At 39.0% G+C, this 60,948-nt stretch overlaps 1 protein-coding gene across 4 annotated transcripts; it reads right to left on the bottom strand.

Moving 5' to 3' along the window:
• Positions 1-3,475: 3,475 nt before the first annotated feature.
• IPO8 (importin 8) lies at positions 3,476-54,387 on the bottom strand. 4 transcript variants are annotated; one of them, XM_056340184.1, is made up of 25 exons: positions 54,257-54,387; positions 45,591-45,672; positions 43,356-43,512; positions 40,963-41,121; positions 39,870-40,026; positions 38,732-38,821; positions 37,816-37,910; positions 37,135-37,219; positions 34,528-34,662; positions 33,595-33,694; positions 31,861-31,937; positions 30,484-30,600; positions 28,156-28,245; positions 27,320-27,485; positions 26,555-26,715; positions 25,986-26,111; positions 24,214-24,280; positions 23,395-23,520; positions 22,814-22,911; positions 21,685-21,780; positions 20,011-20,231; positions 13,033-13,238; positions 11,350-11,589; positions 10,576-10,692; positions 3,476-9,872 (listed from the first exon to the last, which is right to left on the bottom strand). In XM_056340184.1, exons 3-25 carry the CDS (start codon positions 43,490-43,492, stop codon positions 9,775-9,777), a joined length of 2,964 nt encoding a protein of 987 aa, XP_056196159.1. In that variant the 5' UTR covers positions 43,493-43,512; positions 45,591-45,672; positions 54,257-54,387; the 3' UTR covers positions 3,476-9,774. The 4 variants fall into 4 exon arrangements, with proteins under 4 accessions (XP_056196159.1, XP_056196158.1, XP_056196160.1 ...); XM_056340183.1 differs by lacking the exon at positions 54,257-54,387 and adding an exon at positions 54,027-54,232; XM_056340185.1 differs by lacking the exon at positions 54,257-54,387 and adding an exon at positions 53,316-53,780.
• Positions 54,388-60,948: the final 6,561 nt, after the last annotated feature.

Here is a 60,948-nt window from a genome sequence, read left to right as displayed (position 1 = left end):
GCACATGTCTTTTGAGATTAAATAGCGGGTGCTTTTTTTCCTGCAGCAGTACTGTCATAAAGTAAAACCTGGAGTTAAAAGTCAACTACAACTCCATATCCAAATGAGAAGTGAAAGAAAATTAAATCTCTCCCCCCAAATCAGGAGCAGAACATGTATATGAAGCAATAAACTGACTATTCACAGTTTATAAACAAAGCAATACTCTTTTTTTCCTTGTCATAGTTAACCTTGGATTTGTCTGCATCTCCCCCAACCTGCTGTATAGCTACAGAATTCCATTCAATCAGGATTTGGGCCCCAGTTCAGTAACTGGGCACTGAATCACTGAAAAAAATTGCTCAAAACCTATTTAAAAACATTATTACACAATACACAAAAAGAAACAGAATAGTAAAATAATCTCATGATTAATAATCTATGCTTTGTGGGACTATCTATTGACAGAGGAATCTGGCATCACTCCACATTTCTTCCCAATTCAGCAGCTCACAGCCACAAAGCCCCAGGAGGTGCACATGTGAGAGGAAGACTGAGCCATCCAAAATCACAATCGAGGCTATTTCTTTGCTTACAACAAGCAGAAGCTGAAGGTCTAAGGCAAGATCCTGATGCCCTGGAAGACCACTGCATCCTACAGCTCCGGAACAGACAGCAAAGTGAGAGGGTAACGAAGCCTAATTAGAGCAGATGGAAGGCAAACAGAAGCACTCTCACCCACCCTTCTGTGACAGCAGCCAGGCATGATTTGCCACCACAAACAGATGCTACTTCAGCCACGCAGTGGCAGTGGTTTTCAGTATGTGCATTTTATTAGAAGAGTATCAATCACTAAGTAAAAGAAAATCCCATTAAACAATCAAAAGTGTCTTCACAACTGTTAGAAAGAAGCAACCACAAGAACTGAGGCAGCCTGAGACACTACAGAATTCTCCCTCCTTGGCAGAACAACCTTCGGCAACTGGGAACGTCCTTTAGCTCCTCCAGCCTGGTGGCTCAGACAGCCCTGGGTTCCGTGAGCAGCCATACTTACAGACCAGATGAGGGCAACGGGAAAGTATTAGCAACCTTCTTTACCTTAGTCCTACCTTCATGAAATCAGTAAACCTTTTGATTAACAATTTTGATTAAACATTCTGAACTGCACATCAGGAGTAGTAACTCTTCCTTGGAGCAATTTCCATGCTTGCTCTTCCAGTGAAATCAATGCTCAGGGAACTTCTTGTGCACGGACTCTCTCCTGGCCGGGTTGATTCCACCCCCCCACCCCCACCCCCCAAATGACACAGACAGATCCTGTCAGTCTTTCTTCAAAACAGTAATACAAATTGAGCTAATTACGCTGTTCACCCTGAGCTGATTCTTGTTTGTCTGGACTCAACAGCTATGATCCTGATACTGAGGAACTATACTTCATGTGTCTGTTCAATCTCACTTCACGCTAACACATTTCTGAGTGGTCTGCGCACAGGAATGGGTGGTGAGAGCTGGCTCCGTTCAGTGCAGGGTCAGATGCATTGCTGTGTTCTCCAATCACTCTTGTTGCTGTTTTATTTAACCCCCTCCCCCCGCATCTTCCAGAAAGATACACTTACGGCAGGAGGAAAATGCGACACAGGGTATGTTTTCTCCACACAGACATAGCTCTTCCAGAACACAGCCACAACTGCTGCTGAGGCCCGAGTGTCAGCCCCACAGCTGTGGTCAAATCCCTGCACAAAGGTGCAGCCGTCGGGCTCCATTACTGCTCCTTGCACAACAACCTGCCGAGGCAGTCGGGTGCAAGGCAAGGCATGTTGTGCTGAAAAGGACAGTACAGGTTCCTGGTACTTAATAGGGAGACTTTGAAGCTGCTTCAGGCACCCTCATTTGTTGCAGCTGCATACTCTGTCTACAAGGTGCTGAGAGATCGGCAGACATCTTTAATAAAAAAGGAAACCATCCATTATTCATATACGGATACAACCTTTCCAGACTCTATGTTACTCAATCTCATTTGTATGAGTATGGAGAGCTTTCCTGATGTACACACAAATCCACGTAGCTTGAGCTCTCCCAGAACAAACCCTTAAATTCAGTAGGAAACTGCATGGGATTGATTGAAGTCCCAGTGATTTAATCAAACAGGGAATTAAATGGTTTAAATTATTCATTTAACATGCCTGATAACAAGAGAAAGCAAACAGCAACCATCTTTCACCCTTGCTGGTGACTGACCAAAAGACATGACATTTTTAAGAGGTTTGGAGTTAATATTCAGCCTAAGAATGTGGTTCTGGCTAAAAGATCAACTCTCTGTCAGAGGACAGGAAGCAGCACAGGAGCCATACATTTACTTTGGTAAAAAAAATACACTCACTAGAGCCTGTTAAAAGTGGCAATCACAACCTACACCTTCACAACTGATCCAGCATACCTGTTAATACCTGCAGAGAGACTATAAGCTTCCCAACACCCTGATACATGGCACAGAGGATACTGCAGGTTACCTGGAGTTCTGCTCCCACGTCATCAGGTGCACTTCAAAGCCTCAAGAGGAATAAGCAATTGGCATGTCATTTGTCACCTAGCTGAGAACCATTTTTCTAGAGAAGAACTCATCATACCAAGCAACCCACACAAGATACGATTAAACAATGTCACTGCTAGACAGATGAAATTGCAGCTCAATAGAAGAACTCACTGTTACTAAGCGATTTCATCAATTAAGTATGTTCTGGCAGAGCTGCTCTGGAAGGTGTTAGCAGTGATCCAAACAACTAGGACTGAGCAAATTTCTTGGGTGAAATCCTGGCTCCATTAGAGTCAATGGCAAAACTCCCAGGCACTTCTATACAGCCAGAATTTTAATTTCTCATGCCAGCTGCAACATGCTGCTATGGCTTTGGGCAAACTACACTAAATCAGCCTCCCCAGTTACAAAAATGGGCCACTAACCACTGCTCTTGGAGGGACTGTGAGGGATTCACAGAAATGCCCCATACAGAAAAGGGCAAGCATTATCAATCAGTGCAATTTAGCAAACGGTCTACTTCAGCAGCTCACTGTCAGGGAAATACTCCACTGATATAAACATCAGGCTTACAGTTCCAGCAGGATTGATCTCTTGTCCTGTGGAGGCTTGGTAAAACTATCTTCTGTATTAATTCCACACACGGAAGACTGGTCCCAGCTCCGGCACAACCTCCTCTCTCAGGACTGCAAGATGACTATCTTCACTAGTTTGATATTCTGAGAATTGTATTTGGATGAGCTGTAATGATCTTATCTACATCAAATGTCAGTTATGTTCTTTCGCAGGCAAAGTGTGCATGTGAATAGTTGCCTTCACAAGTCTGAAATTAACAAACACCCACTGCTACACAGTGCACATAACTCTAGATAATACACACATTTGTTTAATTCTGGGGTGTTCTTGCAAATAAGCTTTATGGCTGTATGAGGAGAGGCTATAAAATGAGACTGGGGTCCTCGGTAGGTGGCATGTTCCATTTTTTTCAGAAACATTATTCCTCCCATATAAATACACAACAGATGTAACATTCGACCTAAGCAATAAGATTTATTACTATTTTTGAAGCAAATTCAGCACAGCTTAAGAGAACACTGTACAGAATTCTTTAAGCTAGGAAGAAGTTCTTCTTGTCAGCAATGCATGTTTTGCATTTGTCAATTCTTGCCCTCAAAGCCAACCCACAGTTCACTATTTTAGGCTCATTACAAAGGTGATGATCCTGCAATTCAATCTGCTAATGTAGCACATAGCGGTCTCCCCCTAGTCACTGCAGGCATCGGCTCATATCTTTGCCTTTCATATCAAAAGAAATCTGCATGGCCTCTTTGGTCTCTTTTTGAGCCCAAAAACATTTCAGATGATTTATGTTAAGCACATTACTAACAGCACATGCAATCAAAAGCAATTTTCACACATTGTTTGGCAATGGAAAAAAAAACATTACAGCTGTGATCAAAGAATAGAGTCTTGCTTATATTGTCTTATATTCATTTCTTTACCTCATGCACTTTTGTATAAATATTTATTGTTTCAAATTTTCTGCACAGACCATAGTTGTTCTGTTTTCTAAAAATAACCTGCTTATGCATAGTCTGCTAGTCTGTTCTTTTCAAAGCACTGATTTTCCTCCTTTCATTAAGTTCATTTCCAAGATCTCTGTGCATAGAAAGCAGTGGAAGAGGGCTATGTGCAACTTTACCAACAGACATGTTGAAGATACCTAAAAATGAGGAACAATTCTTGGATAAACACCTTTGATGGTAAACAGTCCTGTGAAAAATCAATAGGCCCATGTCATACGGTAATTTTGTATTTTGCATAAGGGCAAGAAACCTGAAAATTAAAACATAACTGAAGATAATATTAAAATCTCATTTCCAGAAAACACTTATGTTGCTCAACAGCTTCAACTATCAAGCAACGTTTCAGTTTTTGCATTTCACTTCATCTAACATAATCCTGGATGGTGCAGCAGGCAGCCCCTGACCAACACTCTCCATTCACCTCAGGGCAGTCCTGGAGGTGACACTGTTGTATTGACATTGGAGCAATCAATGCAGCTGAAAGTTCATCTCCTACCCCACCATACATGTAGCCAAGCACTTAAAATTGTGAACCCCTATGCAGCCTATAAAGAGAATCCTACTATTAATATACCACTTTCATTTTTCTAATATGGACAACTACCAGCTTGTAATCAAAATTACTTTCTGATCCCAAGTTCAAAGCATTGCACCAAATTTGGGGCTGCCCAAGCACATTCTCTTCCTGGAGAAAGTCATGGAACAAAGTTCTTGGATGCTCCTCGAGAAGATCCAGCCAACATCAGGAACACTACAGATCTGTGATCATATCAAACACATCACCTCAATTTAAATGGATGCTTTCCCAGTTCATCGCAATTACATACACCTGCAGATTCTCTCCAAACTGCTGATCCTCGAAACTCTTTAGTCGGGGAGCGTTCATCAGTTAGTTCCCTAGACATGGAGCACTCTAGGCAGCCCTTTAGGAGGAGGTATGCTGACAGCCTTTAAGAAAAGGCTGTAATCCCACTGAGTATCTCCTGTCGGTGACTGCTCATCAGCCAGGACAAGAGGTTCCCAGACTTTTTAAAGGGATGCATGTTTCCTGTTAGAGAAAAAAAACACTCTTTGCCTCTCATTAATGGCTGTCAGATTCAGGGTACTGATATCCACACAGATGCTGCATATTCTATTTGAAAAGTATCTGAGTGCATTTGCAGGGAGTATTGGGATTAGGGTCCACAGGCCAGGGAAGTTTCTACCTGTCTAGTGCACAAGCACTGCTTTAGTTCTCTTTCATCTTACATTGGTTTTGTTTGGTTGGTTTTACAGAAACAGCAGAAGAGGTGTCAAAAGCAAGCAGCTTGGCCTGTTCACATATCCTCTTTACAATATGGCTTTATGCTAAGACTTTCTGGTATCTGGAACAGCGTCTGGCTTCCTTTAACAAACTGGGAACATCCATCTCTACTGTATCACTTCCATTTAGGGTAAGATTTGACATCCAAGAGAAAAGAATGCTATTTTCACTCATAAGATCAAGAAGTTGATAGCCGTGCCTGCTGTATGCCTTCCTGTGATGAGGGAAATACAATTCTCTGTCCACTGCAAGGATACAGAGTCTGGTGGACTTGAAGAATATCCTTGATCAGACATGGAGTTCCTTGAAGAACTGACCACCAGACTGTCAAACATTATCAAAAGATTGACTAGGGTATATCTTAGAACTAGGACTGGGTACTCCACTACATAGTGCACTTTTGCCTATCCCTTGGAAAAATTTCAGTACAAGGTGTGGGGATTTCAAAGTACCCATATTAAGAAGTAAATCACAGAAAGGCTCATCAAACCACAGGCACAAGTGAGGGGTTTTTGTAGTTCTGTATCATCTGCATGTGTTAAATACGAGACTTTGTTCTCTAGATAGAAATGCAATGGATAAGTTGTATTTCTTCAAGAACAACAGGATTTTAAAAAAATTGTTTAAGCTTTACCATTACAGGTATTTTGAATATCCCCTAAAATATCTGATAACAGAAAGAAAGAACAGAAGAAAAAAAGCTGAAAAGTATTTTGGCAACAAAAGACAGTTAACCATTCATGTTGTCGACAATTCCTTTGGCTCATGAAAGTCTCAAGACAGACTCTTGCTTAATAGTTACCAAAAAAAAAAGCCCCAAAATCTCTACTGTCCTACTTCTCTCCTCTACAATGTATGATGGAATCCAGAGTCACAAGCTGCCTGGACTTCACAGGCAAAGGGCATGTCCTAAAGCAGTTCATTTCATGTCTCTCTGACACCCCACAGGCACCCTTTCCCTAAAGCAAAGAATCTCACAGTATTATTTTGGGTAACATTCTTTACATATTTTGACTTACACTCCCAAAGCACATTTATTTCAATCAGACTGTGCACCTGTGGGTTTTGGGGGATTGTTGGGGTTTAGGTTTATTTAGCTTATTCCTTAGCTTGATGTTCAGCACTTTTCCTGGAGCTGGCCATTTTTGATTGAAGATTTTGCTTTGTCATGAAAGCAAACCAAGTATTTCAACTTTGAAAGAGGGAGAGCAAAAAGAAGCACCCAAAACATGTGGTGATTCCTGTTTTCCTTTCTAGAGTGACAAAACAGCATATACAACTCAATACCCAGGATCAGATGATTTTTTTCTGAAAAAGCAGCTTATGTAAGTTAACATTTGCTATGATTATAACCTACATAATGCTAACTTCCTATGTAAAGCCCCCATGGTGCCCATATGAGTCACCCTCACACCTTGGGAACGTGGGCATGGGGCAACATAGGTCAGCAGTTATCAGCTTTTGTTTTATTTTACAATACAGTCAGGATTTTCTGTACTTCCAATGGCAAATACACGCTGCTTGGTTGGCTGATGCTGGTATCTGATATTCCATGATCACCTTGGCTTCAAAGTGAGACAGTAATGCACATTTGTGTTACTCTCCCTTTAATGTAGTACAAAGCTGGACACAGCTCAGAAAGAAATCCCTAAAATCCATTACCTATTTATGATCATGTACAAACGGATATTTATCATGTTAAAAGAGAACCGTATGTTAAAGCGGAGGCTAGAGCCCAATAAATCTTTTTGGATGAAAACCCTGTTCAAAAAAAGGAATAAAATAATTAACATTTGCTTTTGCCAGTAGAAACATTTGCTCACGAGTCTCCTGGGAAGGGAAGGGCATTTAACCTTTTTACATGCCATTCCCTCAGACATCTCTAACCCCCACTGCAGAACAGACAACAAAGATTCCTGACTCCACGCTGCTGATTAAACCCCTTGTAAGAAACATCTGGATGAAATTTTCTTGGCAGTTGATCTGAAAAGTATACAAGAAGCAGAACTAGGGAGCAGCCATAGTTCAGCTGAGTGACACAAAGATGCTGCTATGCAAAAGCAGATTTCTCCTTGAACACATTAACTCCTAAATATCAGCTTGTGACTGTGCAAGCAACCTCATTAGCAGAAGAAAAATAAATCCCTCTTCTACTCTGCATGCCAGTGTAAAAAAGGCTTTGAAAGAAACCCAACTTGACAATCTCATTTTTTAAAAATAAAATTATACAGGGCTTAAACAGTTTACCTGCCACTTCAGTTTGTCACTAAAAGAGAGATCGTCCATGTGTCCTTAACTTCCCCAAAACATTTTTTAAATTCATGAAGGATTTCAAAACTTCTATGATTTCTGAGAAACTCATGAACAAACTGGATGCAATGCCTTCCAGCCATCTCAGTCAATACACCCTCAGGCCTAAATTAACAAAAGTGACTTATAATTTCTGTGGCCTGACCTTCCAACAAAGGATGTCCCATCCCTCTGTTGCTTGAGCTTAAAGAGCCTGTCCATCACAGCTCAATGTATTGTTCCCTTTTGGAAATACAGACCCCGGAATTCTCAGGTTCCCATATGTTCAACGGATCTAAAAGAGAAATTTTCACTGTCGCTATTGAGTGGCTAGCAGCAGTGAAAAACCTACATGAACCAGGCTAACTTCACTCTGCAGCTGCTGGGGGAGGGGGGGCAGGGAGCAGAAAGAAAAAAAACAAAGCAAGCAGCAGCAGAGAACAGCACCAGAAAGAGTCTGACACATCGGGGCAGGAAAAAGGAAAGCAGCGGGGAACCTTCTGCCCCACAGCTGCCAGGCGAAGGAAATTCTAGGGGATGGGGCAATGAACAGGCAGAGACACTTTAGCCTTTTCCAGAAGCCAAGGTATAGAGTGCTGCAGATTTATCAGACTAAACTACAATTACTCTGACATATAAAAAAAATAAAGGTTCAGCACAGTGCAGGGCCAGCAACCTGTTGTTTGAACACTACAGTTGTTTTAAACTTGATGGGGGTATGGGAAGGGCTTTGACTTCTCTGTTGAGGCACTGCTTTAAAGAAATACATTATCGCTATGTGCTTAAATAGTTTTAAGTCATAAAGAAATTAACACTTAGAGACAAAATCTGGTCTCAACATTTTATCTCAAATCCAAACTTCACATTCTAAACCACCCCTACTTATTTTGGCTATACCACTGCGATCCCAATAGATCTAAAGGAGGGGTACCTATTCAAGTTAGTACTGTTGTCAGTTTCTCACTAAATGAACATATTCACAAACACCTTGTTATATGTGTTTCAATTTAAGAGAAACCATTCTTTGAAATTTAGGAAGAAATCTGGCAGATAATGAAATCTCAGCAGGGGACAAGAAGAGCCAAATGGAATGCAGACCAGAAATACAATCACAGAAGTGTAAGAGTAAGAAGAAATAAGTTTGGAGCTGTTTTTCTTCTATTAAGATAAATAACGTATTGTAAATATTTTGTACCACATTATTCAGTACTACCACTGGAATGGTAATGAATGAATAAAACCATAAAAGAGGTTTACAGAATCCCAAGAAAAATTCAATATTCATCAAAAATAGTGGAAATAAAAAGTTGTCATGTAGAACATCTACATGCAAGGGCCACAACACTTGTCCAGGCAGGAGGTAATATCAATGTAGATTTAGGGTAACCACCTGCCATGCATGCCATCGTAACTTAAGCGAGTTGATTTCATGGCTAAGAGAAATAATTTAATACTACTGCATCAAGGGAAAACTGCAATTTCATTATGATCCTTTGACGTAACCAGTGTATGCTCTGTAACTCCAACAGATGCCTCCCTCTACAAATTTGGTCTGCACCAAATAGGGAAGATCAGATAATATTCTGAATCCAGCAATGTGTATGCAACCAAAGAACAATTAAACCGAGCAGTAAAAAGCAGGTGACTGGAAAACATGGAACCAAGGCTTACAGTGTATCAAGAAATGTCCTTACACTTAAAAAATTATAATGCACTCCAAAATCCATTTGTTCGGGCAATCCATGTACAACAGAAGGCACTGTTATCCATATGAATCTATCAATTCTGCACAGCAAAAACCTGAGAAGTACAACGCAATTAGATGCAGCCTGGCCCCTTCCCAGTCATTCAGGTTCCTTGAGGACAAATGTTTCCTTTCAGTCCATCAAATTATAAAAACACCACAAGAATTTGTACATTACAGTAGCTGGTTAGAAAAAGCATTCTGGTGGGGGAAGCACACTGCTATTTTCCTGAAAACCTTCAGCAGCATTAAATTACTCTCCCCTATCACTCAGAAGTCACGATGATTTCAAGACAATGTAACAATGAGACCTTTCCCATTGGCCTTTGTAGCTGATCCTTCAGTTGCCACCAGGAGTACTTCCAGCAAAGTTAAATGCTGTGATCAGTCCTTTGTTGTCAAATGTGTAGCCACTTTGTTGTTCTATTGTTTTAGACTCTAGAATTCAAAGAAAGGAAAGGATAAGAAAAATAGTCCATGAAGAATGCTTTTGCCAGAGACAATACAGCACAGCTAAGAATGCAAAGTTGTGGAAAAAACTCTCAGTTGAATCGAAATTTCATTCCCTAAATGCAGTGACAGTAATAAATTACACTGAAATTTTCTCTCAGTGTGTAAAAACACACAGCTCTACAACAGAGCTGAGAAATTAATCCTTTACAGAATCAGTCTGTTACACTATTCTGCATGCTTTTTGATTAAATCTGAATTTATTTTCCATGATGAAAGCTTCCTAAACTTCTAAAACCCTGCACTGACTGTGAAGGCAATGTTAGCAGTTTAAAAGTTACAAAACTGTTAGACACATAATAATCTATAGTATTTTCTTCATCAAATGCCTGGCTGACAGCTAGGTATTGCCTTAATTTGCTCTTCATTTCAAATGTCAGATTGTGCAAAACTAGTTCATAACCTCTTCAAACAGCAGCACACATCAATAAGAAGGCAATTAATTAGAAGCAACAGTAATCTCTCCGAGTAACACACACTTCCAGGCAAGGAATAATATAAGCATAATATCCTGCTCACACTACTCAGAAAATGTTAATTAGCGCAGAGATTTACACTTTCTGTTGTTACAGATTAGATTCAGTTCCAACATCCCTGAAACAGATAAAATGGCCCCAGAGAAGTGACTTACCTGCAGCATTTCGCCGGTGTTCTGCTAATGTATAAATTTCCTGCAGCTGTTTCTTCTGATCCTCACTCAGCGGTGCTGTCAGTGAATGGTACCAGGCTGCGTCTCGGCTCTGCACCGCTGTCGGAACAGGCATGGATGAAAAACGATTATCAGGTTACACTGCAAGTTAATTTCAGAAGAACAAAATGAAACACACAGAATCCCTGGTTGGTTTTAAAACAGATTTTGCACTGCAAAACAGGTTCAGTATTCCTGTCAGTTTTCTTAGCACAGAATCCCAGCTATAATAGAGGCAATCTAGTTTGGGGAACTTAATTACATCCTCTGCTTTCTGAAACAGAAACTTTGTGGCCATTATTCATGAGGTGGATCTTCTAATTTAAAACTCATAGCAAAACTAAAAGCAACAGGATTAGTCAAACAGGAAAGGGAGAAAATAATTTCTCCATTATGATTTTAACATCTAGAAAGTGACAAATATTTCTACATATAGGAGTCCCTCTAGTGACCGAGTCCCACTTATTTAGGCTGTGACTGAAAAGTTCTGAAAGAGACCATGAAGAGGATTAATCTCTGGCTGTATTTGCTACCATTTGTTTTTTGCAGTACTTGTAAGCCAAAAATTCTTAGGACTAACATTAGAAAGCAAGATCGCCTTTTCCAGTTTCAATAAGCTAAATTATTACTTGTAACAAAGAAAAGGGTTTTTCCTGATGCTCATCAACATCTCCAGACTATTTCATCACATCATTCTGCCAATTAGCAAACACATACTTAAAAGTGCTTGTGTAAAAAACTGGTATTCATCAACACCATTTTCAAGGTCAAGAGGTGTGCTGAACCCTTCAAGAGCAGTTTCTTCCAATGCATCTTCATCCCAGTCGTCATCATCATCATCATCTTCGTCCTCTTCCTCTCCACCTCCACCATCACCTCCTCCTCCTCCTCCACCATGGTTGTCTTGCATCACCTGGCTCACTTCATTTGCCTCCTCCTCATCACTTGGTATCTCTTCTGCAAAGGCATTAATGAATTTTGTTTAAAAAGTTTAAAAAGTTTAAGGAAGCAATGACTTACGAACGAAGAACAATTAGTAAGTTTAGGGCTTGGCTGGAAAGGGGACCCTCTGTTAACACCCTTCCCTCAAAATCTCAGAAGGACTGGAAAAATGAAGCCATTAAAATGCTTTCTACATTCAAGATCAGTTAAACTTTTGTTTCTGAACACACCTGGAGAATGTGAAACTGCCATCTTTTTTCTTCCTTCATTTATGCAGTCACCGTGCAATTAAAAGATCCAAAAATTTTGAGGAATTGTGTCTTTGACAAAGTGTTCCATCACTGTGCTTTTGAAATTATGAACACATAGAGACTTGCATAGACTTCACAAATTGATACAAAACAAAGAGAAAACCAGATGTAGGCCAAAAGTCTGCCTGGTAGTCTTCAGAATGCTCCCTTATTTGAATAAAGTTAAAATAGCTTCTTTCACTCAGCTTTACCTTTCATTCTGCTTATGAAACAACTATTATATCCTGAATTAAATGCAACTCCAATATGCAATTCTAACACTGCTGTTTGTTACAGAAAAGTATTTCTGATTTATAAACAAGATAAAAAAGACCCTTTCCAAACCTTCAGCTCTTCCTGTGTTAACAGTTTAGAAAGAATGAAGATGACTATATCTGCCACAAGCTGGGACTGAATGACAGGTCAGAGATTTGAAAATTACTGTGCTGTTTCCACACTGTATTCCTATGCATTGAGAAGAATCCTTAATTCCATTACAGAACAATCAAGTGTGGAATGGGAGTGTATTACATAATTGTCTTACATCCAATCTAATTTTCAGACCTCAAACAATCTATCTCCTGTTCCAAGTCAAATACAGTCACATAAATCTCCCTGCAACGCTGTGTAAAATTCACTCCCCACAATTCCCCCCACAGGGTATTCTTTGGTGGTTTTTCTCTTCTGGCAGACACAGCAGTAAGAGGTCTGTCTACTCCAGGAACCTCCGCTGTCTCAAACCCCACTTAGCAAATCACTTTCCATTTGGACAAAGACTTGCTAGGATTTCCTTCAAAGTTCAACCAAACAGGTCTTTCAAATAGTTGGGTACTAGGAACAGCTTCCTTCCAGGGATCAAGAATATAACCAGTGCAGTCCTGGTTATGTGAGAAGATGGAGCACATGCACAACCCAGAAGAGTAGATTTACAAGTTTTATTGTTACTCTTAAACCAATACTACCCTTTCACAAAGTGTTAGCTGTTATACACTGAAACATTTTGATCACATTTTGGAAGGAAAAATCAATTCCTAAGATGATCTTTCAAGCACCCAGTAAGACGAGCTATTTCCAGCAGACTAATAAGTCTTAAAAATGAACTGCAATTTCTTACCCCCTTTAAATTAAATCCAGACAAAATCCACAATGTGAAAAGGGGAGATTTTACCATTATCTTCTGCAACGTGTTTTTCATCTTTAGCATGATCCTCATGTTCTGTGAGTTCCCGTGAGGCGCAAACTTGTTTTAAGCCCAAGAAGAGGAGGAGGATTGAAGGGACAATCTGGGCAGCCACAGCATCCACTGCAGGCGGTCGGTTCTGCAATTCCATTAGGATGCTCAGTCCTATTATACACATCTTCCTGTCATGGAGTCTGAAACAACACACACTTGTTAGGACAAAAAGCAGATTCTTACTGCAAGGATATGTAGAGAGCTTTAAAGTCCTAGTGCTTGACAGGGCAGAAGACAATGTCACAGAGACTATGCTCAGAGCCTACGCTGGATGATCCTAAACACATTATTTCATTTGTTCTGAATCTAAATTCCCCACTCAAAAGTACTTGCCCAGTAACATTTACATACCTTTCAATAACTGGTCAAAATCCTGGAACAACTGTTTCTGATTACCAAATGCAAAGTTTGGAATGCTGAATAAATACTGTTTAATAGTTATGTAGAATATCTTGTCTGTAATAAAGCATTTGATACAGCTTATCATCATTAAATAGAATGGAAAATTAATTTGCCTTGGCTTCGATAGCAGTACTGTTGCAGGGACTGAAATTAGCAAAATACTATTAGTGAAGAGTAATGATAAGAAGGAATGCACTGAATTGCAGTGTGTATTTATGGAGTGCCACAGGGTTAGCTGCATTTAAACATGTTTACGAAGAGTCCATCAGAATGGCTGTATTACACATCCAATTGCTAACACTAACTTGAGACACATTGCTAACTCCAGTGAAAGCAGGGAAATAACTCCACTGTATCAAGAATAACTGGCAGTACTCTCAAACAGGGAATTTGCAAATGAGCAGACCTCCAGTAAAACAAAAACTGTAGATAATTGAAGGGGAAAAAAATCACGAAGCTAGTAGCAAAAAGATTTTTATGTGACCACAACCAGGAAACTAGGTAAGAGCCTGTGCTCTTAAAAATAAGAATTGATTTTCACCTCCAGAAACAGAAGCTATTTGCAAACAAGACAGGGAGAATTCTCTAACTGCCTCTGCAGATACTCTTTGGTCCTCCTTTACTGAAAACACCAGTAGTATTCAACTCTCCTCTAACATTATGCTATTTTGCTATTAAGGGCACTTGAGAGGAGCTTGTTTTGTTTGAACTGTTCAATTTAATGCTGACAGCTTCTATGCAAGTCTTCTGCAGGACAAGTAGTCACAGCAAGAAGTTTCAGCAAGACCTACAGAAACCAAGCAAACCTCTAGAACTGCCAGAAAATGTCCATCCTCCAGACTCTTGGTAGACACTTCCATTAGCGGATCAGTTTTATTTTGGAATGAAGAAGATATGAGTTGAGAGAGAATAAACTAGTAAGACGTGCAGCAAAGAATACAATAAAGCTTACAGTGGAACAGCCAGCTCAATCCACCACTTCAAAAACTGCTACAGAAATCCAGTTCCAAGGTGCTTACAATTTCATTAACAAAGATCCCAAATAACATGCTATTGAATTATAATATTCTTTAAGTAATATAAGTGATCATGTATTACAGCTTTCTGAACTTTACATATGCTTAAACAAGGCTGGGGACCTGGAGGGATTTTATTACACCTCTCATTTTGTTAGTTCTGTTAGAACTTTGTGAAGTGATTCCATTCTCAGAGCAGTTGACAACAACAATAAAATATATATTACCACATGAAACATGATGATCGCAGAAGACCTTCCAAGAAAAGCAAAGTCAACTAGCCTATCCAATGACATGTTTTGTCATGTTGAGTTTGGCTGCTCCATTACACGTGTTGAAAAATGTACCAAAATGCAAGTAGGCAGAGAGTTTCTTTCCATCACTGCTAACAGCAATGCCTTCTTTTCAGAAGGAATGGGGCACAAAAGAGGGCATACAAATCAACCAAGGAAACCAAGTCAGGGGAACAGGGTCTGCTTTCACAGAAAAAAAAAAAAAAAAAAAAAAAAAAGACCTAAACTCCTTACTCTTGTCAGTTTTTCTGTGTTGAAAACAAGCTCATCACCATTTGCTCCAAGTTACAGACGATGCTACCTACGAATGAAGCATTGCTTTGCTGGGAGAATTGTCTTCACTGCAAGTACAAGAGGAAAGAACTTTCTCTACCTCCTCACTCTGCCAGCACCTTCATTCAAGTTTGACCAAAGCTCTGTAATCTATGCACAACACCTCTATCCTGCATCTTGACACTGAAAAGCCATGAAAATTTCTTTAAGCCTCAAATGTATAATGAAGCAATTTCAGTGTATGTGCCAGAGTAGTTAATGACAATTCGCATTTATAATACATTTGAAAAAGCTACCATTACACAATGTCAACTGCAAAATGCAACACAGTAAAATGTAAGAAAATTCTAGTAAGTAGTGGCTTAGCTTCATACTCCATTATCTTTTCTTGACAGCAAACAAAAGTGCAAGAATCAAGCATTGCTGTTTAAAAGGGAGTCATCATTAGGATGCAGCGCAAATGGCCAAAAACCACAGTATATTTGTCATGCTCAATTTTCAAGCTTCTAAACAGAGAAATTATAAGAATGAACATGTCTTCAGAATATGCATGTTATTAGAAACCCCAGCAGGACAGCAGAAATCCAGGCATCAAGCCATCTTTAGTAAACCTGAGCCAGAAGGAGACTTGTTTCTTCCACCTGCCAGCAGAGACAAATAGCAGGATAAGCATCTGCCTTGCCTGAAAGTTCAGCATTCTACTATGCCCCAGCTGTATCAAGTACCCACAGGCCAGAACAAGCAAACAGAATTCTATGTCATTTATGTATTTTTGTAATGGCAAAGAATGCTTTCAGGACCATTCCTTTGCTGTCAAAGGGTTCATTACTTCAGCACCCTTCTGTCTGCATGAGGGACCCTGGATATGAATTTCCTCAGTGCTTTATACTTTCAGACCCATACTTGTCTGCTTAGCAGTACACATCAATCCTCCCTAACAGTCACAGACTCTGCTTGCTCCCTCAATGGCGTATCAAGCCTGTAGTGCTAAACACACAACACATGGCAGTGCAATGCATGGCTCCTAGGAAAGCCTATTTTTAACAAGCTGTGTGTGGTCTTCATAATTTACAGGACCTTTTCTTGCTAATACACTTCCTTCCAATACAGGAAAAAAAGATCTAAGAATCTTTTGTATTTTAAACAAAGCTGAAAGTATTTCAAAGGGAAATCACTAAGCCTTGCCTTTACTGGTTTACCATGCTCCTTTATGTGAGGATCAAGTTGCTTTCTCTTCAATCCAGTTCCTGGACAAATTGCAAATAATTTGCTATCTCCTCCTAGTTGCAAAGTTGGAACTAACCCTGTTTTCCTATATAAGACTGGGATTTTATATACAACTCCAAGAAAACTAGGATTTCTAACTATTTAAACTCCTCTTAAGCAAATCCCCCTATGCAGCTTCTAACACAATAAAATCACTTACTGGGGGGGGGTTTAAGCAAGTTAGTTTTTCCTCTCAGCCTAGTTTCCACAGAATAATTTTTTAGTATGAGAGTAAGCATAAGTCATGCAGAAGTCTCACCCAAATTTCAGCTGTCAAGGAAAAGGTGGAAAGCAGTAAGGAACAAATGTTTCTACAAATGGCTTTTCAGTTTGAAGTTATTGTAGAGAACATTTAGAAATAATAAATACAATATACTGTGGTACACAGGCATTATGGGCACACATCCACAGATACGTAACATCCACAATGACATACTGGATTTTTACGACGAGTTCTGAGCTCTCCTTACCTGGATCATTTTTAATATTACAAATTTCTAATTAGTTTTAAATAGTTTTCATGTTTTTAATAACATGGAAAAACAGTTACTTATCTTACCCTAACTGCTTTTCCCCCTACAAGATGTCTTATTCCCATGGATTCCACCTCATGTGTTCACAAGCGCTGCTCAAGAAATACTGCATTCTTTTGGCAAACACCATTGGCAGCAGCCTGAGCGCATGCAGGCATGCACATCCCCACCGCTGGCAGAGCACGATCTATCGGTATTAAGACTTGTGAGATTTACATGGACAAAGCATCCTGAAGAGCCACTGTTACTGGTAGGTCACAGGTTTCCTGCAGGGCTGACAAAGAAATGGCAGTACCTGGCCCTTCACACCTGGAGGTGGATCTACTTTGATCTCCAGTTTCTCTAGGATCTGTGAGTCTTCCAACTGATTTGAATTTAAGCCTAGAACTGCCTCTTGCTGGAAAGCAATCTAACTGTAAACCAAAGCAGCAGTGAATGATGGCTGGTGAGAAAAAGGACTGTACAAATCAGGCTTCCCACTGTTGTCTTCACTGATGAAGACATGAAGTCTGCAGGGGTGGACCCAAGAAAGGGTTTCAATCAAGCCAGAATTTGTTTGCATTTCTGTCTTCCCCTGTTCAATTAGGCCTCTGAATATCGGGCTGCTCTTCAGATGATGGCCTTTACTACCCTTACTAAAATAAATGGTCTTCCAGAAGCAGTGCTGTCCTGAGGGAAAGGGAGGAAGAAGTTCCTTACATCGCATCGCAGTGCCCAACAAGCAATACTATAGCAAAAGCCTTACACCTGGAAGTCACGTACTGAGGAGACAGCACTGAAGAAAGAGTCACTTTTAGATTTAAGCAATATTACAGATATTTATTGCACTGCTGGTAGCAGCAGATCAAAGAGATACATTTTAATCTGCTGCTGCCATTCAAGTGCAGAGTCTGATCAGAATCTAGCATCATGATCTCAGTGTTTCATTTTCATAGGTGTTGTCAACTTTTGTTTCAGCTCTGAAAGATAATTTAGTTGCACAGTAGTTGGAGTAGTTAATGCTTTTTGAAAAGCAACACAAAAGAACTGAAAGCTAAGCTGTAGCTCACAGGAGTACTTCAGCTTGGAGCCTAGTCAGATCTGCAGTCCTCTGAATCTGTATCCGACTAGTTTCTCTCTGAATGCTCCAGGGATGAACGGTTTAAGGCTATACATCTCTTTCATTTTTGATTTCTTTTAAAAAAGGAATGACAAGTTTACCTTCTGTGAGGAATATCTTCCTTCCTACTGTCTCTGTATGCATTCAGCATTTGATATGCAGTAGAAAAAAGTGACAGCACAAAGAGCTGAATCTCAAGAATTTTGCTTCAGTCACAAAAAAAAATGGTACATGGAAATCTTGCTCTTTTCTAAATTAGGTAGATATAAAAACAATCTAATAATTAACAATAGTATTACCATAAGGTGTGGGAGAGGCAGGCTTAAAAGTGCCATTTTTCAGCCACTGGCACTCCAAAGAAACGAAGTACATTGGGTCCTTTATGCCTTATTTGTCATCAACTCAAGTAACCCCTCTAATTGATAACACATGTATTTATGTTAAGATACAGGATGTACGTAGACATTTAATATGTGTATCATGTAGAAGTGGTCAGAATGCTCGTGATAATATGAACTGTTCACAGACCTAAAATAAGGTAGTCTATGCTGCAACTCTACCAACTACTACACTTTCATTCTCATCCCACTAAAATGTGTACTTATGACACAGGAGGGAGGAAAATAATTTTTACTGTGTACATTTGGTATGTGCTTTAAAAATAATACAAAGGACATGCTGAGAGCAAAACCCACGTATATCAGTTGGTCACTGATTGACTGGGAGTCACTATTTTATGACAGTTACGAAAAAGGTACTGCAGTGCTATAATGCACCACACAGTTCTAAATTCGTTCTAAGTTCAGTTCTAAACACTGAGGCAATAATGTAGCTATATCAAGATGGCATACAATTCTGTTCAGGGAAGATTAACTGAAGAGCGGGTATGGAGGAAAGCTACTTGGATGACCAGGGAATGGAGAAACCACCTTGTAAGAAGGCCCCTAGAGACTTGTTGGAAATTGGAAAGACAAGACTGTACCAATAAAAAACAGGTAGGAAAAGAACGACAACCTAAAATAAGGTATGCATCTATGGGTCAGGAGCTGCCTGTCTTGGTCTGTGCTCATTCGTGGCATGACTCTGACCATACTGATGCTTCACTTAGTCTGCTGGCATACATTATGCACAGAAAAGACACATTCTAAGCCTGCCCGTACACCTGCAGTCAGATGTCAGCCTGCAATGACAGAACGTAACTCATAGCAGTAAGGTAAGAGGTAGCTGTTTACTGTATCTGACTGTCTGCTTGGTCCTTAAGTAGATTTGAATCTCACAGTCAGACACCACATCTCAGCTGAGAGGCAAGCACTAACTGTCAAACACTGGACTTGACATCCACCCAGCATCAAGTGCATGCTTAGCCACGTGATGACAGGCTTTGTCCACCTTCATTTACTTCACCAATGTTCAGCTCCTGCCCAAGTGCACACTAGTGAGTGTACACATGTTCAAGGGAGGTCCAGAATGAAGTTTAAGTTCAGGAGTATGCTGAACAGTCAGTACATCAGTGGCATAATGATAAATATGCAAGTTGATCATCAACAACTCGCAGGCATTAAAATCAGCATGTTGGATTCATTGGACGGAATAATTTTTTTAAAAACTTTAAATGGAGCAGTTAAAAATACTTCATAAAATATGTAACAGAAAATATGCATACGGTATTTCAGAAAAAAGGTTAACATCTCGCTGAAATCCTGCTGGTCAGCTCTGAATACTACCCTCAACGTATGCTGGAGAAGCAGATAGTTTGTGATTAAGGAACTTAAAATTAACCTAAAATATGACCTGTAATGTACCCTTGTATCCTCACAGCACAGAAAATTCAGCACACAGCTGAACAGACCTGAAAAAGTTACACGGTCACCTTTACTGGCATCACAGCCATTAGATCTGGTGTGGATTTCTGTTATATAGACTCATCAAGGAATGAGAACTCTTCCACCAACATGACTAGGGACACAAACAGAAGTGAACAAAAAAAGATCAAAACCATAGACCTCTGAAAGAAAAACCACAATACTTGCCCAAGAAAACAGTCTGTGTCATTCATCCATTGGTTTATGAACTGTGCAGTGATAGGCTCCGGATTGTGTGGAAATCTGATGTTCTCTAAGGTGTGCAGAAGTAGGTCAGGATTGTAGTAGAGTGCAGCTATGGCAACCTGAAGACACATGGTACGAAGCTCGCTTGTTTTAACTCCTCTAGTTAACCGCTCCAGAACAGCCTCCACAAAAAGTGGAATACACTGAGCATATAAATATAAAGGAGAAGAAAAGAGAAAAAAATCCCCAACAAACATGCGTTATGTATGTTGCCAGATTATACAAAAGTTTACAATAATTTTATCAGAATTGAGTTAATCAGAGTTAACTTCAGTTAAGTCCAGGTATAACCTAGGAACATATTCTATTAACTTCCTAGTATAAAAGCATTTTAAGCCTCTGATCACATGATTATAAATCTTCTCCAAAACAGCTATTTTCTGAGCTAAAAATTGCCAATGTTATTCTCAGCACAGAGGAGAATATTTGGGGCCATTTGGTGGAATTCATTCTAGCACTTATAAAAGGTTTAGAAAAGAAGTCAAAGATATTCTGATCTTTAAATAAATCAACAATTTCAAAACTAACAGGCATTAAAAATGAAACTACCTAAATCAGCAAGACAATGAAAAGAAGTTTTTTCCTAATAAACATAAAGTAGTGTTAAATTTCTTATAGAAGTTTGAAATAGGTGTGTTTATTCAGATAAAAGCAAGTATGCACAATTTCTACACAATGAAATAAACATTTACATCTATTTCAATGTACAGGTTTATTCTTTATAACAATTTGGGAAGCATTATGAATGTTTTAGTTTATGAGTTGCATAAAATAAAAAAGTCATTTCAATTCACAGAGTTGTGGAGCTCAGCTAAGCCTTCCAACACATACTTATTTCAATGCAAATGCATACAATTCACTGTAATCCCTTCCAGGTTTCCTTTAAAAATAAAATCTTTCAGGGAACGTTTTTATCTTCAATGACTTCAGATTTACATTAGTAAAGTTATATTGGTTTCAGTGAAATTAACTGAAAACTTATCACTGAAGTCCACAGATTGCACTGTGGCAACACATATTAAAATAATTTAGGTTGGAACATTATGTAAAGAATGAGACCAGAATTTAGCCCTTAATAGGAAAATGACTACTAGCTCAAAGTGTCTTCTAAGAAACTCTTAAAAATTATGAATATGTTTTTCCCAGCAATCACAATCCACCCATGCTAAAAATTCTTCATTCCCAAATGCACTGAGTAACTCAAAATATTAAAAAGAGTCTAGTCCATATTGCTTGGAGAAACAGCTTCAATAATTGGGTATGTATAGTTAATCTCTCAGCCACAATAGTTTTAACAATGTGGTTTGCATCAAAAGGGAAATCCTATTAGGAGAAGGCAAAAACAGACAATCCTGCACATCATACTATATACTTATCATCTATATTCATTTTCCAGTCATGCCCACTAATATCTAATCACCAAAAAAAAGAAAACCCCCAAACTTACAAACTCTCCTGAGCTCGTTTACTTCTTTCTGTCTCCATTCCTACACTTTACATTACACTCAAACTCTTGAATTCCAACTGCTTTCCTCAGGAATCAGACACATATTACTGGAAACCAGTAAAAGAGAAAACCTGTTCAATATATATCACCTGGTCAATACCCCGTCCTTTGCATTGAAGAACAATTACTTCTAGGAGTTTGGCTGCATGGCACTCTGCATCTTCTCCTGCATCTCCTGTTAATACCTACCAACCAGAAAGACAATTTAGTTTGTCAGTGTTAACCACCGACAACTTTGAAAGCAAGTGTTCCTGTACCTGCATACATCAGAAAACCTCTACACAGCGTATACACGCCTATTCATGCTTTATTTTGTGAGGAATTAAGACACATAAAAAAATCATCTCTACAGGGCATAAACAAAGAAAAGTGGCTAAAGATTAATTTAAAATTTTAGAAGAAATTTCTATAGTTCTTTATGAATGTTAGTATTCTTTACATGTCATCACTTTCTCTTTTTTAAAGGAAATGTTACTTACAAGAATCATTGCCGTTTTCCACATTCTGTTTCCATTTTTTTTACTTCAATTCTAATAAATATTGGCAGATTAACAGCCTGGCAAAGCGAAATCCTACCTTTAGGCCAGTGTCTGATTAAAAACAAGATGTATGCAATCACTCTATGTATATGCACATATGTTTGAAACTGACTGCTTCTTCTCAGTACATTTCAACTCTATGGTCAGTGCCAATCAAACCTGACAAAGAAGCAGAATTCTCAATTTCTGTAAGTTTCTTAAAAATAAGCAGGTAGCTAGATGCCTAACACTTTAAAATGGCCAAAATTAGAGAAAGGCTGGAGCAGGATCTCATACTTTGTTACACATGAGAGAATCAGCGTAAAAGAGAAACATTACACATGTAGAAAGAACTTCAAATGAATTCACACCTTAGCTGACAACTAGAGAATCCAATCACAAGATACGCGACCCAAGGAAATCAGGCTTCATTAATTCCTCTACTTACCAAAAAAGCTGTTCATAGAAGAAAGTCAAGATGAACAGCAACTTTCTCCCACACAGATTTGTGCATGTAATTTTTTAAAAAGCATGTCACTTAAAAAGTGTGAAGGTGCTATCTGTACTTGGAACTGAGCAGAGACTAAATTTCATTTCGTTCTGAAATGACTGGCCAGCACCTGGGACATTCAGGTCATTCCACTTAATCTGACTGTTAAGTACCAGTGATAAATGCAACAGTAAGAATCAGAAGCCTTACCTTTTTACACATAGCATAAATGATTTCTAAGTGTTTTGGGTTAGACAGTAAAGTATCAGTGTCAATGGTCACATAATTATGCAAGAGAGGCATCATATCTGTGGAACAGGGAGAGCAAAAGAGAAAAAAATTACAACTAATACATGCAAGTACTAACCAGTGAGGCTGTAGTTCTGTAATTAATTCATTAGCTCAGATTCTTGGATATGGTTGCAAATTCAAACTCTGCAAAAGTCTGTTTTAGCAGAATTCTTCATAAAGTGCACCATGCAGAGTGCATTCTCAGAAGAGGAAATAGAATAGGATCACATTTTAATTAATTTGTGGTTTCACATTAACTTCGCGTATTTCAACTTTCTTTGAGTTCAGGACCTCCTACAACAACTGATCACACTGACAGATTTGAACATGCTTCTAGTTAAATATGCTCCTGTCATACTCCTACGCTAAACAGACGGCCAGGGTATGACTCAAATACTTGATCAATTCAAAGCAAGACACTAAATGGAAGCGACCCTTATTAAGGTCATCTTCAGAGATTAATTCCCAAACAGTGGAAACATGAATAGAAGTGATCATACCTGCAAAGTACTCAAAGCAATCCTGCTGGAAAACCTCATATAGAACACCTAAAAGCTGCCACATTTGAGGTGAAATCATCTGGCACGTCAAGCTGTAGGCCAAGGAGAGAATTTCTTCATAAAACTCTGGAAAGGAAAAACAATTTGAAGGGAGGTGCTTTAAAAAAATAGCTTGCAAATACCTTGAAATCTGAAACCAACCCCCAAGTTATATAACAACTAAAGGACAGTAATTAATAACAAAATCAGTATGTAGAAAAATAAAACAAATTGGAAAAGACTCTTTTGAATGGGCCATATGTTGGCCTATATTTACAAAACTATGCACAGTTTTCCATTATAATGGAACACACCCGAAAAATGTATTACCAGCACATCAAAGGCATTGCTTTGAAACAATTTACTGAAAAATATTTTTATTTTCTCAACCTTTGTTTTTTCTTAAAGACCTTATTACAAAACTGTAGCTATTTAGTGCAGGGTACTGATAAAGCAGTAATTTAATTGCAGACCGTGTCCATAAAATACCAATATAATTGTAGACATTGTCCTTTAACACAGCTAGCTAGAACTATAATCAGAACTGCATCTTCTGCATTTGCGTCTGACCTCCAAACCACAGGAACCAGCCTGACTAATGCACAAGAGGGCATCAGGAGAAACAAATCATAAATAAAAATTAACACCTTTTTTTCTTTAAAATAGCACACACAAAAAAAGATGAAGTTCTCTTCAGAAACATAGTATTGTTTGCAATAATTAATTTAAGAACTTTTAATGTAAAAACATGTGTTTCTACAAATTGTCTCTAAAACATACCTATAACATGTTTCTGCAAAACAAGGCCAATGATCTGTAGACAAATACTCTCGAGCTGTTGAGTTATCTGAAATGAAAACATAAAGCAGTTTATTTAAAAACTCAGAAATACAGTAATTTAATCAACGTATTTGACTAATTCAGTTTGAGAAGTTCTTCAAAGCAAAAATCACTTTTTAAATGCTGCATTAACAGTCACAATATTATGAAATAAGGTCTTACTGATATAAGTACTGCACTTTTCAATACACGGTATTGCTTTAAGACATGTCACTTAAAGCATTTTTCTTAATTTAAAAAAAAATACCTCATTTTATGGTTATTCCACAGATCCTATCAATAACTCTCTCTCTTGCCCTGTCTGGATATAAAGTAACATTGTATTCAAACCAAAATCTTTGAAGTAGAAGAGTTAAAAGGAAGAAAGGAAGAGATGCTTTTCCTTAAGATGTCTACAGAGAGCTTCCCAGAGTAGACTCAGCAAGAAGAATACATGCAGAAACTGGGAGCATACAACTGTACTGAAGTCAGGATTCAGCCTTGCCACGTTGGACAGAAGGACTACATTTATGAATTAAATTACAAGGAGATCTATATAGCCACATTGTAAGTCTAAAACCAGCAAATACAGAAATTTCATGTTAGGACGTCAGGCTTCCGAGCTTTTTCTAGCAAAGGGATTAAATACAGCACCAAGATTCATCCACTTACCTTCAGACACTTGACTCAAAAGTTATGATCCCCTAAACTCCCTCCATACTTAATGGTGAAAGGGAAGGAATTTCTAAGGAGTTTTCAGCCTCATATATCACTTCTAAAATGATCTAAGATTCTGAGATGAAGAGCACTCCACACAGTATTTTAGTTTGTGCTTCACACAACAGAAAAAAGCTGCTAAATTTACACCAAAAAAACCCCAATCCCAAAGGATAGGCTAAAACCTGAAGATCCACTTCGAACTACCATTACTGGTGCTCAGCTGAACTACCAGATTTCACTTTAGCTTTCAAAAGCTGCAAGGGGTTCTTGTAAAGGAATGAATGATGTTTTGAAATCCAAAGGAACACAATGGTCTTACAAGAAAATAATTAGTATTTTAATTAATGTATTTTTTAAATTATAAGCTTCACAAAAAGATTTCACACTTGCAATGAAACATTCTCATTGTAAAACAAAGAGGCAAAACAATCTAGGACAAAACACTTTTATGGCAACTGAGCTTAAAGTTACTGACTGACTTTGCCTCTTGTGGTCAGTCACTGAACTCCTTCCTACTTCAGTCAGCCCAAGTGGTATGGGCAGAAAGAATCTCTTTCTTCCTTGCACGTGAAATGTAGACTTAAATTGCACCACAACTGGGAGATCAATTCCTAGGACTTCTATCCAAGAAATTGCTGGGTAAACATCAAAATATGAGTCACCACTGTAAAAAATGAGCCTTACGCAAATTATTTCTCCCTAAAAACTATTGTAACAGTCTGTAATACTGTTATCCAATGAAATGTTCACCAGAATAAGGGCTAAGGATTTTACCCTCAGACTATAAATTCCCCTTGAAGTTGAGAGGTAAACAATTAAGAAATCACAAAAGTGAACTGGGCTTTAAATTCAGATTTGTCAGAGATCACTTGCTTCTGCTATTCACCATTCTGCTACAGTAAATGCACATTCATGTCAACTCAAGTGATGCAACATACATAGAAGTGCTTGTTGTCATGAACGAAAGGCACGAGTGAACAGCAGAGGAAAAGACGTATAAAAGAAAATCTCACCTCCTTGTGATCTTCCACAACTGTCAGGATAGTGTCAATTGTGTGCAAGATGCCCATGGCCATAACTGTTTTGTCCTCTACTTCCTCATATTCCTCACTCTGGAGTACTTTACCAAATATTTCAGCCTATGAAAAAAACACAACCAACTTGACATTCAAGAGCAAACTCACATTTCTAATTTGTCATGGAAAACCAAGATAGCTAATGCAACAGCAGCAATGCCTTATCTGTAAGAGCTGTCAGCATTGACAAATATGCTCCTTACCTTTGAAAGGGGACTATAGAAAATTAAAAACACCTCTTTTTTTGAGAACTCTGGCGATGTTAAGTAATTTGAAATGTGAGATAGTTAGAACTTGGCTCATTAAAGCCAGTGACAAAATTCAGTATCTTTGAAAAATTCACGTTTTAAAGATGTTTCATACAAAACCAAAGTGTTGCAAATATTATAGGTGGACCTTCATAAAGATTACTTTAAACAGTGTGCACTTCAAACAAAGTTCATTAAATGTTTGCCAAACTAGACATGTGCTTCTGACTGGACTGTTATTTTACTATTGTCTCTTACCAGGTGTTGAGTCATGTCAATGGCGATAGTAGCTACTTCCTGACTGTACTCACAGATCATCTTCTGGATTACATTAGTAAGATCATCATTTTCCGTCTCTCTAACAATGTGCAAGAGCTCTTGCATAACTGGCCTTACATAAGGCTTCACATATTCCTTGGCTAAAATAAAACAATTGAAACTAGGTGAAATCAACTATCCATAAACACAAATATACAGTATCTCAAAACTACTGAGTAACTAAGTACTCTTGAACAAAGTAATTTTTTAAAGTTTAATTCACTTAAAAAAAAAAAAAAGGCCAAAAAACCTACCCGAGGCACTTTTACAGCCTATAACTAGCAGACTAACAAAGTAAATAAATTGTACATTTACCACATTCAGTGCTGAAACATCATCTACAACAAAGATCCACTGTTTTGGGTGAATACATGCCCTCATACACAGGCAGCATTTGTTCTTAAAAATACATGCTATTTCACTTCACTAAAGAAAAACAAAGGCAGGTGCTATTCGCTTCATGAAAGCAATATGTTGATTCTAACTTCTTTTGTGCAGAGAACTGCTGTAAAAACTTCAAATCAGAATTCTGGGATGCATACAGTAACTAATGAGCAAGTGAAACTGTCTAAACATGATGAAATGTTCTGAAATCTATGTCTTTAAACACTAGAAATGTTTACATAAATCTTCACCAACCTCCTAATCTCTAAAAAAAAATTAAAAATCATCAGTGTATACAACTGATGAATCACTGTAGCATACCTTGCTCTTGGTTGCTTATTAATGTCTGAAGAGCTATGGCTGCTTCTACTTTGACAGGCATTTCCTTATCATCAATCAGGCTCTTCTTTGCCAACTCTACTGCATTCCTCAAGTTTAGCTCGTTGTGAAATTTCAAAGCACTGAATGAATGAAGTACCCAACAAGACTGCATGACAAAAAGAAAAGCAAGTTAGGGACCACTGCAATTTTTAGCATTTTTTAACTGATTCAAAACCAATGCTAACTATCTCTCTGTTCACATGTACTGTTGTGGGGTTTTTTTCTTAATTACGGTGTATTCATACAGTTTTTGCACTCAAGCAATTCTTAATTTCCTTTCCCAAATTCCAATAAATCCCATAAGTACATAATTGGCATTCACAGTTTTGGTCCTTCTGGGAGAAAAAAAAATTAAGAACAGAAATTAAAGAAAATTAACTTTGTTTGTGACTGATATGGACACTAGGGGGTTTTCATAAAGCTACACTCCAACTGACATTACCTACTCTGTTGAAATCCTACCTGTTCTTCACAGCCATCCAACCACTCTAGTTATTGAGATCTGCTAACAAAAAATGGTCACAAGAAGGGCACAACCACTGCAATTATGCAGACTGATTGAAGATGTAAACATTAACATGACACAGAATACCATCAATTCATTTGACTGACAGATCATTTTTTAAATCAAAATGCTGAAAAACTACTACACAAGGTTGTTATTTGAAATTTTACTATGTATTTGCTTTATTTCTTTAATTCACATTCAGAATGAAGTGGAACTGCAAGGGTAAGGATCATGGCAAATACTGAAACTGAAGAACTGGTAAACTTACTCTAGCTCTGAGATACCCCAGGTTAGACATGAACAATGGAAATACATGATTCTGTAACATCAGCTCCATTTGATCCTTGAAGACACTCTTCTGTTGGTGTAAATAAAAATTAATTTTGCAGACCATTCTTTTTTGCACATACTTCATTCTAGTCAGTAACCATTTCAGCTATCAACCATGGGAAATACAATGATTTGTCTATGTAACATAAAGGTATTCTCTCACAAAGACATCCAGATCTCGTAGCTTGAACTGAACAAACCTCATAAGCATAGCAAGTTCATAGCCAGATTAAGTGAAAGAACTGTACATAGAATATTCAACTCCACATTACTCATTACAATACTGTAAACTGGAATTTTCCATTTTCTTTAAGGCAATTGATTCCAGCTTATTTTTCTTAAAAAATTAATTAGGATCTAGTACCTCCATTCTTCCTACAAAGGAGTACATACATGCCTGAAGATAAATATAAGCTTAGTATGGAACATATATGAGTTTCAAATGACCTACTGTTACTATAAGCATCAAAAGTAACAAAAGTAACTTCAATTTTTTGTGTGTTTCTTAATAGACTAAGCTAATTCCTTTGTGATAGAAATCTCCTTGGCTGGAGAAGGATATTTGGTGAAAATTATCCTTAATTATTACAACCTTGGCCAACCCCAAGATATTCACAGGAAGCCAGGACCATCAGCATAGAGACTTGGGACCGTCCGGGCACTTACAGCCCCAGGATACTCGAAAAGGTATATGCTGTTACCATCTAAAGGAATGATTCAGTGGCTGAGATAGGAAGAGGGTGAAAGGGGACACTCAATACAAAATATAACTTAGGTGATCACACTACTGCTTCACCAATGCATACATAATTTTTTCCCCACACTGATTCCCCTGCCCTCAGAGAGGCAAATGAAGAACTGAGCAGAGAAAAACCACAAAGGGAAAAGAATTTTCCCTTGTGCACACAGGTCAAAGGTTTGCAGGCATTAAACTGGAGCCACTATGGAAAGCCAGGTGGTTAAGGCAGGATCGCTGTGTCTACGAGCTCCTTGCAATCTATTATCTCAGTCAGCTCACCAGCCAGAAAGCACAAATCAAGTATTTTACACAGAAACAGTTAATGGAATTTTTCAATCTGCCAAATCCCAAACACAAAATATTCAGAGTTGAGAGGAGTCTGCAGTGTTCAGCGATTATTACTTTTTTTACAATGTATATTATAACCTCATGTTTCAAGACTGAAAATTTCAAATAAGAGTGGTATGCTGGAATAAATCCTTTTTATTTCCTCAGGTTTAGAAACCCCCAAGTCAAGATGAAAGGCTCCTCACAACACAATGTTCTCTTTCACTGTTATACTCCGGCATGAAGGAGGGCATTTACAATCCAACGTAATCTACAAAATTTCCACAAAAGTTACTGATGTTTCAGGATTTCAGATCAGATCACAGATTGGTACATTGGTAAAAAATAGATGGTAGATGTTTTTAAGATGTTGCTTGTAACATGAAGACATATCCTGCACAGAAAACTCATACATAAAATAAAATAAACTACTTTTAAAAGGAAGCCTCCAGCACAATGCTGCTATTCTCAGGCTAAAAGTGGTAACTTTTTGGCAATAACTTTTGACATGGAGGGGGCATACTTTAGACTCCATCGTCTACAGAAGCGTAAAGGAAACGGTAATTTATATTACATTAGACAGCAACAGTGTGGATTAAAACGTGTACTCAAATTCCAGAAAAATAATCAAAATTCTGAGGTACTGTCCATAAAAAAAATGGAGGAAGAATAGGAACTCTATGCTCTTTCCAGCTATTTTCAAAACTCCCAACTGGCTGATGAAATAAGACTTAAAGCCACACATTGTAGGGTAAGAAAGCTGGAAAGCTAGACAACACATTCCTGCAACATGTTAAGTAAACATTTTTCTGGAACCAGAAGCAGCCCACAATAGCACAGGCTGTTTGAGGAGTTTGCTGAAGAATCATAAGCAATGTTATTGATGGAATGCATGTTTGCTTTTTTAACACCCTTCCATTTCACAAGGAAAGCGGGAGAGGACCAGGGGACTGTTCTGTAGCAAACAAACGGAGCTTTGGAGCAACCGAAGAAGACAAATCTGCATATAAAATGGGAATATAAAACCCAGGAAAGAATGTTAATATTTTTAAGAAACAGATTCTTATTGCACAGTACAATCTCTCTACAGACTTCATAAATATGGCCAAAGGCTAGCCATACTTTATAAGCTACAACTTTATCAGAAATGGCAGTTGATAATAAGAACTACTAACCTTTTTCACTTCTTTACCCACTTACCTTCAGTAAAATATCTGCTAGGGATCCTATAACGTGCAAAGCTCCATCTTTTTTCCTTGGATCAATGTTTGGCTCTGTCAGAATCTGGTAGCAATAAGCCATCATTTTTGGTAATACCTACACAAGACAGAAAACACACAATCTCCTTTTGTCAAATTATTTTAATAGCATTGTTAAAAAAATTCATATAATGTTTTTAACTTAAAGTAGAAATTTTTTTCTTGGCCAAAGCAACTGTGAGGTACTACATGTAACATCTTTCCATAGTTAAAACTGAGAAGATTTCTTTTTAAACTTTTCAGCCAAACTTGTCAAACAATCTCCTTGAAATCTCACATTAGTAATAGTAAATAAGATATTTTTATTGTTGTCTTGAGGCAAATCAAAAAAGGTAATGAAAAGGCAAGAGGCTCAAACAGTACCTCACCATTTTTTTCCCTTAACTTCTCTTCTGTCTTGTGTCACACATATATAAATACATACATGTGTGTATATGTACGTATGAACATAATACATATTCAAGAACACCTTGGACAAAACCCTCATAAACTTATTTTAATCTATTGATTTTGGCAGTAACTTCTACAGTTGACTAGACTTAGAAAGGTTTCTTCACAAAACCAATTGTTTATTGTCATTTCCACACCCACTATGTGCTTTTCAGATATTATGACATTTTGACAATCTCAGTACAAATTATGAAAATGAGAAGGTCAGTGGGCAAGGACGTTTTTGACAATAAAGCAGTGGAAAGGTCATAGGCTATTCCATCTGACTATGCTCTTCTCTGAAGATCCATCTGGAAACAGAGTTCCATGTTTACTGGATGTTAAAATGGTACCCAGAAAAAAGTTGGCCGTTTTAGCAAACTGTTGTGTGCTTTCCAGGGCTCGGCTGGATACTCCTGCACAGATCACTAAGTACAGAAAGATCTACAGCAAAGCTATGCCCTCATTTAAAAAGTAACTATGAAATTGGTTTTGTTCTTGTTAATTTCATTGCTGTCAACAGGATTTTAAATAGTATCAGTGAAAATTAATAAAGATCAGGTTCTCTTTTCCTCCTGCTAATTTGGGAAGCTCAGAACAGCCATGACAGAGGCTGTTTGTAAACTCTGGAAAATACCAGTACGTCTATTCCAACTCAGTTCATATCTGGCAGGTTAATTGTAAAGCTGCAAGAGGAATCCACTTATTTATTTATACATACACACATATTTTAATTCTCCCATAATTAATAGCACTCAGCCAGAAAAGCATTTGACTATGTATTAGCAAGTAGATTTTTCAAGACTAGCTTCCCATAGCATCTTCAAATTTGAGGGAAAATGACATTGTTAAGAAAACTTCACATAATTAAAAAACACTAGTTCCATACCTCTTTTCTCTTCTTTGCAGCAGTATAAAGGAGATTCTGTGCTGCTGTTGTAGTGGATGCATAATCCTCAAATACATCTAACAAATTGGGGGGAAAAAAAAAGGTAAAAAAGATACTCCTTTTCTGAATGACATACCAATAAAGTTTTTATAAACCATTTTGTTTGTGGTATATCACAAAATCAGAGTGAATATTTAACTTCAAAACTATTGACACAGTGGTCTTCACTTCATGGTTAAAGAGTAAGACCCAAGCTTATGTCACATAGCTTATGAAAACATTTACTTCTTTCCTTCCAAATCTGCTGACGGCTCATCATTGCCTTTATTAGGAACGCATTATTTATTCATTAATTCTTTTGAAAACAGGTATTTAAGGGATGAAAAATCCTGGCTTTTTTTTAATTAAAACCACTATAGGAAGAACAACAATACATTCCAGCACCATCTGTGTACCATATGTACACATTTTTGGCTTGATATTATTAAAACCTCATGGGAAACTTTTTGTATGTAAAAAGTACTTGGATCTGGGGTAGTTTTAAATCTGCTGAAAGCTGAAGCTTTTTTAGCTTCATTCATTACAAGTAAACCTCCTTTAATCACATTGAAAATACAATTTATATCTTGAAAAAAAAAAATCTGTTCTGCCAAACATGTTCTAATCCAAATGTCCCTACACAAATCAAATAAAAAGATCTAAAAACATAATGTTAAAATGTGGTTAAAGTTACACACTAACTTTTCCTGAGAATGTGAAGATAAATGATGATTAAGAAATACTACCAGACTACTGGAATTCTTGTTCCAAACCAAAATGTGCCTCACTAAACTTCAAATTAATGTACTTTTATGCTTGAAGGGTTTTTTACCTTCCACAATACAATTTAGATCTGTATTTAACTGTTTCAACTATATATAAAATAGGATTCACTATTTACACAGAAAGAACCAAAAATCAGCAATGTGTTTGTGCCCCAGTGACCAACACTGTATCATGATTAATTTTTTTGCCTAACAACTCTCCAAGATTTTTCTGTGAAAATTTAAATTCTGTTTTCTCATATGTGAATCCCAAATCAACTAACTGGAAGTTTACCAAATGCTACATATCTCCATGGTGCCTGGCTTACAGGAGTTTTCTGCTAAAACTGCTGTATTTTAAAAGCATCCTTCTCTTTTTCAGTGACATGACTCTTTTAGTAACAGTAATTATTCATAATATGGTCCTATGTGATATTCCAAAGATTTTTGCACTACATCTTTGAAAGAATACATATATCTAATTGTCTTACAATTCAATAATAATAATTGGTAACAAAATGCTGAAGACTAACAATTTTCAATAGGGAAAGAGCAAGTCAGGCCTCTTCTGGTCAAAGCGAGAGCTGCAAGAACTTGCAGGCAGCTGGCACACTGCAATTCTGGATTCTGAAACTGGCATTAAAAAGTGAGCATGCCAATCTATTTGGGCTGCACTGTGCACATGTGAAGTAGGAAAAAAAGTTAAGATAATCATTTAGTTTAAAGCTACCAGCCAAGTGGCCAAAACTCACTTGATCTGCCGCCTTCTTTTAACTACAGATTGGTGAGATTTAAGAACCAAATTTTCTTCTTCCTATTGTTCAGGACACTGGTGAAGACAGAGACATTACAGTGGCCATGCTGTGAATTGGGACTATAGTGTACAGTTACAATGAAAGCAAAAAAACAAACGTTAAACACAAACATTTACCGAATTTCATTCGGATATATTCATATGGATCCTCTTGCCAGAGCTCTTCATCCTCATCTTTGTAGCACATTAGAGAGAATATCACTTCTTCTGTTATAGTCTAATATTAGAGAAGTCAAATACACATAAGCACACATAAAATCAAATTCCAGTACAGTTTCCCTCCACTACACACTAATTTACTCAACCTACTTTTCTGAAAAGTAAAATTCTTTTAATCAGTGCTCTTTTATTTTGGCTATCAGAAATAAACTTACAATATACATACTTCCCTTCTGCAACATCCTTACACATCAGTAATTATATATTTATAATAATACAGTACCATGCAAAATACACTTCAAGACATACATCGTCTATGAACAGCAGAACATCGTATTCTGCAGAAGGATCTCACCTTTGCAACACTTAACATGAGAATGGATTTCAGAGTCCTTCCTCCTAACAGTCATGGGATTAATTAACTACAGCAAGGGAGCTTATGACATGAAAAAATAAAAGCATAAAAATAACTTTTCACTTGTTCTTAGTTCACTTATGAAGCATGTCCTTAACACAGAGTTCAATACCTTATAGTCGATGTTCTCTTTGCATGACAATCAATTCTGAATTTCCAAATCTATAGACAATTCTGAACACTAGCAACTAATAAAAGCCAGAACATTATGACTGTCTGGCAGACTTCAAAAATAAAAATAAAGAACTTATAGAACAGATTCCTTAATTGAGGTTACAATATCTGCAATAAAAGGTAGTCATAATACCAATAAAATCAACCGCATTAATGTATAAATGCTATTTTTTGCCCAGATCGACTGCTGCATCAAAGATTCACGAAACATTCTTTAAAACTGCAGAACTGGTGGGGGTTTTGGAGTTATTTTAACCACGCTGATGACATGCAGTGTTTGTGACTGGGTTTTGTGCACTGACCTGTATGTGTGGCTTCATTTGCTTCCATGTTACAGAGTGAATAACCCCCTGGTTCAGATAATTTAATGTTTGCTGAAGAACACGTGGCGCAACATAGTCTTTTTGCCTGTATTGGTCTAAGATTCTTAAGAGAACCTAAAGAAATAAATTGGTATTTTTAAATAAAGACCGAAAATTCTCATGCATAGGCATGCAGTCCACCTCTTCAGTGAATGTACATGGACAGAATAATTGGTTTTATAGCAGAGGTTCTACTGTTAGTAATCACTGAAATGCCTTTGATCCAAAAAACAGAGATCACATAAATGTTAAGGATCAAATCCTGCAAGCATTCATGTACATGTCTACCTTTACTATTAGCCCTACTATGTGATCCCTTGTGATTGTAAGCCAAAGTTATACTGCAATGTTCACAGGCTCCCAGTTTACACAAGCCTCAGCAAAATTTGGAATAGATAAGGAAAAGACACAGTGATATTTTCAAACTGGTTGGCTTCTAGATCTGTTAGTGGTGTCTGTATTAATTTTTTAATGACAGGCCCCCAAAGACAACAAATTACTTTGGAAGAACAGTGATAAGAATAGAAATACTAAACTAGAAAAGAAGAATAGGTTACCGTTTAGATCTGTGAATCAGAAGAGATGCAAAACCCTTAACTTCAATTACCTATTGTAAACATCAGATAGTATCGCCTAGCATGCTGCCACAAACTCCATCACAAAAAGCTTCCTTGGTATAAAGGCTTGCTGTACTAAGAAAAACCTACAGTACAAAGCCACTAATCTGCACTAATGGCAGATGTACTCTTATGTGTTAATAAGCGTAAGAATTGGCATGTACATGAATAACAGTAAAAATCAAGGGCACTACATAACAAAACATTGAATCACGTCTTTTCAGAAGGCCAATTCTGCTTCATAATTCTTCATAAGATTATAACAAATCTTATTGCGAACCTAACTCTTTTATTAGGAATACTAAGTCTGATCTCAAGTCTTTTATACGATACGCTCCTTGGGCAAGAATTGTCTACATCTCATATAGACTCTACCACACTGTCAGCACTTAACAACTGATGAATAACTAATGAAGGCTTAGTAATGTAATATTCACGGTAGAATTCTTACTAGTCTGCAAAAAAATGTGACAAATCAGCATTTAAGAGCAGAAATGGAAGAAATGTGCAGATTGTCCAGTCCATTTAACTTGAAAGCTAAACTGCTCCCTCTGCTACATAGCCTAATCTCTTAGACAAACTTTTAAGTATTTCAAACGATAACTGCCCATGGGAGTCTATTTTTCCACTAAGGACTTAAACATTGCAAGGATTTTGGAATAGATATTAGACTGTTCCCCTTTTCAATTAATGCTTACAGCCTCACCACAACCATTCCTCTCCTTCATTCTTAATATTTACATATTTACACAAAATTAATATGCTAAGGGATAAACAATTCTGTTGTCAAACTGGATGGAGAAAAGTTGGTGGTTTTTTTTTTTGCGGACAACCCTGGTATTTCGAAATCTAGTTTAAATTTGACTTGAAATGACAACAACAGCCTGGCATCCTGCATCAAAGACACCGGAAATTTAAGCTGTAAGATGGCTGCGGATGTCACGTCAGGGATATTTCATCTGGCAGCACGCTGAGGAGCCACATATTCTGGAAATACACATTATCCAAACACTTGTCACATGAAAAAACAGCATTCCCAGATGGTTTTCAAGGTTTACAGGCCAAAGGGAATCAAGAGCCCAGAATCATGAGCAGGAGAGTGTACTGCATTCTCCTGGCTTCTTAGGAGTCTGTTTGGAATTTGTAACCCAAAGCCTGGACACCCAAGAGCTTTAGCTGAGCCAAAAGCCTGGCAACTACTGCTCCTTGTCATCCAGTATATGGCAGGCTGAATGAGGAGGAGCTGTGCCAAAAACATCCAAGCCTGGGAGCCAGCACTCTCAGGGCTTTCAGGCACCCGGTAGCTATAGCCATTCCACCAAACCAGGGAGATGCTGGAAGCCCACGTTCCCAGGAGCCTACAGCGGAACTGGCAGAGAACTAAGAGAACTCTGACAGAAATTGCCTTTCTTCTATGCAATTTTATCAGAACTGAACTGTGTCCACAACACCATGTTATTCACAAATAATTAGCATTCCCCACCCAAAAGAATTTCCTTGCAAACTACAAATTTATGCTATATTTTCATAAAATATGCTTTCTAGATATAAAGTAACTTCTATTACTGTTCTCCAGACACCTTCTAATCTGTCTGTATCTCCTTGAAATACAACAGTGTCATTACATTACTGTGCCTAAGTTGTTTGCAGCAAAAGCACTTACTAAAGACTGGTCTGAAAAACCCACGCTTCTATGACATGAGGCCTCTGCATCTATAGTTTTTTTTCTCTCAGATATATCTAGAATGTTTATATATGATGATAATACTGTTTTATCAGCACTTGTCTTGCACTTCTCAATCACTAAAAGGAATCCTGCCTGACGTTGTTCATTTTTGTTTAATGAATGAACTGCAGTACAAGCATACTGCTGAAAATACATTTCTTCAGAGAAAATGATTTCATTCAGAACCAAATGAACTGTACTTACCTGTTGTATGCCCACAGCATATGTTTTTAAAAAGAAGTCTGAGAATTCGAAGTATTCTTTAGTTACATTTCCAGGACTTCCATACCTTTGAAAAGAAGAGGACACAGATATTTACATTGTGAGAAGTCTACTGTAACTTCTGTTACAGTAACACAGTACTTTCCAAAACACAAAGGACCTTGAGTAGTCTTCCATCTCCAAAAGTATCCTTTCCCACAGGTTCCTTCTAAGCCATTATTTCCCTTATAATGCCCCATTTCCCTTTTCTTAGATTATCATAAACTACAATACTAAAGTCAAGTAAATATAGCTGCCTTTTAGTTACAAGCTCTATAACTTCCATGTTTATGGATTTATCTTCAAATCTTCCCCTGCCTTTACATTTGAGAATATAAGGACTTGTAGCTGAATGTAGTAAAAAAAAGAAAGCAGCACAACAAACCAAAATAAAAGACCCTGTACTTTTCCAGTGGGGCTAGTTTCTTGCTATCTTAGTCAAACAATTTCACTAAGAGCTCAGAACAGTCTGTGCTGGTGAAAAGCAGAGGACAGCAGCAGGAACACCTTTTTGGTGACCATGGGCTGTTAAATCAACTGAACTGTCTTGTCTAATTGCACCTCAAGTAACATTACAGATTTGTAATCCAAATTTAGTTTTTAATCAGTTTGTTAGTTTTTTACCGTTCAAAAAGACGAGCTACAATATGCAGTGCCCACTTCTTGCATTTCCACCACACCAGCTCCGGTCTATCATCTTCGTCAATCTGCAAAGTCTCCTATAAATAAATACATTTATTTTAAATTAGCCGTGTGTATTGTTGAGATAAATGATGATTTAAATATTCCTTACCAAGTAAACTAATACAAATGCACAGCACTGACTAAAGCTTTGATTGTTACCAGTTATGTAACATTCACGAACTTTCAAATATCTTAATTAGTCAATGTACCCATATATGTTCTATACTTGTACAATGCCTGTACTTCAATTTTCAAAACTATGCATATTTAAAAAACAGAAACTGTCAGATATACTTGAATACTACATGGTGGCATGCACTCTGGCTTAAAACAAATATACACGTCCTAACCATATATTAATGCAAAGGCTATTATAAGAAAGTTGAGGTTGTGAAATAAATTTCTAAAACACTTAGGAAATGCCAGTTAATGTTGTACACACACAAACAAGAATTTACTTTTTTTATTTTGTTCTTTTTTTGTCTATTTTTATATTACTATTTTTAATTTTTTCTTCAAGAAACATTAAGGACAGATGAAAGAAAAAGAGTAATGGAGACAAATGACAGGTTTGTGATGACCTTTTGTTTCCTGTTTAAAACAAGCTGGCTAAAATACTTGGAAATTTGCAAAATATCCCAGATCAGAGTTTACATGGTGTCACTACCTCAGACAATGAATTCTGACAGCTTACATGATCTTCCTGCATTTCCGTCAGAAATGCCACTTATTACAAGGATAAGAATCTTACATAGGTAACACCTTAAAAAATGGAACACTTAGAATATCTTCACATTGACTGTTCCTCAAATGTCAACACCCAAGTATCAAAGGTCTTTACAAAACTAAAACTTACTGGAGGGACATTTCTGTCAATGATAGTACGGAAGATCTCCATCCACTGAGTCATAGTCTGGTTATTCACCAACTGGAGCGGCAATGCATACTGAAACAAGAAGAAAACCCACAGTCACACAATACAAATTTTCTCTGAAAAAGGTAAAAGATGTTTCTACAGTAGTTACATTCTGAGAAAGATGAGGTTTTAAGGAAAATTAAGGCTAATTAGGTTAGATAATCAATACTACTCTAATTGCTTCCTCCTTGGTACAATTTACAGAGGAATTTCTGGGCAGGCAACTGTTTAAGGAAAGTTCCTTGGTATATTTCTTCCTCTTCTTTCACAATAGCCCAGCTAACTTTTAGGGACCACAGTAGCATCTACATTATAGGGTTTGGGTAAACCAATAGTATTTTAGTAAGTGAAATGTACTCCTAATTACTACCTAGCTACTATCTAGTAAATCTTACTTCTCTATAAAAATCCAAAGGAAAGTGACAACATTCAGGCAAGCTATTGAAAAGCAAAATAGGATCTTGGGATCTTTTTAATCTGCCCCCCCCCATCTAATAGCAAACTACTTTAACTTTTTAACCCGCAGTAATAATTTTCAGGCTACGCCTTATGTAGGATCTTGTTTTGTTTCCCATTCTCTAAAAGTATTTCCTCACCAAACTCATCCCTGTAAAAGCCAAACTCATCTCTGTACAATGCATGTGCATCAATAAATAATTTCTGCTAGATCTTCAGAAGATAACGACAAATGCCACCTACTGAAGTGCACTATTTGACAACTGTACCACTATATCCACTACTGACACTTTCAGAGGCCAACTAGCACAGTCTAGATGCTCACACTATTTATATCAGGTTATGTGTAACTTTATAAAAATAGGAACATTTCTCCAGTAAGCTGACAAATAGGACGTGCAGAAATACCTTGGTTCATTAAAAATTTAATCTGGGGGATCACATGACCAGTTTTGAAGTAGAAAAATCTATAAAGATCACATTTTTATAAAAACTGTTTATTGTACATGACTTTTCCCATCCAAACTGGTATTCTTACACAATCGCACCCATGAGTGTACTGAAGGGGGTCATTGTGCCCAGCAAAGCAAAAGTTTAGGTTTTCCTCTACATAGATGCCAACCTGAACAAGAGCATAGAAGATTTTTAAGATTTGTTTCTGAAGCAGTACAGAATAATGAGAGTTATCAGGCAGAAGCTGGATCATCTGCTGCTGGATCCGAGGCAAAAATATTTGCATTGCTGCTATGAGAGGATCTCGCTCCTCTGCTTTTTTGTATCTGCAAAGGAAACAAAAATGTTGGTCCAGGATCTACACACTGAAGATTCTAATGCTTATTCCGCACCAGCAATTTAATTTCTGTACCTTAAAAAATAAAATAAAATAAAAAAATCCAGCACTCACTCATTCACGCTCCCCTCCTCTAGCCCCCACCTCAACAATTTGTGCAAATTCCCTAACCTGTAAATACAGAAATGAAATCCAACAAATGTTACCTTATATAAATGCAGCTATTGGCAGGAGGAGCTAATGATCTTTACTACTGAATTGTCAGCTCACAGGAGCAGGGACTTGAATTCCTCTGACATTCATACCAATGCTAAACCCAGGTTGGGTGCTGAACAAATAGGACTGAACAGCCATTGAAAGGGAAAGACAGTTCCTTTATTTGTTAAAGATTCTCTCTTTCTCTGTTTAGATTTCTTTTGTGTGGTTTATAACATTCATACATAACAACCAATAATATCTTTTTTTAAATGAGTGAAAGTTCACTGCACTTCTAATTTACGTTTTGTGGATTTAGACTATCAGGAGGATGGTACAGGTAACAATATGTTCCAGGATATAGAAGTAACAAATAATTCGTATTCGTATAACCAGCATTTGGGGAATTTTCAAACAAAAGAAGTTACAAACATTTAAGAAATTTTTCACAGGTGGATTAAGTCAGATCAAAAGTACAAAGCCTCAAGAGAAATACATCAGTAAATTCATACAGATTATTGCTGGCATCTCTGCTTTCAATTCAGTGTTGATATAAAGATGATGAATAGTTTTCATTTATTTGCAGGAAAGGAAACATATGACAATTATTAATTGCCATTTTCTATCCAAATTCCTTGTAGAACTGCCAGTGCTCTTAAGAATGTTATTCCCAGTAATCAGCTAAGACTAAAAGTACTGATTCCTCATCTACTGATGGACATCAACTTACTCATAAGTCTTCACCAGCTGATACAGGCACAGGAGGCTCCCAAGCCAACTCCCACTGTTCTGAGACTGCAGGTAGTAGCCTATCTTGTCTACCACAGCTGTCCAATGGCCAGGAAAGTCATGTTTAATGATAGCACGGAGGCACATCGTCAGCTGGGCTCTATGGCGGGAGGCAAAAAGAAATACATTGTAACTAAATAAGATCGAGTCATAGTGTCTAATATTAAAGGATAGATCCCAAGTCTTGGTTGATTGGCCACAATACACTTATTACATTGTAAGTATCACATGTATTTTGACAGCACTGAAAGAGTTCTGAGAAGCAGCAGAGGAACAACAAGGCAAAAAATCCCAGTGGATTTAATTTTAAGGAAGAAACTGATTTCAGGACATTTTAGATACTTTCCTCCTTTCCTCCCTCCTCTCCAAATCTACCAGGCAATATTTGAAAACAATTGATTGCTCAAGAAACCAGCTAGCTTTGTACTTTGAAAATGAATGTTGATACCTCTACATGCTTATGAGGTCAAAAGCAACCACAAAAATCACAAATTCGTACATTTTTATTAAACAGTATTGGTCGGTATTATAATCCAAGCCAGAGGTTCCTCATGAAATTACAGTTTTCCTGGGATCTTCTAGAACAGCACTTTCTGAACCTCTGAAGCATGTGGCAGAGTCAACTGTGTAAAAACATCTTACTATTCCTTTCCCTCCATGCGCTTTTAGATGCCATTCACAATGGTGAGGCAAGACAAGATTGTTAATTGCCTAGCGAAGTGTGACTAAAAAAGTTGAGCGGCACTGAACTAGAAGCTGTAATACTCTTGGTTTGGCTAAGGAATCAAAAATCTGCAGAAAATATTGGTTCTTCTACATTTAGTTTTCCTTGGGTACCCTCTTGCAGTCCATTACATAACTAGCCACTATTGCATAGCAGTTCAAAAAGGGGCCCTCCACCTACCGAGCCTTTTAGCTTCCTACAAACCTACCTTCCCCCTCAAGCCTTCGGAGTTTGTGCTTGTTGCCAGTTTGGTTCCTCCTCCCCCCTTAATCTCACAAGCAAACAGTGAAAAAGATCAGTATTACAACAACAGGCTTGTTCCAATAAAGTTTCTTGGGAGTTTTTTAACCTCTGTCAAATCTACAAGTTTAGCCAGTATTTAGAAACCCTGTCTGTACTTTATTCCAGGTGATTGTCCCAGGGTTTTCAACAATCCTTTTAGATGCAGATTGTCATTGCAATGTCAGGACATTTTGAATATCAGGTTATGAAACGATGCCTGGACTAGTTTGCAAAACACTCTTCAAACTTGCATTATTTTGCATTCTTTTGTATAAATTTAGCCTTGGTATTTATGACATGATAGCAGGGGAAAACAACATGCCTTTACTACATTATCACAGAAAGAACACAAGCTGCCTTACCTGGCAGCATAACCTTGGCAAGGAGCACCTATCTCTTTCAGTGGAGATACTGATCATCTGCATTCAGTGTGTTAGAAAAGCTGAACTGGAAACAATGGTTTAGTTCATTTTCTTGTCTTGGTACAGGACCATTTATATCCCAAGCATTCCTGGCAGGTGTTTGTCTTATCTATTCATAAAGATCTCCAGTGACAGCAAAGCTATAGCTAATGCATTCTGGTGTTTCATTACTTTTTAAAGTGTTTTCTCTAATCCCCATTTCAATCTGTAGTCAATCACTCCTCTTCCGGATATGACTACTGACAAAAGATGACATATTTGGGCACCTAGCTGGTGGACAGGAGGAGGAAGAGAGAAGAGGATTTTCTTCTGTTTTTCAAAGATGAACATCTATACGCTACAGCCTAATCCCATCCTATCAGCCTCACTTTAATTAAAGTAGTGAACAATCATAGTCTGTAGTATGCTGTGAGTCTGAACCACTCTTCCAGCAAAAAGAGAACAGCATTTCTTCATTCTTTAACATCTTAAAACCAAGAATGCTAATACACATTTAAATACTGGGATTACATATAAAAATTGCAGAAGTAATTGACAAAAGGCCTACAAAAAAAAAAGAAAACAGATCTTGGGCAGTATTTCTCTGAATGGTTAATTCTTATCGCAGATAGCCCTCTATGCTATCTGCCGTGAACCAACCAAGTAGACAGGCTGTCACTACAGCAAGTGTTGTAAGACACTTTAAACACCGTAAGAGCATAAATCACATCACAGGGCTTTTAGCCTGGTTACTACATTTCTGGAAAACAAGTGCACATAAATACGTTAAAATTTATCATTATTACATTTTCAAAGTAAGTACTTGCTTCACCTCCCAAGAAACTTAAGGATTTCACGTTAACTACATCAAGACTGGTAGGTCTGAAAACTTGAGCTATAGAAATATCTCTACACAGTATAAGATACCTCACTAAGTCAGGAGAACGGATTATTCCTTCCACAATGTTATCACGAATCTGCTGACGATCATTTTCATGAATGTTGAATGGAAATACTGCTTCTCCAGGAGGTGGTTCACGATCCGGCCAGTACTGTGTCACCATGTTCTTCAGGTAAATGGCAGCTAAGTAAAAACATTGAGGAAATAATAACTTAAGTCTTAACACAGCTCCACATTACTCTGCGCTCAACCTGTAGTACAGTTGAAAGTAGAACAGAATTGAAAAGACAACTGAAAACCATTGCATGAGTTCTTAACAATTATAGGTAGTAAGCACAGCTGCGTCAGAAAACCATTTTTTTATGATTCCACACAAGGTCAGGTTCAAGTGTGTGATTCTAAACAGAACAGAGTAGTATTTCAGTCAGCTTCTATTGGGGTACCCTCTTTATTATTCTATATGGCCATAATATTCCATCGTTCTAAACAAGCAAACAAAATTCTACTTATCTGCATTTTTGCTCATCCCTAAAACAACTACTCAGGCTCAGTAAGTGAAGTTTTGGAAGGCTCCTGTAAACAAATCACTGTACAGGCAGGTGGGCCACTCTGCTTGGGGAAATGCCCCGTGTGAAACTGGCATGTGGCTTACGTTCTATTCAAACAAAATGTTTGTTGTGAATTCCCTAAGCTTTATCTCACTATTAGGATTCCTCATAATCCCTTAGAATTGTTCCCTTCTGTCTCACATGAAAAACCATGAAAAATAAAGTTAATCTTCAACTGAAAATAAAGCAGCATTTACGCCTTAGTACTAAAATGCCTGTAGGCATTCTTTACAAAACATGAAATATGGTGTAAAACATTAAAGAAATGTTCTTAATAAACTCTTATCCCTGTACTACTTTGGTTGATTACTAGCTAGGGCTTTAAAGTATAAATAAAATATCCTTGGCTACAATCATTTCTCTTGGTGATGACAAATTGCAAAGTATGAAAATATGCAGTTTGTAAAGTATTTTATAGGAACAAGAGGAAAAACACTTCTTTGTCTATGACGTGCCAGAATATTCAGACAAGAAACAGGTCCAGAAAGACCAGCCCAAGACTTTAATTTACTCTGCCCATAGATCTTGTTGTTATACAAATTCTTGGCTTTTAAAATATTCCCAGGGAAACCTGTTGACTTTACTTTTCTATTTTATACCTCTGCTCTGGAAAAACAAAAACAAAAAAACCCAAAAATTATGTTCTACATACTTCCCTGCCCACCCCCCACCCCCCGAATGGTACTGAAATGAGACATTAATTTATAAAAATGATCTTATGGAGTCCAGATTAAGCATCAAGCTTGACTGCAGCAGAGTTTAACAATGCCATACAAAGTTGGATTATCTTTGAAAAAATAAATGCCAGCATGACAAACAGCATATGTCAGCATGCCCCAACACACTCAGGGGATTAATGGGATCTGTACAAAAAAACCCAACAGTGCTTCTATGGGAAATGTTGTTCCATAGGATAAAAAGAGCTGTGAACAGAAAGATCGATTTCTTGAAAAAGCTGAATATTTTCTGTGTCTGACAAAAACATTTGAGTAGTTAAAATGGATTACGAGAATTTAGAATCTGATCTTACACAAATGTATATCCTATAGTTAACTGCATCACCATACCTGAACTCACACACACAGTTGGGCAACCTTCCTAGACACGCTCAGACTACAAATTTATAACTTAGCAGTTATGTGACATTCCTTCACATCTACTTTTGTAAGCAGACACCACAGATACCGATTAAGCACACGTGGCTACCACTGACCTAGGGAATTGTGGGGGTTTTTCGGTTTTTAGAAACTTCATTTTTCTAGGAAAAGGGTTTCAAATAGAAACATGTACTCAAATGAGATCCACTTTTTTTAAATTCCCACTTCTCTTGGCATCACTACTTCTTCACCACCAGGAGAAAGAACACCTAAGGCTCCCTGCGTACTCAGTTTTGAGCAGAAATCATTCTCTTTTCATATCAGTATCACAGCAATCCAGTAGGGATCACTAGAAACACAGGGAAGCCAAAGCAGGACTCTACTCTATGCCCTTGGTTTTATCTGGCCCTCACGTACGAAAGAAATGGCAAAGAGAGACCCTTTTCATTTCCACATTCAGAACAAACATGAACTTACATTGCAACAGCTCAATACTCCGTCAAACTAACATACTGACTTTCTATCGAAAGAAAATGAAACAAGGAATTTCTCTCACCTGCTTGACGCACTGGAAATTCAACTTGATCTGATACTATGATTTGCAGTAGACTTGGAGCAAAATTGATGATCTTATAGGACTGAAATACATATAAAACACAGTTAGCAAATCACTACATTTAAAGAAGACTGTACTACCAAAAGCTGATTACGAAATACATACTAAGGATTTTGCAGTGTTCTTTGATTCTCCTTATAAAGTATGGAAGGTTTTAGCACTTGGATTTGCCCAGATCTACAGCAATCCCAGTAATTACTTGTAAAAGCTGAGCATATAACAGCACTTGGGTGGAGTAAGTAGTGATGGAATCACAAGGCTTTCTATTAGACATTAGTGATAGTAAATATTTAAATAATTCTGAGAACGCATAGTGAGAAGCATTACAGATTTGTCTTTGAATTATTTAACTTAGCCTCATAGGTCAAATGAATTTTGGCATGCTTCATCAATAGATACCATTTATTTGCAAAATGGATTGTGGTATAATAGCAATACTGAACTTTGAAGAGATTAAGAAAACCATTTAAAATTATTTTCAAGTGTAAGCAGCAGCTGCATTAGCCACATATTATACAGCTACCTTTTAAAGAACTAGATGTATACTGCTTCTTAAGAAAAAAATAAAAACTGAGGAAACACAGTGGAATAACCATTTTTAATTAAAATCAAGCATAGACAGATAACGTTTCAAAACCCACAGCCTTCCTGGGAACTTTTCAAACACTACATCAGCCACGCAGCTCAAGAATTTCAAAGAGAAAACAATGCTCACTGAACCTCTGAGCAAAGCACGCCAGATTTAAAAGATGTGAAAATCTGATAGCATTATACTGCTGTCATTCAACAGGGGTCCTCCAATGTGAAGAATTGTTGACTCAGCATGGTGCAGTTACGGCTAAGCCTTGGCAACATCACTCATTACTAGTAGGTCAGATCTTTCATCACTTAGATCCATGTGCTTTATGTTCAAAAAGAGATGTTTACTGGGGCTAGATGGCAGAAGCTTTCTTTATTTCACCTTTTATAGTATTTCTTTCTAACTAGATTATGCCTGGCAGCTCTGTGGTTGTTTCCAGAGCTATGCTTTAAGTACAAGTAAACTACACCCTCCCGTAAACTTTGCCTCGTTTGAAAGCTGTGAAAGAAATAAATTCTGCTCTTCATGTATCCAGTTCATTGATCTAACATTTCCATAATGATGCAAAATTACATTGCTTTTGTGCTGCCTACATGTAACAGCTGCATCACAACACTATCATTCAATAATTTTACCAAATCACTTAACTTTCTGGCCCTCATTTTACTGATTATAATGATAGTGGAATGCTAACCTACTCTGTGCTCAGAGACTCATTTGATGTTTATAGAGTAATCTGAGATCTCAGATAAAAGCAGTAATGGCAAATCAAAAGCATACTTTCCTGCAATTCCCTTCTCTATAAACTTTAATTATCCATAAGAAATGCTCCAAATAAAGTAAAAGCTGTAACAGACAGCACAGGAAACTCCACTCATCTATGGACATGCTGAAATACCATCTTTCAACGCCAACTGGTTAAAGCGCACTGGATTCCAAAGATAACCTTTTAATTGAGTATCCTGGAGTGCAAAGCTTGCCCTTCAGTTGCTACTGGAGAGAACCTGTACAGTGTTGGTGGGTTCTGACAGGGGCTGCAGCATCCTCCAGCACTCAACACCTGACTCCCACGTACATAAGGAAAGCATGAGAAATCCCAACAGCACAGGAAACCAAAAATGTACGTGAACTCTTGATCATCCTTTTTCTTCTAAAAAACATCAATGTGCTGTTCTCAGACCCAATCTACATACAGATTTTACTACTATAAACACACTGATTTAAGAATGCAACCTTTTGGGGAGTTGTTGTTTTGTTGTTGTTTTCCTGCAGTAATCCTACCAGTATCACATTTGGGTGGACAGTGATAACAGTATAAATAATTTCCTTTTCCCTGCGCAAACAGCTTTTCCTGATTCTATATTAAAGTCACCGCTTCTCCAGGAAGCTTTATTGGTACCACTTATGCTGGGATACAACTGCTGTCCCTGAAGTTTTGCCAGTATATATACAAATACGGTTATTTGGCCTGCACAGCAAATCCTCTCGGCAAGTGCCTGGAGTGACAAAAGACACATTAAGCAGAAGGTATGCAGAGTGTCTCTGAGGGGGCCTCATCCCTACCAGCACACTGCTATGAGGGTTTCTTTACGCTTTACATACCAACACCCCTAAAGATCACAGGGACACATTATCAAGCTCCCACTAAATCCCTCTACTCCGTACTGCTGTTATTATCATAATTCACACTTCTACATAGCTTTGTTTTCTACTCATTATCAGAAACATGAACACTGTAGAGATGAACAGAGATTGTGTGCTCAGTTTAGAAACAAGACACCTGATTCTGTTGTATTTTTGAAGCTCAAATACCATCCTGCTCACTTATGCAGCAACAAACTACACGCCGCTTGCAATTTTTAGAACAGAGGACTTACTGAAAAGCTGTATGCAGCAACATTTTTCCTATACCAGCACATTCTCGCTGGTTTAGTCGGCACGCTAATTGTGATCTTGGGATGTTTCCTCCCCCTGCCTTGCTCAGGAAACCATACAACAGGCTCCTGGACACCAGCAAGTAAAGCTGTACGTATCACGTGAGCAGGTGCAGACCAAGTGTCACGTGTGCACTGTGTAAATGGAAAGAGACAAGGAAGAGACCTCAGAGCTGGATAAGTTCAGCAAGACATTTATATCATTATAGCTGCACCTGATGGAGGGAGAGCAGGAATATCGTCAATCCCCCAGAAGGAACGGAAAGCTATCTGCTGATTTTGAAGAGCCATGCCCAGGAGCCGCAGGGAGGCACCAGATGGCTGAAACAAGACCTTCAGTGGAACTCCTGTAACAGCATGCTGCTTTGTGCAGTTTGTGAATAATTACATTGCCTTGAATTCACAAGTTGCGATCTGGTAAAACTTTCTGTGAAGGTGCCAGTTGATGGGGGCATATATTTATTTTGAAGGAGAAAGTAAAAGTTTTTCAAAATAAACTTTCACTGAGTACTTACACAGAACTATTATTTTAAAGCTGTGTAAAACATACACTGTCTGCTCTTGCATGGATCACAGATCAGAGCATTTATGCTAAAAACCAAATAAATCTCATTTTGCCTCCATTGAGATTAAGGGGATGGGATAGAGCAATGTGCAAGGTAGCAGCTAAACTGGGAGAGGCGTACAGCATTGGTAAGATACACCTGGGTAAGTTTACAGCAATGGAGAAGAGATGCATATGTTCCCACGCATCTTATTCCACCTGTGTCTGCTGTCTGAGGGTGGGCTCCGCAGCTGCACAGCTTTCTGCACTCTGTCCTTTCACCTTTGGCCTAACATGTATTCCTTCCCACTTCAACATCACAGTTCCAGTCTTCAAAAAAACTGAGAAAACATCATTTTTTGCTTATTTCCTCTTCTATTTGATTAGATATAGAACAGATGAGACTCAAGAAAGCCTCAGATGAGCCACTGAAAAACAAGATGAACGCTGTCACATGTAAAGGACTAGAATGCAGTGAGAGATTAAGCAGGAAATATATAGTTAAAAAATCCCCTAATGAATCCTGCTGAATCAAACACTTTTCATATCTAACATTCCAGTTTTGTTTTGAGGTTATCATATATTATATACTACTGAACTCATTTCAGGAAGCAGCATTCTTGTGTCTTGCTTGCTGTTGCATTTAAAGCCTACAGCAAGCAACTGCTCCATAACCACATTTGTCAGTAACCTTACCACTGCGCTCATGGCAACCACAGTGGTTCAGTGCAGAACGGCACTGGAAGGTGCTTCTTCCCCTGCAGAACAACAGAACAATCTAGGACAATGGATATGGAAAACTGGGGTCTTCCCTCAGGTTCTGCAAGGAAAGCTAAGACCATCCTTCTTCACCAGCAGTAAATATCTCATTCTCTGCACCTCTGAATCCAAGTATGGCACATAGAAATTGCTGAAATAGCAAGGCACTACATCTCTGTTTGCAAAGACGAACACACGGAAGTCTGTACCTTGAATACATACGCAATTAACTGTTTACAAGGATTATTTTAAGGTTTACATACCTTTGATCTGAATGCTTAACTATCTGGTTTACAAAGTTTTATTTTCACTTTGCTGTGCACTGAAAATCTGTTACTTAGAAATTCCATCAGTGTCACACTTGGGAATATTTTTGCAGTTGTTAATAGTATTTTCTCTCTTGTTTTTTCAGTCACAGACAGTTATTAAAACAAACCAGAACTTCAAAAGACACTTTCTCCTTTCCCTGTCTACACACAAAGGTATTGTTTGGGGAAGGGAAAACACAGTGATTTTGTAGAGAGTGAAAAGAAGCTCATGTAGGTTCTTGCACATGCTTCTTTCCTCTGTGGGTTCTGCTGCCAGATTCATCCAGTCTCAAACAAACCCCGCTTTCCACAGACCTTCTAATCATGCAAGTCAACTTCCTTATTAAGCTGGTCTTCAATATAAATACATGAGATTCCTTCCCCTAGGTAATGAGGTACTCATTTCACTTTCAGAGTGGCCTTAAGACCCCTGCCTACTACCTCAACGAACATGTGGAAGATGCTGAAGGAAGCCCAACTTCATTCTGGACTCTTGGGCTTTTGGGCAATCTTCTCACACTTCTTTCTCTTCTTCCAGCGCTGCTACTCAGTTCCTGTCAAAGCCAAATTCTGCAGCTCCTTCTCAACATTTAAAGAAACAGCTGTATTTCTGCAATTGTGTTCCTATTTTCCCCTTTGTTACAGGCCAAAGAGATCTACCACAGCTGGTTGAGCCAATGAAGATTAATGCATTAAAACTGTATGGTAACCCTAACCGAACTGGTATCAGAATGACTTTGTGTGTTCACATAATCAGACAGTATATTCCACAACATTCTAAGAACTGGCACGTGAAAGCAGAATTTAGCCATTAAAAAAAAATTAAAATTAAAACCAGCAAAAGCTCCTGAAGTCCATGAGACAGACCTAACAGTAACAGCCTAGAACAGATACCAAAGAAAGGTGCACAGAAATTGGTATGACAATTGACTGTTCTAGTAAGTACAGTATGATTGATTAATATGATCACAAAGTGCACACTGGTTCTGATTTGACAGCTGAAGAAAAAAATGAGGGACACATGAAAAAAACAGAGGGGTATGGAAGGATGTGTACACTTATAAAATCAACAGGCTAAAGGGGAAATGACAGCAGTTACATGATAGAGATTGCTGACCTGGCAGGAATTTACTGCTTCGGTTTATCAAGAATCACATTCCTGACAAATCCCACATTTACATTTGTGTTCAGGTCACTGAGAGAAGTGAAGTTTGTTGATGACTCAGAAGTGGCATGCATCATCCAAGGAGAAAGATCAGAAAAATCCTACAAAGAATTGAATGATCTTTAGAACTGCACCAACAAAAATGGAGTAGAGTAACAGGACAAAGTACACAGTATGCACTCAAGGATGACAGGAACTTCTCCTAAAAGTTTGAAGTTTCTTAGAAAGGAACAACCACAAGATAAAAGGACCTCTGTATACTCAGTGAGAAGAAATATGTAGACATTGGACACAAAGAAGGTAATTGTAGTTTTAGGATGTATCAAATGAGGTATTGGTGGCATTCAGTGCGAGGCTTTCTGGAATGCTGCAAACACAAATTATGAGATTGCACACGAAAGATTAATTCAAAAGGAAATGAGCACAGAGAAGAGCTATGCTCACCTATTACTAATTTCATAAATTCACTTTTATGATAAGGCAAGGGAAATACAGTCTGTTGAGGCTAGGAAAACAGGCCGGTAAGCATTAGCCTTTGACAAATATGTCAGGGAGGGTACCAAGAAACCTATTCTGGTTAAGAAGTAAGACTGGCACAAATGGATATAAATGGACTGTAAACTAATTTCAGCTGGAAACCAACACTTGTTTCTAGCTGTGTGAGGAAGAAAATTCACAAACAGCCTTCCAATAAATGTAGTAAGGGGAAAAAATAAAATAAGGAATCTTGATTCCATTTCTGAATGCAGTTAGATGTTAACCCAAAAGGCAGAAAGCAACTTCACTGACTTTGCTCTATCTTTACACAGGTTCAGGAACATACAGAAGAGAAAGAGGCATTTTCAAACATGCTGGGGCTTTTTACAGGTGAGCAAGCTTTCATTTGTTTTAACTTCATTCCCTACACTCTATGTTGCAAGCAAATTAGGGAGTTGGGACTATTATATTGTTCTGAAGGACTCGCTGTATTGGTACAAGCAATGAGGTGCCTATGCAGAGGTGCTGTATTGGTGGACTAGTAGGATTTATACTCTCTGGGAAGCTCCTGTCACTATCTACATTCAAACTTGAAAGCAAATGTACACCACAGATGGGCTAACACAAGTTAAGTTTTACCTCAACACCCATTAGTATGTACGATGAGCAGCATCACTTTAAGTACTGCACAGAAGAAACAGGTGAGCCCTGTTCTGTTCAGTCAAGTGTTCTATTACCACTCCAAGTACATACTGTTGGAGTTTTTTCTATATGGTTGGTGGATTTGTTCCTTCGCTAGAACAAGATAAATGCTAGAACAGCATCTGGACTCCAGTACTTACAGGAACACAGTGACATGTCAACATTATCATTAGATACATGGGAGTCTGGTATGTCGCTTTGAAGTCTTGCTTCAAAGCACTGAAAGGTTTCAAGATGTCACAGACCCAGGTTAAGCCACATTCCCCAGGAGCACTTTTGTTCCACTCATCCAAAGAGTCATGTCAAACCCAGTGCTGCTTCAGTACGTTATGTCAGTCAGATACATCATGCTTCACTGAGTAACAGGAAGCCTACACAATAATAGGTATGTCTTCATTTCAAGATTCATTCTTTGTAACAGCGAAGAGAAAACGTGTCAGCTATTTTAAATAAAAATCTGTGTCTCCACCTGTTCTCAATAAATACACTTATACTCTTGAATCAAAAACCTGAGTCTTTCATGAGAAGTGCATTATCCATCCCTTAAACTTAAAACATTTTACAGGTCTTGATCTTAAAATGCTTTCAGAACTCTTCCTGAGCTTCACAGTACTTTTTGGTGATGTTAAACTGACATAATGAGGAGTAGGACCCAGGAATCCAGACAGCTGCCTCTTTGTTCTGAGCCTGCCAAACACACAGCAGTTATCACAGTAGTTTTGACTCCTGCACAACAGGCTGCTAACAAATATTTGCAATTTCACTCTCAGTCCTTAACAGCAAGGATAAAAATAGGTACCGATGAATTTTTAAAGTAACTATGCCAAATAAAGAAAAAGAGGTTTGCATTTTTATCTAACTATCCCCAAGAACATTCTCAATGTCCAGTACTTAATCCACTGATTATTACTAAAGGAACTTGCCAATTGCTAAAGCAAGGATTAGCTCTATCTAATTCAGAAGGAGTTTTAAGTTGCCTAAATAGAAAATTAAGCCGGAGGAGTAATCCTGAAGCAGCAGTAATTCCTGACAGCCGATTCTCATGAAATCCATGTCCTGATGATCACATACTCCATCCAAGTGTAGAGGTTAAAGCTTTACTCATGCTGTGCAAGGGAACCGTCTCTTTTTCTCAAGCGTCCAAGCTCAGACTATGGTCACCGTTCTGACTCAGCGGGTGCTGCCGCTGCACTAACCGTGGGGTGCTGTGACAAATACTACCCGTGAAAGCCTAACGTGCCTTCCTCCAAGTTGTACTGGGCACGGTGCTGAACGGGACGAAACTAACCCCGGAGCGCCACTGCTACCTGCCGCCTGCGGGAGCCAGGGCGAGCAGCGCGGGGGGCGAGCAGCGCCGTCCCGTCCCGCACCGCCACCGCGCGGGCCACGCCGAGGGGACACGGCCCCGCTCCGCTGCGGCGCGCCCCGCTCCCGCAACGCTGCACGCAGCCCCGTGCGGGCACCCAGCCCGCCCGCCGCGCACCGCGGCCGCGCTCCCCGCCGCCACCCGGAGGCTGCGGTAGCCGGCAGAGCCCGGCCGGGGGTCCCGCTGCCAGGCCGTCCCCGCCCGGCCCTGCCGAGCGCCCGGGCCAGCGGCGCGGCGGGGCGGCCGCTGACAGCCGGCGCGGAAGGGCCCGCTCCGCCGGGGGACGCCGCCGCCCCCGGCCCGGCCCGCAACCCGCGCACGGGGAGGGCGGCGGCGCGGCGACCCCCGCCTCACGGCGCCGCGCTGCCGAGCGGAGCGGGCGGCCGGGCGGTGGCGGCGCCCCGGCGCGGAGGGGGCGCACCCCGCCCCTGGCGGCGGGGCCGGGCGCCCCCGTGCCGCGCGGCGGCCGGGGTGAGGCGCGGCGGGGCGGGGGCGGGGCAGGCCGCCGGCGGGTCCCGGCCGGGGCAGGCCGCCCCCTCACCTGATTGAGCTCGTTCTCGGCGGCGATGCGCAGCTTGGGGTCTATGGTGCCCTTCAGAGCCTGGATGATCCTGTTGGGATCCATCTTGCCCTCCCCTCGCCGGCAGGCAGCGCTTCCCCGGGGGCAGGAGGAGGAAGCGGAGCCGTCGCCGCTAGCGCCGCCGCCCCCCCGTGCCACAATCCCAGGCTCGTGTCCCCCACCCCCCCCGGTCCCTCTCCAGAGCCATTCACCGGTTTGCGACAGCTGGGTATCGGGAAGCGGGCACTACTTTACGGCCGCAGCGCCGCCTTCTGGCCTCGTGCAGGGGTCGGCGAGAGGTGGCCGCCATCTTATTGTACGGACACAAGTCAGCCGGGACGGGCGGCGGTGGGCGGGGTTAGGGGCCGGCTGCCACGCCGGAGTGGCGCGGGGGCGGCCATGTCGCGGTACGGAACCGGGGCCGCGGAGCCCGCCGCTTCCCCCGTACTGAGGGAGACAGCGGCCGGGGGCGGGGGGCCGGCTGGCCGCTCCTCTGCATGCGGGAGCGCTGCCCCGTACTCCGACCGCAGCAGGGGGCTCGGCTGATGGTACACCGCCGCTGTCACGGCGATGGAGCGGGGAGCCGGGTCCTGCGGCACCGGACCCCGGCGGCGAACGGGCCCGGGCAGCTGCGGCCGCGAGGGGGCGGCGCTGCCGGGGGCGCAGGGGCTGGCGCAGCCGTGCTGAGGCCTCTCCGGGCACCGTGCGGGGCTGGCGGGGCTGGCCGAGGCGCACCGGTCCCGCAAGGCGCTTGGTTGCCCCGCCCCATCCCTCTGTGCCAGCACATACTTAAAAAAGCCCCAATAATCCTACTTTTCCTTCTTAACAGTTTACCTTTTATTATTATTATTCCTAGTAGTTTTTCAGCTTGTATACCAGGCTTCATTGTTCTGTATTTGCTACTATGTCAGTTGTTTGCACAGGAATTAAAGTGAGAACACCAAGGCTGCGCAGCGGTGATACCAGTTCCATGGTGGAGAACTGGCGTTACTCACACAGTTGCCCAGGTACCTAAGGTACGTGCAGCTGGGCAAGATTTGCAACATGCGAGAAGACAGAAATTTGCTGCAACGAGCTTCCTAAAATAAGTAGTTGGGGCACACATCGTAATTCCTAGTATGTTTCTGAGCACGTTTCTTGGTGATACTTGTCCTCATTAGGTAGAGTAGTAGACCCTGACAATGGTTTGCTTATCTTAATGGTGTTTGTGTGTGAGAGTGGGTGGAAGGTGCTTACCGCTCAGCTGTCAGGAATATACAGACACCACTTCTAACTGCAAGCCCCACTGTGATTCTCCACCTCTGTCCTATTTTTCCCCTTAGATCCTGGAATGTGCAGATGAACCAAAGGAAGGTTTAAATATCCATGCAGCCGTAAGATGACTATCAAAGGTGCAGTTCACAGACCAACAGCATGCAAGAAAACCCTCATCACTAATAATGATCTTAAAGAGCCAAATCCTTTGGTTACTTCTGCAGGTGATATTTTACGTAACATTTACAAACCAGAGATGTGTGATTAACTGGTAGAAAGAACAGAAAGACTATTTACTGCAGGGGTCCTCAAACTATGTCCCGCGGGCCGGATACAGCCCCCCAGGGTCCTCAATCCAGCCCCCGGTATTTACAGACACACACACACACACACACACACACACACACACCCACCCCGCCGGGGGTTGGCGGGGGGAAACCAAGCAGCCGCAGATGACTGCCTGCCACTGCATCCGCGCGCCGGCCCCCTGGTTAAAAAGTTTGAGGACCCCTGATTTACTGTGTTTTGGGAGAGTAAAATGCAAAGGCAATTACAAGATCATTCTATAGACGCTTTAAGAATACAACTGGACAATATGTCATTTGTTCATTGCAATTACAGTATAAAACGTCATTTCTCATTACTGCTCCTCAATTACAAAAACAGCAGTACTTCCCTCAAGTTACATATTACCTGACCTATACTGAAGAATACTGTTGACAATGCTAAATGCACAGGAGTACCATTTATGGTTAGGGATACCCTGCTCTAACCAAGGGGACTATACGGTAATGCTTGCCACAACATCTTTACTGCCACTCAATAACTTCAGTTCCTAAATTGTTTACAAGGAAAATGTTACATCAGCTAATACTATAATGAATTCATAAAAAGAAGTCCCTTAATAAGTTTTCTGATAATTAAAAAAGAATCTAGCTGTAAAAATTAATTATACCTGTCTACTGTTTGGAGACTGTGCACTGTCTTGTGGTTTTCATCACTTTTTGAAGTGATGGAGCAGAACGCCTGATCATTGTCACTCAAGAACTGTCTTTCTGTTCTCCAGTAACGCAGCTGTACAGCATGTAGCAAGAAATCGTAGGTACTTTCATTCACCTTTTCATTTCTTCTTCTTAGAAGCAGGTGATGTTCAGGTATGTTCAGTAATCATAAACACAATGTGAGCGTAAAAAAGCATATATTGTTAATTATGGTAATTCTTTGTCATTTTCCCTTTATGGTTAAGATAGCAAATAAGACTACTCCAGTGAAAACTGCCCATTTTGAAGACCTTGGATCATGTATCATACTAAAACAAATTACTTTAAAATACTTGTAGTGTTGTATCTGTACTTCCTTTTCCCAAATTAGCATGTTACGGCAGTTTAAAAACAGTTCTGTTTTATTCTGTTTCTGTGTATTCATCTATGGTAATGTGATAACTTCAAAAGTTCGGAAATTCATTTCTTGAAGGACTTTAGTCTTGTGATGTAAAACATATCAATAAAGAACAAAATATGTTTAAAGGCTATTTTACATCTTCCTAAATTTTTTTAAATCATATTATTGCACTTAGCATTTGTATTTTAAAATGGCACTTTTAACACAGAAGATTCACTACAAAATAAGTGAAAAAGTTTTTACACCTAAGATTTTGCTTTTAAGACCTGCTTTTTCTGCACACAGCCATCAATGAGGCAATGCCAGCAAGTCTCTAAAGCAAGTAACATCCAGTTCAACAATGCTTATTTCCTTTGTAATATGTCAGCAGTGATTTAGTTGTGGAAGTATTGTTACAAGCATTTTAGTCTGTGTGCAGGGTTTGATGTGTGTGTGATACTTCTTTCTGTAAAACGTGAACCTCCATAGATACCAGTGGCTATATTATTCAAAAAATAACTTTAGTCATTAATGGAAATATTTTTATGTAATTTCAAAACCTTCAGGATGAAAGTAACCACATATAAGCAAGAATTAGTATAGTTTTTTGTTAGAGCAAAGATTCTGTTAATGTTTGGGCTACTTCTACTTCAAAATAATGGATATAGAACTGAATTAGAATGTTGGGCGGTTTTTTTAGATCTGTTTTGCTACTCTGCAAAATAAAGAATCTGAGGTAGAATTCTGAGATTTTCTTCTCAACTGTCTAACACTACTAGTGAGAGAAGACCCAATATGAAAGGGACAAGTGATATATAAAGAAATTAAAAATAAGTAAATGAAATCCAAGTTGCACTAGTGTGGAAGTACAGAGAAAAGGGATGAGAATAAAAGGGATGTGGGGAGAGAATGGAAAGCAAAGATTTTTTTTTTTATTTTTTATTTTTTTTTAAAGCTCCAGAACTCTATAGGTACACTATAACAACAGCTTTAGGAAGTATTTAGAACAAGCAATCATATTTTGAAACTCGGTTGCTAAAGCCAAGGATTTTTAAAGCAACGTTAAATTTGACCTCAATGACAGTCAGACAAAGTTGCTGATGGAGTTGCTATCAAGATAACTCAATTAAATTCAAGAACTTTGGGAGGTGAAGAAAAACTAGAAAAGCCTTAAACATTGCTGGTTACTTAAAATTAGTCCTTTGACTTTTGGTTGTTTTGAAGTGCAGGTAGTGCTTTATCTGAATGCTACGTGTAACGCCTTCTGCTGGCGTGGAACAGCTGCTCTGTTATCAGGTCAACCAAGCTCCTTTCGGATAGTATCTGGTTGTAAATTGTAGTTAATAAGAGGTACTCATGGAAAAGTATGAGAAAGACAACAATGATCCTTTGTGTGATGTGCTACAGGCTAAAAGTAATCCACTATTTACAATATAGAGTTTACTTCATTGTAGTAAACCAGTGACAAAGTGATTGGATCTGTACTTCTCATAAAGCCTTCATTCCATATCAACCCCATCTCAAACCTTACTCATCTGAGTTCCAAACAGTCCAAAAGCTGTAGGAACTAGTACTCTCCGGCCAAATTAGTACTTCACAGTACTTTTTTTTCCAACTACACCACCTGGAAACATTTAGTCAGCAGATACAAATGTATAAGCTTTTTCATTCTTAATAGAATTGTTAGGAGACAAGACACAAAATTAAGTTGATCAGAGACTTGTGAACAAACGCATAACTAGAGTTAACTCATTTGTATCTGGTTAGGGTACAGTAGATCTCCAATTAGAATACTCAACAGACTTCTTGTATCCTCCACAAGACTCTCAAACTTAATTTTCTCAGAAGGAACGTATAGATTTGATGAAGCGCTAGCAAGGATGATCTGCATGACATGCAGATAAATGTATGTCAGGCCTCCAGATACAAGACTTTGATCAGAGTTAAAGTTCTGAAGCCATCTCCCCCACTGAATGTTTTGCTGGAGCAGCTGTAGATAACTTAGACCAGTCAGGGAGGAAAAGGTAAGTAAACTGAACCAGTACAACAGAACAGTGACATCCTCTGCACCACCACTGCAGCCTGCAGGATGGAGGTTTCCTTAGCTGCAGGAAATCACTACAATTCAGGTAGATCATTCATGGTTTCCTCTCACTTCCATAACCTGGAAAAAACACAAAAATCACAAGTCCATTCGTATTTTGAAAACTTTAAGAAACCCTTTGTTACAGTTGAACCCCAGTAGGCAGCTGAGCACCACACAGCCACTCCCTCCCTCCCTCCCTCCCGGTGGGACGAGGGAAAAGAATCGGAAGGGCAAAAGTGAGAAAGCTCATGGGTTGAGACACAGACAGTTTAATAAGTAAAGCAAAAGCCATGTGCTCAAGCAAAGCAAACCAAGAAAGTAATTTGCTATTTCCCATCAGCAGGCAAGTGTTTAGCTGTTTCCAGGAATCATGCATAAGTTACTTGGGATGTCAGACTGTAACTCCAGCGTGCCCCCTTCCTCCTCCTTCCCCCAGCTTGTATGGCTGAGCACAACAGCCCCCTCACAGCTTCTTGTGCACCCCCAGCCTGCTCGCTGGTGGAGTAGCGTAGAAACAGAAAAGGCCTTGACGCTATGTAAGCACTGCTTAGTAGTAACTGAAGCATCCTTGTGTTACCAACAGCATTTTGGTAGCAAATAGAAAACATAGCACCAGACCAGCTACTCTGATGAAAATGGACTCTACCCCAGCCAAAACCTGTGCACCCTCCCATTTCAGGGTAGTTCTGTTATTTCACTGAACTTGGAGAAGGAAACATAGAAATTCACTCAGTCCAAATCAAAAACAGCGTTAGGTCCTTACCCTTGCAGTTTAACTTTGGCAGGCTGCACAAGGTAACTAAGCTGGGGAAAATTTAGGTGGTATCCTATTTGCATAGCCGACAGCAATAGGAATTTAGCAGAACTATGATGCCCCTTTGTATGTTTTAATTAGACCTGATTATCACCCTTATATAGTTCAGGCATTATCACCTACATCATTATGCACCTATCATCAGTGCAACAATTCAAGCAACCCCATTTAAAAACTGAGAAAAAAAGCATAGTCAGACAGTTTACACAGTCTCTACTAGTGTTACCTCAAATATTTTCAAGCTGCGAAACTCACCCGTTCCGTGCTGTGCCCACAAGTAGCGTGTGGATCTAGATCTTCAGTCTGGACATACTGAGGTAGACTAATACCGTGTGAGTAAATAACGCACTGAAATACTCTGAGTACTTTGAGAAGCTTTCAAAACCAAGCATTAATTTGGAAGCATAAAGAATGAGTTATCAATATCCTAGTATTTATCATTATGGGAAATCATATAAAGTCAGGGGTTTAGGTATTTTGAAGATTAGAAATGCAAATTCTACCCGTGGATTTCGGCCAGCTATTGGTAAGGAAAAAAAAGGTGCTTTGCTTGGTCTTTTGCAGTACATTTTTAAACACAGCCTTAGCGTTTAAGGTTCAGTACTAGCCTTTGGAGTCACATGTAATCTGAAAACTTCTTTATCACAATACCTGTTCAATTGTACTTACTTTCCTTTTCATAACAGAGGTTAGCCAAAGCTGTGTTCACAGCTCCAGCTAGAAACACAGTGAAAACCAACAGTTCTGGCTAAGAAGGTACTATACGAGAAACTTGTAAGATTAAATTCATCGTATTTTCAGTTATTTTATGGGAAAAAAATTGTCCAAGTTGTGTATTTTTTTTTAATAACGAACACGTTATTTTAAAGTACATGGTACTGTAGAGTTTATTCCAATTCAGGCTGATAAAGCCTAGAAAAATATGAAGGTTTTTAAAAACATCCATTATAGGATTTACGGTCAAATTTACTATCAAGGAATGGTATAATGATTAGACTTCAGTTTTCATCATATCTGCACGCTTCTGAATGCGACAGTGTATACTCCTTTAGTCAGAAATTTAAAAATCTATCTTACACAGATGGACAACCATCTCCAAAATTGAGATGTTTACCTCAAGATACTTAAATACATGCAAGTTAGAGTATGTAAAAAGCTTCGCTAGATCAGCCAGTAAGAAATAAAATTAGCCTTAAAGAAATGTAACATGGGTCCATCAAGCAGCTATCCAGACTTATTGAATTAGAGCATAAGAAAGCAACATATGCTTCACATATTCACATTTGAGGTTGCCAAAGGCTGAGCTTCGCAAAAGTACTGGTAACCTGTTCCTAAAACTTAGGAAATTCATCATACAAGTACATATGATA

This window comes from Falco biarmicus, chromosome 5 (genome assembly GCF_023638135.1).
Source record: "Falco biarmicus isolate bFalBia1 chromosome 5, bFalBia1.pri, whole genome shotgun sequence".
NCBI lineage: Eukaryota > Metazoa > Chordata > Aves > Falconiformes > Falconidae > Falco > Falco biarmicus.
This window is presented reverse-complemented; position numbering and strand designations above follow the sequence as displayed.

Bases quoted from the DNA above. Each gene is read 5' to 3' on its own strand.
- IPO8 (XM_056340183.1), bottom strand. From the start codon at position 54,110: ATGGATCCCAACAGGATCATCCAGGCTCTGAAGGGCACCATAGACCCC. The intron at 37,911-38,731 runs GTAAGTTTTAGT...ATTTATTTATAG, and splicing joins TTGACAGAAATGTCCCTCCA to GAGACTTTGCAGATTGACGA. The intron at 22,912-23,394 runs GTATGATCACTT...CCTGTTCCACAG, and splicing joins TTGCTTTGAGTACTTTGCAG to ATATGATGCCTCTCTTGCAT.